Genomic DNA, 72,089 nt, shown 5'->3' on the forward strand with positions numbered 1-72,089 from the left:
AAGAATAGACAGGAATGTGACGGTGAGGTGCAAACTGTGTCCAGGCCAGAAGCTGTTATACACTGCTGCAAACACCACGTCAAACACCACGTCAAACCTCAACAAACACCTGCAAAGAAGCTAAAGTGAAGCTAATAGCTAAGGACCGGACCCCCGAACCCAGAGTGAGGATGTTGTGAGTCGCCACCGCTGACTCTGAAGCAGCACAAATGAGAATTTGGAGGACCGGTAACCAAAGCAGAGATGGACAGGCTTGTAGCATCCTTCATAGTAGAGGTAATGTTGCCCATTTGCACAGTGGAATCACCATCGCATCGTTCAGAGATATACTGCTCAAAATACAGATAGCAGGAGACAGAGGACAGCCATAGTCAGAGCTATCTGGATCAGTCTTATGCGACAATGGAAACTGAACTAAAGAGAACATTTGAAACTTTAGCAGTCTGCGTGATCTGCCTGTAGGGAGGGGCGGGCCGGCCCTGCGAGTAAAGTAACGAGTAAAGTAACGAGTAAAGTAACGAGTTACTTTATGTAGAGAGTAACGAAGTAGTGTAATATATTACTTTTTTTTAAAAGTAATATGTAATATGTAATATATTACTTTTTTTTAGTAACGACCCCATCTCTGGCTGTTTCACAGCGAGGCAAGGTGGCTTTCCCGAGGCAAAGTGCTGACGCGCGTGTTTGAGCTCCGAGCGGAGATCCGCCTTTTCTTGGAGGAGGAGCGCATGAATGAAGCCGCAAGCAAGTTCACTGACGAACATTTTTTGATGAAGCTGGCTTATCTCAGCGATGTCTTTGGAAAGCTCAACGAGTTAAATCTCCAGCTACAAGGCAAAGACAAGCACCTACCTCACCTAGCAGATAAGATCACTGGATTCACCCGAAAGCTGGAGGTATGGGGCAGGCGCCTCGACCAATTAAGAATTGATGCCTTTGAGAGTCTGAGTGAAATCGCTGAAACCACTGATTCTGGAGCCACTGCTGTGATCCAATGTATTAAGCAGCACATCACATCCCTGCTAAGCTTATTTAAAAAAGATTTCCCAACCAGCAGTGCTCAGTATGACTGGATTATGGATCCATTCCATGCAGCAGGTTGGTAGTATATGTTATGACAAAGATATATAGCCTACTTGCTATATGTTGTTGTCAAATAGAGATATTTATATTTAACAAACAATGACAAATAAGAAATGTATTTATATTCTATCTGCAGCACCTGCTGATTTCAGCTCTGCCGAAGAGGACCAGTTCATTGAGATGACCTCTGACTCCACACTGAGGCTGAAGTTTACAGCTCAGACACAAAGTGAATTCTGGCTTGGAGTGGAGAGGGAGTATCCAGTCATTGGGCAGAGAGCTGTGCACATTCTTCTTCCCTTCGCCACATCTTATCTCTGTGAGATTGGCTTTTCAGCTGTTGCAACACTGAAAACCAAATACAGATCTAGGCTCAACATTGAGCACGACCTGAGAGTGGCATTATCAAGCCTGCAACCACGTTTTGAGAAGATGTGTAGTGCAAAACAGGCTCACTGCAGTCACTGATAATCCAGTGATGAGACTCATGCATTCAATTTGTTATTTTCATTGCTGAATGTATTTCGAGAATGTATGAATGCATTGATGTGTTATTGATTTTCTCTATTTTGAACTGATGTTATTTGTTATTGATGTTATTTGTTATAAGATTTAGAACTTGACGCCATTGCACTTTTATTTTTTCGATTTCTGAGCTGTTACTTGTTATTGATTTTCTCTGTTTTTGAACTGATGTTATTAGTTATAGATATATTGTTATATTATTATAGAACGATACATTTGACAATTTTAAGCTTGGCCTACCATTTTATTGGAGCGATGAGGGACAGGTGGGGCTTGAAAAGGCCCACCTGTTCAAAGTGGGGAATGACAGAACTGACTGTGCCCCACCTGCCCATAATGACCAGTCGCCACTGTGTGTGTGTGCGTGTGCGTGTGCGTGTGCGTGTGCATGTGCGTGTGCGTGTGCGTGTGCGTGCGCGTGTGTGTGAGGTTAAATGCCACAGCATGCCAGTTGAAACAGTGAACGATCGCTATTGTGTACGCTTAGGGTGTAATGGTATTATACACACATATTGTAGGAGCACAGAAACAGTGTTCAAATTCTGCTTTTACAAACTTATTTTGGTTGTGCTTACCTTGCAAAGTAATGTTATAAGTGTCAAAGGAATGTTTTAATGTAAATATTAATGATAATATTGTAGCGTGTCCAAGTTAATAGTTATTTCAGTTATCAGATGTGCAGTTTAGTACATTTGTAAAGTTATTTAGGCAATGTTGTTGGCGGGAGTTAGGGAGAGACCGCCCCTTCCAGGTGTGTGTGTGCGTTTTCCGGTGTGTGTGTAGGGCAGGGCTCTCCAACACGTCGATCGCGAGCTACCGGTAGCTCGCGGGCAGCTTTTCAGTAGCTCGCCGCTCGATTATCGATTATAGCGTAGTAAGGTTGCTTATTGATTTTTCGGCCGCGGCTGGACAATAACGTTTTTTTATTTTAGAATTTTTTCTGTCACACGAATATCAAATGGTCGGTGACGCAGAGATCAAGGAACAGACGTGACAGCAGCACAGCGACATCACACACGGAGCAGTCTGCTTTCTCCACCAACACCAGTCCAGAACTAACAGCAGAATGACCCGCTCTGAATCAGGCCCTGTCGCTGCGCCTCAGAGACACACAGGGAGGGATTTGTGTTTTTTGAAAAACACTCGTTATCGTCATGTCAGGTTTTTGGTGGATTTAATCAAGTCTTGGATTGCAGAGTATGAATGTCCTCTTGCTATTTTCAGTTGATAAATACTTGTGTAAAGTTTGTGAAGGCAGGAGGAAAGCTTCCGCGATCACCGTCTCCTCTCCGTTCCTCCAAACCCCGCCCCCTCCCTGAAAATAATGAGTGACAGGCTGATAGTGACCCGATAGAAACTGTATTATTCACTTAATCACTGATTGAGATATGATGAAGCTAACTTAATCTCATACATTCATGGGATTTATGTAACAGTAAGACAGATAATGTAAGTGTGCACCCACATGCACTATTTTTGTTTTTATAATGCTATTGTAAATACTCCTGCTGTTTTCAGACTCAAGTCATGTGTGTGATGCCACATTCAAGACATTCAGTGTCTTTTTTTTAACAGAAGACCGTAGCTAGAAGCTGCAGCTAGACTGCAGAAGTATTAGTTTTTTGTTTTTGAGGATGGAACCATTTTCACACAGATATAGGGAGGCTAGACCTATACAATTATGGTTTATAATTTAATGTCAAGACGAAGAAGAAGAAGAAAAAGATGGCTGAACAACTGTTCAGTGTCAATCCTGTGGAGATCTCCAAAATAATGTTCAGCTTAAGTCTCAGCAAAACTCACAACATTTCTGGAGCCTTGTAGACCCAGAAAACTATAAGAACATTCACCAAGCAGCACTGAAAATGTCTGCTTTATTTGGTTCTGTTCTACATACCTTTGTGAAGCAGCTTTTTCTGACATGAATGAAATCTAAATACAGAACAAGACCGACTGATGAACATTTAAATGACTCTATTAAGTGAACCTAAGTGGGTCCAGCATACACCTCTATGGTGGACTGCATGCAGTGCCATTCATCTCACTAACAAAAGAGTGAAATGCTTGTAAGGTGGTGATTAAGGACACTTATGTGAATGTTCAGTGATGTACTTATTATGTGGGCCATAATAATATGTGAGAAATCTTCGTTTTCTTGGACCTTATTTTTGATAAGCTTTAGGTATTGCAATTTCACACGTGTACGTAAGTAAGTATAGCTTAATTCAACTGATGAGGGCTATGTGAATAAATGTAAGCGATGTGATGCAAGTAGCTCTTGGCCACTTTCATTTTTTGAAAGTAGCTCTCAGATGAAGAAAGGTTGGAGACCCCTGGTGTAGGGAGTACGAGACGGTAGGAGTTGTGTTCGAGTGTGGGGATTGAAAAGTCATAATGAGTGTTATACTATTGATTGGTTCTGTAAGGCGTGGCCGTCAATACCATAAAATAAAGAGAACGTTTTCGACATTGAAGGCTCGTGATCTGTGATCTTGAATAGCGGTGAACGCTACAATATGAACAGGCTCGTGCTTGGCCCACTGGTATTGTTTGTTTATTTATTTTGAAAATTAACTAGCAACGCCGTGCTGTCATATAGCAACTGCTAAACTACTGCAGCAAAATAATCCTGGCGCCGCCCATGGAAATAAGTAAACTAAAACACACTTAAATCTTGGATTTGAAGAGCTACCAACTAAAGTAATACAACTTGAAAACATAATGATCATCCACAGGTTTTGTCTTTAAATGAATGATTCCTTGTGCGATGATATCGGGAAAACAAGAGTTTGTCCTGTTTTTCCTTTATTAAACTTACCTGCTGTGTGGCACAGAGAGCTTCAGTGATTTCTCTCTGAGGTAAGATGTCGACGTTTTTCATGATTCCAACGGTACAACCTCGTGCTCAAATGTCTGAAATCCTTCCTGGTTTGCATTACTTTCACTTTTGATATTCATGGGTACCAAGTACGTCATTTCTGGAATGCCCGCCGCCATCTTTATGACCGACTCTCACAGTTTGTTTACACTCGTCATGGCAGCAAACACAGCGCATTTAAACGGGAAAGAGAGAGAGAGATATTTGGTATGTTGGCGAAGCGTGACGTCACCCCATTCAAAGTGAATGGGCAGAAGCGTTGAACCGGCAACGCACGCCGCCGTGTGTAGGGGCCATGCTCGTAGCGTCCTCTAATATCCACAAGATGTCACTATTGGACCTGAAAACAATCAAGTTGTTGAGCTGATATTTTAAAAGTAGAAGTACTCAGATCTTGTACTTGAGTAAAAGTAGAAGTACTCAGATCTTGTACTTGAGTAAAAGCAGAAGTACTCAGATCTTGTACTTGAGTAAAAGTAGAAGTACTCAGATCTTGTACCTGAGTAAAAGTAGAAGTACCAGAGTGTAGGAATACTCTGTTACAGTAAAAGTCCTGCATTCAAAATGTTCCTCAAGTAAAAGTAGAAAAGTGTCAGCATCAAAATATAGTTAAAGTAGCGACAGTAAAAGTAGTGATTGTGCAGATTGGAACCATTTAAACACTTGAGTAAAGTACAAGTACCTCTAAATTGTATATGTAGATGATAGTGTTCTCATATTTCAGCAGAAACCAGCTTTTCTTCCACAGGAGACAAACATCTGTAATCAAGGCCGAGTTAGGCGAGACGAGAAGATTGTAAAGTATTTATTTGTACAAAAAAATTCCCAAAATGCTAAGAAAATTGCAAGAGAAATACCTAGAAGAGTTGAAGCATTGAGAAACAGAAACAGTGCTGTTAGTCTGTGAATGGAAGCTCTCACACAACGAGCCCAACAGAAGCACGAAGTAAACAACATTTCAGGATGTTTACACAAACAAACAGCGATTTAAAAATGCTTTCAATAAAAAAAAGTGATCAGTAAAATCTTCAGTGTCTGCAGTAATAGAAACAGTAATAAATGCCACAGAAAAGGATGTTAAAAATTAGTTTCTCTAATAAAAATGAGACAAATTAAGAGCCTGGTGGCGGCAGAGAGGCTGCTGTTTAATCCAAGTTTTCCATCAAATAGCCAAAATAAAGGAAAACTTAAAATGGGAATTAATGGGAGGAAAAAGCTTCAGAAGCAGTGGAATAACTTTCTTAAAAGACACCCTTTATACACAGTTTTTAAATTATAAATATGAATGAATGCATGGATGTTTCTTCAGGTTTTTGCTGCATGAACGGCTGCAGAGATATTTAAAAAAACTAAAATGTTTGTGTCTTTTTGTTTCTGTTTAGGATTGGTCTTCTATGGTTTTAGATAAATTGGCTTTTACAGAAATGTCTTTTGACCAAAAATCCAGACCTGGTTACTCAAGTTAATCCAGTCTTCTGTCTATATTTATTTTAAAACCCCTTAATTATCTTAATTGATATTTTTCCAACTGCAAAAAACGACATTTCTCTCCTTTTCAAAGTTATATTAAACATTGTTATCGTAACGGTTTGTTTTTATATAATTTATTGTAATTTTTATGATATTTCTTGACTTTAATTTCTTTATTTGTCCTTTTTTAATATGATTATTGAATGCAAACACCACGGTAAATTCCTTGTTTGCAATAAATCTTAATCTGATAAACATTCACATTTACAGATAACTTGTTTACATGTGTTGTTAGCTCATTAATTCCTCATAAAGCAAATGATAATCATGTTTAGCTTCAGACTTACGTTTAAACGTTCATTAATTATTATTTAGTGCTTCCTTTATGCCCTTTCTGATGGAGTCAGATAAGAAAATTCTCCCTTTATTCCCTTTTTTATTATTATTTAATTGGCAGACATTAGTGGTTATGATGTTCTCATGTACTTAATAAAGAAATACAATTTAGAAACAGTTTTTAAAGGGTGACTTTTTAGGAAGTGGTACCAAGAACGGTTAAGAAAATGTGCCTTTTTGTGGCTCACTCTGATTTATAATTGAGGTGTTTTTGGCTTCTTCTTGGTATTTAAATGCAGAATTTGGATCTGCAGCTCGACTCACACCAAACAGACCAGAAGACGTAAGAGTGATAATAAAAAAACAGCCTAGAAATAACAACAAACGGGTATATTTCTCTCTAAAAAAAGATTTTCATTCAAAAGGTAAGCGATTTTTTATTATAAATATAACAATTTCGTCCAAACCTATTCAACTTTTTATTATAAAAAAATCATTCTTTGGGTTCCCAACAACCAGCTGAGACGAGGAGAAGACATCTGCATAGGTTTGCACAGCTGCTTTCACACACACACACCACACACACACACACACACACACACACACACACACACACACACACCCACACACACACACCACACACACACACACACACACACACACACACACACACACACACACACATATGTCGCCTAACACGGAAGCCCGGCAGCTAGAACTCAAAGTGCAGTGAAGAGTTGAGCGATGAGAATGGAGGTAGACCTTTTTCTGTCAGAGTCGAACCAAAACAGACGTGGAGCTGCAGAGGAAGTCCAGCTTTACATCAGGGACGTGCACAGAAGATCATTGCGTGCCTATTGATTTGAACACGATCCGTGTATCCATCATTTCCTGGTCTTCTCTAAAGAAGAGGGACCAATGAAAACGTTGTCATGTTGCCGTTGTTCAGCATGGAAACATTCATTAGCTAACAATGACATTATTGTTCTATTAATATAAAGGGAGGTCAGGTACTCTTTAAAACAGCTGCTAGTTATGGGTACTTTTTACTGAAGTACATTTCAAAGCCCTCTTTACTTTTACTTGAGAAAAGAAGTTTAGTCAGTACTTCTACTTTCACCAGAGTATTTCTAAACATGAGTATCTGTCCTTCTACTTGAGTAAAGGATGTGTGTACTTTTTACATCACTGGTTTTTCTTGATAAAGTGAATTCATTTGGTCTGATTTGAGCATTTATGTGGGGTACTCATTTATGCAAAGTTATCACCTGTATCTGATTGACCGCCAAATTGGTGAAGTATGTCAAGTTGCTTTTTCTGTAAATGCATTATGGGTAATTAAGATGATGACTCTGTATTTGTCAGAAGTCTGAGGAAGAGCCTGGTGATCAAAATGTTAAAGAGAAGCTTTAAAATCAAAACATTTTGAGCTTTCTTGACGTTGTAAAATTCAGTTTCTCTTAATACTCATGCGTGCAACATTGGCCAAAAATAAAACAGTTATTTATGTATTTCTTCAGAGGAGCCGCTCAGTTGGAGTGTCATTTAATTATTGATTTGTGCACGTCCCTTCTACTAATTATGGGATATTCAGCATGTCGCCTTCGATCAGATCTTCCTCCTTCTCACGCTGATGTAAACATTTTGAACATTTGGTCAACTAGGAAGATGATTGACATCGTGAGGACAACAGAGTCTTTTACTTTGAAAAATAAATATTTTAAACGTAGAGAGATGATGACACCTGAACACAGAACGATAGCTCTAACATCACTCCGAGGGTTATTCACATGTTGGAGACGAGCATGAGGTTCAGAAAGAAACAAAAAACGCTGCTTTTAAACTCAATTTTAAAGATCCTGTCGCTCGACTTAAGCTTCATTCTGCTTCACTTCAGTGTCAAATATACAACTGAAACATTTTGATTGGTGTTATTACCTTTGGGGACAAACAGGAGGACTTAGAGTCACATTGTCCGTCTGCAATTAGACGCTGAGAAAGGAGATTACAATGAGTTCATCAGAGGACAAGCAGTGGAGATAAAGACCGTTACACAGTGAGAACAAATGGTGAAAGTGCTCCGTAGAGCTGAGGTAAACTGGGGAATCATTACCTGTACATTTCCCGTATTATATTATATATTATAAAAATATTTAATATATCTATTCAGAGTCCCCAACCTTTTTAAAGTGCAATTTCTAGATGCATTTCAGAGGGTCTTTGTCTCTCTTTGATTGGACGTTAAGGGCATCTAAAGACTGTTTTCTATTTAAATCCATTTATTATTTTGGTCTAAACTTGTTAGATTCCTGAATTGCCCAACGAGGATACTGTATATATTGCATATCTTATTTTAAAATAATTTCTCAAACTCCAAGGTCTTTAAATATCTTGTTTTTTAGTGAAATATCTGAAGATAGTCCCTTTTTTATGATATAAAGCAGAGCAAAGCAGGTCATCTCTGTATTTGAGAGGCTGAAAACAGTCATTTTTGAACAGATGCCAATCGTCTCTCTCCTGACTGACGTCTTGTTGCAGTTAAACTCTCCTGCACCGCTATATATATATACATATATATATATTTGAGTCCCTCTAAGGTCCTGATACATCCTCATGTCGTTCACATCTCCTGAACACGTGAATAAACCTGAGAGACCCCCCCCCCCCCCCCCCCCCCCCCCCCCCCCCCCCCCGACAGAAACCCTGGTACTTCCTGTTCCCTCTGCAGAGTTGGCAGTAGAGATGTTCGAGGCACTAAGAGGAAACCTTCTTCTTCTGGAGGTAAATCTTTAAATCGTTCTAAAAGAGGGGCTGCAGCCAAACCTGTGGGGAAGTGCCGTCCTCACATTTCTATCTCAGTGCAGGAATGAGTCCTCAAACCCAGGAATGAGTCAGCATTGTATCACTCCCTGGTCCCTCCTCTGAGAGTCAATGGTATTCTGAATGTGATTTTGGTTGTTAGCCTGAAATAAGGACTTTGGTGGTTTGATTCCACGACATGAAACACATCAGTAAATACCCCACTGGTAGATTTAAACACGTTGGTTGCTAACAAGAGTCTAAACGAGACGACTAAACGCCAACACGCCCAACATTAGCCATCTTTAGCTTAGCGGTGGTGACCGTGCTGTAGTTCCTTTATAGCCCAACATTAGCCACCTTTAGCTTAGCGGTGGTGACGTGAAGTCATGTGACCGTGCTGTAGTTCCTTTATAGCCCAACATTAGCCACCTTTAGCTTAGCGGTGGTAACGTGAAGTCATGTGACCGTGCTGTAGTTCCTTTATAGCCCAACATTAGCCACCTTTAGCTTAGCCGTGGTGACATGAAGTCATGTGACCGTGCTGTAGTTCCTTTATAGCCCAACATTAGCCACCTTTAGCTTAGCGGTGGTGACGTGAAGTCATGTGACCGTGCTGTAGTTCCTGTATAGCCTTACGTTAGCTTTTTACTTCATAAATCATAAAGGGGTGTTAATATGTGGAGATTATTCTGCTGAACTAAACGTGTTAGTATCATAAACGTTGAGATTATTATCTGAAACAATCCAAAATCACATGGAGAAATCCCATTGGACCAGGGAGATGCTGCCTTCAGGGTCTGACTTCAAACCTGCACATCTCTATGTTAATGACACAGATAAAGTGCAAAATGACCCCCTTTTTGCCCCCCCTATAAAACCTCAGTGTGCCGCTGCCTGTCTTTGGCTGTTTTTGCCCCCTGTGATGTCACTTCCTGCCTCTCCTCATCATCTTTTATGTCCTCCCCCTCAGCTCTTTTTGAAAAAAGAGAAAAGTCTCCTGTCACGGTCGGAGAAGCGATGGGCGCGCCTTGATGACGAGGCGCCTGGGGGGGGCCCCGACACAGAGGGTGGGGGGCGCCACTCGTCCTGATACTTGTCCATCAGCTGCTGGTCGATCACTCGGTGCATATCGTCCTGGAGACGGGACAAAACAGTGAGTAAGATGGAAGAGGAAGGAGAAAATGACCCACTGAGAGGAGGGAATGAAGGGGGGGGGGGGCATTGATCAAGATACCTGTTTCAGAGACACTAGAATCACATTTTACGCCTTTTTATAATATTTGTCGTGGATTGATATTCTTGCATGTTTGTGAATTTGAAGAGATAAAAATCACGGCCTTGAAAGTTTTCCAGATTAAAAAACTGTTGAAAATTATTCTATTTTTTTTTAAATAGCAAGAAAAATGCAGAGGTTTCAGACCTCAAATGATGCAAAGACATCACTTTCAAACACCAGCAAACTTAAATACTATAAGCCCCTATTGGAGCATGTTTAGATATAGATAATACTATATATTTATATATAACTTTGCATGGGAAAAATAGACATGAAGAAAAAAAGATATTTTGTGCAAAAGAAGGAATTAAACTTTGTTCCTTTTTACTTTCATTAAACTTTAAATAATATTGTTTTTCGTTCCACCTGCCTCCAGAAAGATCCCGCAGGAGTTATTGCGTTAAGTTATGCATTACAATTTTGTATTTGAACAAGGAGATTAATAAGGATTGTTGAAGATCTGCAGGAAGTCCTTATGAATCGGTGAAAAGCAGAAAATCTTGGATTTCAGTATACAGGGTGGGTTCAGTGTAAATGAAAATTATATAATAAGTTGTTAAAAAGTGGATAGTGTAAAACTCAACATTTTTCTAACAGGGCAATACTTTAGGGAAGATCTTGTTTATAACATATTTCAATTGACGCCCGTAAACAAGATGGCGCCGCGGACGTAAACAACAACGTGACGTCGGAGCTCCGTAAAAACAAAGCGGTCTCTGCCGTCTGACGCTCTGTTTGATACTCATATTTCTGGAGTAATTATACAGTTTAGAATAGTGTGGTTTAGTGTCCCTAATGCTTTCTAATAAGCCCCACATTTTAAAATGTTGTCTTTAAAATGACACAAAAAAGCTTAATCAAAAACATAAAATCCAACACCAATCACCAAGTGGTTAACATTCTGTGGAAAAATACTGATCTCACGTCTGTAAATGACAACTATCTTGGAAAATGGTTAACATTAATTCAAGGTAATTGGAGATAAAGGGTCCTGGAATTAAATGTTAAAAATATGTGGGCACCCTGTGTAACTTGTCAATAAATGCAATTTAAAAAACATATATTCATTTGAGTTTTAGCCACAAGCTGATAAATCAACATGAGTGATGGGAGACTAAACTGTCATTAGTATAGGAAAACACACTTATCATTCGTAAATGTTAAACTGTAGTATTAATCAAACTAAGCAGCTCAAAGGGGTGTTATATATTAAGTATATGAGATGTTATTGGTTACAGATAAACGGATGGAGGATACAGGTGTATGAGAGAGAGAGAGGGGGAGGGGGAGAGAGGCAGGTGGAGAGAGAGAGAGGGGAGGTGGATGTTTCTCTGTGATAGTCTAAAGGAATACTTCACCCACAAAAAGACCATTTGTTTATTAATAACTCATCCTGTGTTACCTCGAATTATTGACTTCAAGACTGTTCTACTTGTTTCGGTTCTACGTTACTGAGGAGACATGAGAAAGAAAGGTTTTTTTAAAAAAAAAAGGTTTTTAAAGAATATGACCATTTTAGAGGTCAGGGTTTTCTGATGATTTCTGAAAATAATGTAAAATTGAGAATTTAGTTTTTTTAAATGTTCTCATTATTTTTTAAAAGGGGGTGGGCTCATTTTTTGACAATGAAGTAATATAGGTAAATTATCTTTTTTTATATATAGTTTTTGGAAAGTCTGGATTTTAATTGAAAACATTGAATACGTTTTAAAAAAAAGAAAGAATTTCACATTTTTGGAAAAGTATTATTTTAAGTATTGACTTTTTTTTGAAAAATAAAGTAAAATTGTCACATTATTTAAAACTTATTATAAAACGTGTCTTTTTTTATAATATATGTTTTGTACATATCTTCAAAAAAACAGGTAACACAGGGAGAGTCATTGATCTATAGATGGTGATGTAGTGCTGTGAATATTCCTGTAACATCTACACAGAGAGAAGCTGGATGAGCGTCAGGTCACTGTGGCGTGGAATGGCTCGCCATGGTTTATAGTAGGTTTAATGTGGGTTTAATGGGGGGGGTGATACGGCGAGAGGGCTCACCTCTAAGGCAGGAGGGGGGGTAGGTACCACAGGGGGGGGTGGGGGTGGTACGGAAGCTGAGAAAAGGCCACTAGATCAGAAACCACAAGAGCCAAACAGTAAAGAGCCCTGAGGAGGCAAACTGTGGGGGGGGCAGAGAGAGGAGAGAGCTGCTAGTTACAGAGGAGGGGGGGAACACACACACACACACACACACACACACACACACACACACACACACACACACACACACACACACACACACACACACACACACACATACACACACACACACACATACACACACACACACACACACACACACACACACACACACACACACACACACACACACACACTGTCCTACTGTACATATAGGGACACACATCAAGAGCGAGCATTCAAATCCTAAACTTAACTTTGGTTTTTACAATTATTTTTTGCAAACCTATTTTATTTTTACTTGAATCCAATAACTAAGGTATCCTACTTGTAGAATGCTGAAACGACGAAAGGAAAAGGACACTCCTGACACACACACACACACACACACACACACACACACACACACACACACACACACACACACACACACACACACACACACACACACACACACACACACACACTGTCCTACATAGGGACACACATCAAGGATGAGCATCAGAGGAGGAGGAAATATTCAGATCCGAAATGTTACTTTGTTTTTTACTATTTGTGTTTGCAAACCAATTTTTATTTACTTCAAGTTAATCCAATAACTACAGCATCATATCCTACTTGTAGAAAAGGAAACGACTAAAGGAAAAGGTAATTGATGGTGAATAGGGCAGCATGAGGGAAGCTAATGCTAACGTGGTTAGCTTCAGTGAACAGGTGTGTGAGCTGCGACCCACCTGCCAGGCCTCCAGCTGCTGAGACAGGTTGAGTTTCTGCTGGATGGCGTCCAGCAGCTGACCGTTCAGAGACATTATGTCGATCTTACACTTTGCCAGCTCCATTTCCACCGCCTTCTTCCTGCAACACACACAAAAACATATAAATCTCCACATATTAACAACACTTTTTTGAAGTAAAAAGCTAAAGGCGGCTAATGTTGAGCTATAAAGGAACTACAGCACGGTCACATGACTTCACGTCACCACCGCTAAGCTAAAGGTGGCTAATGTTGGGATATAAAGGAACTACAGCACGGTCACATGACTTCACGTCACCACCGCCAAGCTAAAGGTGGCTAATGTTGGGCTATAAAGGAACTACAGCACGGTCACATGACTTCACGTCACCACCGCTACGCTAAAGGTGGCTAATGTTGAGCTATAAATGAACTACAGCACAGTCACATGACTTCACGTCACCACCGCTAAGCTAAAGGTGGCTAATGTTGGGCTATAAAGGAACTACAGCACGGTCACATGACTTCACGTCACCACCGCTAAGCTAAAGGTGGCTAATGTTGGGCTATAAAGGAACTACAGCACGGTCACATGACTTCACGTCACCACCGCTACGCTAAAGGTGGCTAATGTTGAGCTATAAATGAACTACAGCACGGTTACATGACTTCACGTCACCACCGCTAAGCTAAAGGTGGCTAATGTTGGGCGTGATGACGTTTAGTCGTCTCATTTAAACTTGTTAGCAACCAGCGTTTTTAAATTAAACTTTTTAGCTACAATGTTAGAACAATTACCAAACTATATACTATAAACACAGTTGTGTTGAATGGAATTATCTGTTAAACATTATTTTGATTAATTTTATTTATTTGAGTGTTAGCATGTAGCTCGTACTTGGCGATGGCGTCGTCCCGGTCTCTGATGGCCGTCTGCAGCTGTTCGCTCGGCTCTCGGACTTCAGACATCGTCCTGATCCGATCGTTGTCTTCTCGTAAAGAGAGCATCTCTACGGAGAGCAGCGCCACCTGCAGGACGCACAGGGGATACAGTGGAGGAAATAAGTATTTGATCCCTTGCTGAGTTTGTCAGTTCACCCACTTACAAAGAAATGAACAGACTATAATTGTATTGGTAGGTTTATTTTAACAGTGAGAGTAAGGATATCAAAAAGAAAATCCAGAAATTGACATTATATGAAAAGATAAAAATTGATTTAACTGTGGGAAATAAGTATTTGATCCCCTGGAATCAAATCTCTGGATTTTCTATTTGATATTCTGATTCTCACTGTTAAAATAAACCTACCGCCTTCTTCTTGCAACCAGGAAATGATGGATACACGGATCGTGTTCAAATCAATAGGCACGCAATGACTCTAAATAATAATGATCACGCCACCAAACACACATTCAAACTAAAGGAACCAGCCTGTTTGGAAAATGTAAGAAGTAGTACAGGTATTTGTGTTCAACATGTAAGAAGTAGAAAGTACAGGTATTTGGGTTCAAAATGTAAGAAGTAGAAAGTACAGGTATTTGTGTTCAAAATGTAAGAAGTAGAAAGTACAGGTATTTGTGTTCAAAATGTAAGAAGTAGAAAGTACAGGTATTTGGGTTCAACATGTAAGAAGTCAAAGTAAAAAGTCGTCAGAAAAATAAGTAGCGGAGTAAAGTACTGATACCAGAAAAATGTACTTAAGTACAGTAACGAAGTATTTGTACTCCACTACTTCCCACCTCTGATTATTTGACAGATATTTGCATGTTATTGTTCAGCAGATACCTGGTTGTGCAGCTGCAGCACCTCCTCCTGGTTGCTGTGTGTTTTGTGTTGCTCCTCCTCGTACAGATCTCTCACCTCCCTCAGCTCCTCACCTAGCCTCTTCACCTCCTCCACTGCTTCCTCGTCGCTGCGCCGCGACCCCTGCACCCAACACACACACACACACACACACACACATTTATAGCACCGTTCAGTGCACCTGCCTGAACATCAGCAGGAGAGGACTCTTTAAAATAGAGACACTACATACTGATATACACCTGAACTTCAGCAGGAGAGGACTCTTTAAAGTAGAGACACTACATACTGATATACACCTGAACATCAGCAGGAGAGGACTCTTTAAAGTAGAGACACTACATACTGATATACACCTGAACATCAGCAGGAGAGGACTCTTTAAAGTAGAGACACTACATACTGATATACACCTGAACATCAGCAGGAGAGGACTCTTTAAAGTAGAGACACTACATACTGATATACACCTGAACATCAGCAGGAGAGGACTCTTTAAAGTAGAGACACTACATACTGATATACACCTGAACATCAGCAGGAGAGGACTCTTTAAAGTAGAGACACTACATACTGATATACACCTGAACATCAGCAGGAGAGGACTCTTTAAAGTAGAGACACTACATACTGATATACACCTGAACATCAGCAGGAGAGGACTCTTTAAAGTAGAGACACTACATACTGATATACACCTATTTTTGACAGTTTCTGAGTATTTTCATGTTTCTCTGTTCCTTACCGTGGACTCATTTCCGTCCAGCAGGTTCTGGGTGAGTCTCCGGAGCTCCAGCAGTCCGGTGTGGAGACTTCCCGTGGGAACGTCTTTGGCTGAGGACGTCTCCGAGGACTCGTCCATGGAGGAGTCGGTGGAGAGCGCCGAGTCGGTGAGGTCGTTCCCCCGCAGGTGCGAGCAGAGCGAGCGCACCTCGCAGTACGCCTCCCACAGCTGGAGGCGCAGCTGCACACAGGAAACCAGATAGTTAGTTAAAGGTCTCCTGTTATACGATTTTTAGGCATATATTATAGGTCTCAGATATATACAAAACATGTCTCTGATTGGCTGAAACACCAAACAGATCATTGCACCATAATCCCCTCTGTTTCAGCCCTGTTTCCAAAGTGCTGATTCTCTGTCTGTTACTTTAGATGAAAATAAGGAGCCCCTCCCCACGCCCCTCTGAGAGATATTTGGTTAAAAAAAATGGTGCTCTAGGAGGAGATTCAGGTGATAAGGGGGGGGGGTTACCTTGGTTGGTGATTGGCTAATGGTTACACAAGCCGTGTCGTTATGACATCACAAAGTGGCCAAAATCTGATCAGCTCATTTTCAGACAGGTTTTTATATAAATGGATCAGGACAAAAAGAGAGAGAATCTTTGTTCCTGAAGCTTTCAGAGTCTCTTTACACAGAGGGGACACATGTTGATGTAGAAGAGACATGAAGAAGAGGGGACACATGTTGATGTAGAAGAGACATGAAGAAGAGGGGACACATGTTGATGTAGAAGAGACATGAAGAAGAGGGGACACATGTTGATGTAGAAGAGACATGAAGAAGAGGGGACACATGTTGATGTAGAAGAGACATGGAGAAGAGGGGTCACATGTTGATGTAGAAGAGACATGAAGAAGAGGGGACACATGTTGATGTAGAAGAGACATGAAGAAGAGGGGACACATGTTGATGTAGAAGAGACATGAAGAAGAGGGGACACATGTTGATGTAGAAGAAGTTCACCTGCTCCCTCTCCTGCTCCTGCTCTTCTTGCTCCATGCTCTGCTCGATCTCACACAGCAGGCTGGAGGAGGGGGGCAGCAGGCTCTGCTCCTCCGTCAGCTGCTGCAGCCGAACGCTCAGCTGCCGGTGAGACAGCTGGGCCTCCTGCAGCTCTGCATGGCTCTGACGCAGCTAAACACAATGAAAACAGCCAATAAGAAGACAGGATAATACAAAACTAGGCACCTGTTGCACACAAAAATATTTTTCATAAAATATAATTAAAGCCAATATTGCAATAAAATGTCCTCACTGATATCCTCAAAACATGTTGTGTTATTGTTTTTCCTTTTGCTCTCTCTCCTCTACAAATAACAGAAAGAAAATGGTATGTGTATCTAAAGTCATCTTCTTTTGTCTTGTATTACACCATAGCCTCAGTCTACGCCTCTCAGAAACCCATTGTTCTCATCACACACACACACACACACACACACACACACACACACACACACACACACACCACACACACACACACACACACACCACACACACACACACCACACACACACACACACACACACACACACACACACACACACACACACACACACACACACACACACACCCATCAGTCCAAACCAATGTGGTATACCTCAGTTTTTTTTGGGTACATTTCTTTCGCCTGTTTATGTGTCCCTGTATTTGTAATCACTCAACAACAAAAAATTCAGATTTTTTTCCTATTTACTTTTTTTCTACTTCTTATTGAATTATTTTATTTTATTATAATTTGTTACGTATTTTTTCATTTTGTATTGAGATTTGTATATCTTTTTTGTAGCTCAGTCTGTAGGGACTTGACTTGGGAACCGAAAGGTCGCCGGTTTGAGTCTCAAACCTACAGAGTGTGGCTAGAGAGGTGCCAGTCCATCTTCTTATAATTGCATGTATTTTTGTCTATTGTTATTGTTAAGGAATAATTATTCTAGATATCTCTGTGATGTTTTATGATCTACTCTGACGTCTGTTATCTCCTTTAAGGAAAGGCCTTGGTGCCATATGTGTTGTTGTCACCAGTTTGTGACCGGTCAACTTGTCTGGCACGAATGGTAATTGTTGTGAGAACACTGAGGCACTTCTTTATCGGTGTTTGTGGACTCTAAGATGTGAAATCCTTGAGGCCATGAGTGTCGGACGCAGGTGGCTCAGTGTTCCCAGCTGTTTAGTCTACTCCTTCAGAGATGTTGATTACTCTCTGTGAACCAGTTAAAAGGTCTAGCATAGAGAGAGGGTCTTCAGAATTGACGTGGCAACTCTACCGTGTAGTCAGAACCTCTGACTCTTTGACTTGTGATGTGAATCCTCCGGCCGAATACTCTGAATAAACCCATCAGTGTTTGACATCAAAGCTCCAACTCTCACCGTGTCTCCTTCCTGAGTCGGTGACTCCATGCATTGCTACACAGAAGTTTCCCCCACAGTTATTATTGTCTGTTCTTTTTAATTTAATGCAAATAACCAGTGCATGTCAAAATGTAATTTCCCCTGAAAATAAAATATGTCTTGGTCTCAATAGTGTACCTGCAGGTCCTTGACCCCCCAACTACCCCCCACCATGGCTATAGATCCTGTTAGTGTGTGAGTAAGTAATGTGTGGCTTGTGTGTGTCATTTCGTGCAAATAACACCGGATTCAAAATGTAATTACCCCTGAAACTAAAGCATGTTTTGGTCTCAACAGATGTAGATGTGTACCTGCAAGTCCTCGACCCCCAACTACCCCCCAACCATGGCTATAGATCCTGTAATTCATGTCTAGCCCGTATTTAAAAATGTGATTTCCCCTGAAAGAGGATCCCACTGTCCTGAGGGATGTGTGTTAGCACAAAGCTTCATATCAGCTGACTCACAACATGCAACATGTAACGGCCTTCAACTCAAGGCTAACATCACAACACACTCATAGTTAGTGTGTTTGGCCTGTGTGTGTGATTTAATGCAAATATCAGTAAAAACCTAATTTCCCCTGAAACTAAAGCATGTCTTGGTCTCATAGTGTACCTGCAGGTCCTTGTGGTGGCTGTGCCTCTCCAGCAGCATGGTCCTCTCCCTCAGCTCGTCCACGGAGCTCTGCAGCAGCTCGTTCTCCTCCAGCATGGCGTGCAGCCGCCGCTCCAGCTCCATCTTCCTCTCCGCCAGCATCTTAATCTGCACACGCACACACACACCAGCGCAGTGAGACATATGAAGGGTGGTTCAATCCCTGGAGGACGGCGGGCGGAGGATCTGATTTACGGCTGAATGTTGTTTTATTTCTGACTCTGAGGAACGCTGGGCTCTTTCACAAGATCAGAATCACTCCCACTGTCCTGAGGAATGTGTGTTAGCACAAAGCTTCATATCAGCTAACTCACAACATGCAACATGTAACGACCTTCTACTCAAGGCTAGCAACACAACACACTCAGAGGTTGTTTAAAAAATAAAATAGCAATGTTAAAGCCTTAGTGTTTAACCTTTAATCAGTTAATTCAATCCATTTTCTTTTTTGTATCATCCTCAAAAAACATTAAAGCTGAGATTTTAAGTCAGTTTAATTAGTTTATTAATTTAATATTATGTATATGGATGTCATCCCCTGCATTTGTATTTACTTTTATTTATTACTTTTGTTTCTTTGTTGTCATTTGAGGTCTTTTAGGTCTTTTAGTTATACTTAGTCTGTTTTTTTATCTCTGCATCTAAAGTTTTCTTTTACATTACCTGTCACTTGTTAGACGCTTTTAACCAACATACATTCAATACCGTGTATAGTATTGTGTTTTAGCAGATTTGTTATATTTTTTATTGAATATTTAATTGGATACATCTCAGTTTTTATAGTTGCATATATTTTTGTCTATTTTAATTTATTCTCTGTTTATTTTTATCTCTGCATCTTTGCACGAAAGGTTCAATATAAATAAAGTTTTTTTTTCAAGTTGTGTTCAAAAGGAGGGTTTCAACACGCCATTTGTTGTGTTTTAGCAGCTTATTTATTAAAAAGATCCCCTGCAGCTGCCGGAGCAGATCTTCTTTCATCCCTCCTGCTCTGACCCACATCCTGTAACCTACTTACACCATGTGGATCTCTGCTTTCATTAATAAGAGCTCGTCACAGGAAGCGTCACAGAGCTGCAGTGCTCCTCTAAATATAGAGCGGAGCCTCTCCTCAGCGCTGTGCCGTCTGGGAGTTTCTGCACCGCGCTGAGGAGAGGCTCGGGAAATCTGCTCAGATGATGTTGTTTTTGTTGTTGTTGTTGTGCTCTCTGACTGTGTTTGTTACTATATCATACGTGACACAGCAGTGATCACAACACAGCTACTAGATACAAGCATGATTTAAATAATGTGTCATTTATTCTTATAATTTGATTATTATATTATTATTATTATATTTTATTTGTATATTTATACAAATAACACAAATACAAATAATATACATTTCTAAGTGGATAGATGATTCATTATTTTGTTGTGATTATTAACAAAGGCTTAATAACGTGTAAACAATATGAAATGTGTGGAACAAGAACCTGATTAAATAAATACAAAGTTGCATTTAATCTGAATTTAATTGTTATTGTTGTTGTTGTTGTTGTTAAAACATTACATTTAAAATGCTTAGGTTTTGAAGTTATATCAAGTCAAAGGAGTTTGTATTTCATTCAGCATGTGATTCAATAATCTATTCTTTAAAATGATAGTATTTGGACTCTCTTCAACTCATTTAACAGAAGGGTCAATTATATATGTTATTTTACGAGACGTCACATGCAGCATGCAGACAGACAGGAAGTCACTCACTTCTAGCCCTTGCTGCTCCAACAGGGAGGAAGGAGAGGAGAGGGTGAGGAGGGGGAGATAAAGATAACAGACAGAGGGAGTTAATGTGAGATGAATCCAACAACTGAGAGGAAGGACCCTGCATGGTGGGTTGAACTCACACAGAGAGAGAACACACAACTAAATCATATTTTTGAGTTTCTTACATTTTCGTTTTGTGATATACACAGAGGTGTGAAGTAACTAAGTACTGTACTTAAGTACAATTTTGAGGTACTTGTACTTTACTTGAGTATTTCTATTTTTTGCTACTTTGCAGAATCACTACTTTCACTTTTGGTATTTTGATGATAATAATTTTTTACTTTTACTTGAGTAACATTTTGAATGCAGGACTTTTACTGTAACTTCTACTTTTACTCAAATACAAGATCTGAGTACTTTTATATATAATACAATTAAAAGAAATCTTGAAAATGTTTCTTTTGTGTTATATATTTGTAAAGCTAAATCATGATCATGTAAGCTAGACTAAAATCTATATTTGTTTCTTTTTTACAACTGAATTATTCCTACTATGTTTATGTGTGCACCGTTACCACTAAAGCAAATCCCCTATATGTGTAAACCTACTTGGCAAAAATGAATCTGATTCAGATTTTGAAAGTTGATCCATTTTCTTTCACTTCAAGCTAAAAGACATGTTTAGAGGGGAGTTTAAGAGACATGTGCTACCAGAGGGGGAACAGGTTCATTCAAACATATAGCATGAGATACAAAGAGCCTGAAACGTCCCTTTAAAGGTGGGGTAGGTAAGTTTGAGAAACCGGCTCGAGATACACTTGTTGTTATATTCCATGGAATGCTCTTAACATCCCGATAGCAATGAATATCTGAAGTGCTTTGACAAAAAATCCATAAATAAATGTCATCTGTGGAAGCCATGGTACTGTAAAAAGCACGACCAATCATCTGAGCCGGCCCGGCTAAAATAACTGGATGGCCTACCTGCCTGTCAGCCTTCCATCTGTGCACAAACTTATCTCGTGCCCTCATTGGTCATGTGCGCGTTCGTGTGTGTTGGAGGAGGGGCTCTGGAAGGAAGTGGCAGATTTTCTCCGGTTGTGTATTTTCAAATTCTAGCGATCTCGAGCCGGTTTCTCCAACTTACCTACCCCACCTTTAAATTATAATCCTCACTTTAGCATTAGACACAGAGATACCTGTAAGAACAGCTGTGTGTGTGTGTGTGTGTGTGTGTGTGTGTGTGTGTGTGTGTGTGTGTGTGTGTGTGTGTGTGTGTGTGTGTGTGTGTGTGTGTGTGTGTGTGTGTAGCCGCTCACCTCCGCCTGTAGAGTCTCCAGTCGGGTCGTGTGCTCGCTGCTGGACAGGCTCTTCTCCCTGAAGTCATCCCGTAAAGAGTTCACCTGAGTGGACAGCTGCCTCTCCACCTCTGCAGCCTGCACACACACACACACACACACACACACACACACACACACACACACACACACACACACACACACACACACACACACCACACACACACACACACACACACACACACACACACACACACACACACACACACACACACACACACACACACACACACACACACACAGAGAGAGAGAGAGAGAGAGAGAGAGAGAGAAATATTGCATTAATGTTTGCCTTGATTGTCTCTGCTCTCAAAACTATTTTCAGGAAACAAGAATAGATACTTCATCACACTGTAAAACATCTCAAGTGCTGTTGAGGTCTCGTTCTGCAGCATATGAAAAAGCAGTTTGGAGGAATCCATCACAACAAGAAAATAATAAATATATCATTACATTACATGTCACTTGTTGAACCAGTGCATTTACCCACTGAGCCACTTCCTCCCATATACTGTATATATATATACACACACACACAAACGCACGCACGCACGCACGGACGCACACACGCACACACACACAGGCAGTAGTGTGTGTTGCCCCCTAGAGGCTGCATTTCACATTGATAATTAAAGTGTCTTATAAGCATTACATTACTTTGTATTTAAAGCTTATTATTGGATGTATTATTTAATGTTGCAGACAATGTGAAAGAGGTGCGTGTTCATCAATTAGATAATAAAACCAGGTACGTAAAGCGTGGTGACGTCAGAGGTTACGCACGGATGTAAACAAAGCGAGAAAAAAGTTACAAACTGGAAACAAAACATGACGACATGTCAACCTGCAATCTACTAGAGAAAGATGGAGATATTATATCAGGATTTCTTAGTTTTTGTTCATCATGTCGCTTTGTATTGGTGAAAACTGCACAGCACATCACCAGGACGGAGCTGCCATCCATGGAGGACCTTTACTCCCCAGCGGCTCAGGAAGAAATCACTACGGATTATCAAAGACCCCCATCACCCCAGCCACAAACTGTTCTTTCTGTTGCCGTCTGGCAGACGTTACCGCAGCATCCTGGCAAGGACAAGAAGATTCGGAGACAGTTTCTTCCCGCGGGCAGTGAGACTGTTAAACAATTGAACTGTTGAAACAACTTCAAAACATTCATCTGCTACTCAGTAATATGTATCTAATATCTAATATATATCATTCCAATAACTTGTATATAGACTCGTACTGCACTATTCCACTTTTTTTTTCTCTCTCACTTTATTTTAGAACTATTTTTCTTTTTGTATTGCTCTTGCTATCTGTATTATTATGTTGCATTGTTGGAGAAGCCTGTGACGCAAGATTTTCAACGACATAATTACTCTGTAGCTATGTTAGTTTGACAATAAAGAACCTTGAACCTTGAACCTTGAATCTTGTATTGTCCGAGTTTCATTTTGTCCAGAGATGATAATGATATACATATTGATCCGGGAATATGCGGACAGCAGGAACAGCTGATCAGACACGTGAGTAAATACTTTATCCTGCACATTACATCAAGTCATTCAGAAAACATGCCTTAAACACGTGTATCATGAGTGTGATTTAGTTTATACAGTAGCATTGTAAATGTAAAATGCATGCATGCTCAGTGATGCACAGTGTACATGTATACAGGAGGATTTTTACAGAAATGCATACACAGAAAGATCTGTGCAAATACATAAACAGCAGCAGGTGTCTACGTGGTAATTTATGTGAGAATATTTGTATTTATTTGTTGGCATGCATTCTTTAAAACCTCTTTTTAAGGCAGGCATTGTGTTGCAGTTTTGCTGCTTTTCAACATAAAAAGACTGAGATGTTTAATCATATTCTGCTGTTTCCGTACAGCTTTTGTAATTTATTATATTTATGTGGTCTATAACATACAACAATACCAAAGTGATGGTACACCGTACATGGCATGGCTGAAGTTACAATAATATTGCTAGAAAACACCAAAATCCTAAAAAAACAATGCAGCTTGAAATGTAGCCTCTAGGGGGCAACACACACTGCTGCTGTATGTGTGTGTGCGTGTGTGTGTGTGTGTGTGTGTGTGTGTGTGTGTGTGTGTGTGTGTGTGTGAAGCAGCTGCAGTGTAGAGTAACAAATCTGACCCACTGGCACAGTATTGTGACAGATGTACATCCTGTGGTCTGGTTTCTAGCAGATTCTCTCCTAATCTGAACATCAATCAGATCCAGGATCAGATTTATCATCGTGACTGACCAACAGAGAAACATCAGACTGCTGAGAAAACCCAGAGCAGCAGAGAGACAAATCTTTACAGCAAGGAAACTCAATTTACTAAACCGCAGGGGAGACGTATGCAACGTGACAGGATGCTATAGGGTAGGACATTCAGGGTTTAGACCAAACACATCAGAGTGACCTTTTGAATTCACTCAAATCCAACAAAAATCTATTTGTAGAAAGGTTCATTTTCTCCAAAGAGGTGTGTTACAACGTTACAAAACATTTCAATTAGAAGAAACGTGCTGCAGCTTCAGAAACAACGCAGATATAAAAACACAAATGTTCCAAAAACACATGAAGAAACATCTTCAGCAACTTGACAACACATGCAGCGTTTAGGAACCATTCAGCAACTTGAGGAGACATGCGCAGCATTTACTAAAAGCTGCAGAAACCAGACGCTGAAAATACAAAACGCTGCAAGAAGCTCAAACACAACAGAGACCAGGGGACACTAAAGAGTGACGCACACAGCTAGGAGACCAGGGGACACTAAAGAGTGACGCACACAGCTGGGAGACCAGGGGACACTAAAGAGTGACGCACACAGCTGGGAGACCAGGGGACACTAAAGAGTGACGCACACAGCTGGGAGACCAGGGGACACTAAAGAGTGATGCACACAGCTGGGAGACCAGGGGACACTAAAGAGTGACGCACACAGCTGGGAGACCAGGGGACACTAAAGAGTGACGCACACAACTGGGAGACCAGGGGACACTAAAGAGTGACGCACACAACTGGGAGACCAGGGGACACTAAAAAGTGACGCACACAGCTGGGGGACCAGGGGACACTAAAGAGTGACGCACACAGCTGGGAGACCAGGGGACACTAAAAAGTGACGCACACAGCTGGGAGACCAGGGGACACTAAAGAGTGACGCACACAACTGGGAGACCAGGGGACACTAAAAAGTGACGCACACAGCTGGGGGACCAGGGGACACTAAAGAGTGACGCACACAGCTGGGAGACCAGGGGACACTAAAAAGTGACGCACACAGCTGGGAAGGAGCGCTTGGTGGCGTTCAGGATTATAAAGTTGAACAACTGTCTCTGTTGTTGGAAACCTACCTAAAATGTTTTATGTTCTTATTTTAACAATGTGATCACATGACTCCTTCTGATTTTACTGCAGATCTGCTGTAAGCTAGCTAGCTAACGTAGCTACCGATTGGTGGCGTTCAGGATTTTAAAGCTGAACAACTGTCTCTGGAAACTTGTAGTGTTTTTGCAATAGTCGGCCACCATCACTAATCCAGTACAGTTAAGCATAATTTAAACGTTTCTATTTTCTATAATTTAAAAAGGCAGCCTAACTGTACACATGTTGTTAGCATTAGCAGGCAGCATTTTATGAGGAGAACTTTTAAGTAAGTTTAAGTTTACCATAAAAACACATGTTGCCTTTGTTCGTAGGTTTGCCTTTGTTTGTTATTATTATTAAAATTAGTTGATATAAATGTTTTAAATATAAAAACACAAGCTTTACTCTGATTTAAAGCCGTAATATGCCACGCCTGGACCATCGGGCCTGAACTGGAGTAGCTGATATTAGCTCCTCTAAATCCTGAACCACTTTAGCATCTGCATTTTTTTTTTTTAATCAGCAATGAAATAGGAAAAGTTGTGTAAAATCTACCAAGTAAGCTCATGAAAAGCTTCCCATACAACAGTTTAATTGTACTGTATTATAGTGTAACAGGACTTCATACCGTGTGTAACCCCCTGTTTCCTCACTGCGTCACTCTCCTCTCCTAAATGGCTGCAGGTGCTTCCCCTGTGTTTTTAAAGCTGCCCAAAAAAAAAAGAACGACCTGTATCCCAAGAGCACGTTCCTATGGTAACAGCAACACAGGGACTCTTATCAATTTGCATGTCATACGTAGTCATAGAAACCAGGGAGACGTCGTGATTGGTCGGAGCTGCAGCAGGGGGTGTCGGAGCTTCTGGTGTTTTTCTTTTAGTCGCTGAGCGATGCTCGTCTAGACTTCAAAGGAGAGCAGGAGACTAACAGCATTACATAACAAGCACTGAGAGGGACAGCCAATCAGAGGGCGGGAACAGGAAGAGCCAATCAGAACGCAGGGAACAGGAAGAGCCAGTCAGAGGGCAGGGACAGGAAGAGCCAATAAGAGAGCAGGAACAACAATAGCCAACCAGAGAGCAGGAACACTAATAGCCAATCAGAGGGCAGGGACAACAAGGGCCAGTGAAAGGACAGGGATCGTAAGAGCAAATCAAATAGCAGGGAATGGAAGAGCCAATCAGAGAGCAGGGAAAAGAATAACCAATCAGAGAGCAGCAGACACCTGAAGGATCATGGGAGGTTATGTGCTCCAATACACATACTGCCATACTGTAGTATTTAGTATGTACCAATAATACAGTATATGTAAAATATAAAAGTGTAGTATGTACCGACATAAAAAATATATATTTAAAGGTTTACCTTGTACCAAAAATACACGATATGTAACAATGTATATACAAATATAAAAGTTTGGTTTGTACCAATAATACACTACATGCAGTAGTTATTATAATTAAAACAATAATATTAATAATATATGTTTTTTGTTTTTATTAAGAACTTTCCTATTTATTTTATTTTATTTTTTGTTTTTGGTGCAAATGGCAACGAGCACTAACAAAATGATGCGCTAAACGTGTCCAATTTGGCTCAATTAAAGAAAAAGGTGATACAAAAACGTTCGCCTACACCTCTTGTTGTTAAAAGTTGACAAATGACAGAATGACTCCTGGTCTTTATCCGTATTCCAGACGTTTCATTAGAGTTGATTTGAGCCATAAATCAGAGCTGCAGGTAACGAGATCACAGGAAGGTCATCCTCTGATCTCATTACCTGTTCTCTCTTTGAACACCAGTTTATCTCCAGGTGTGTTTCATATATATTACAAAGTTATCAGACGGGGGGGGGGGGTTAGGGGATCTGTGACACCCCCATGCCATTATCAGAACTGCTGCATTATAAGACCCTTATCTCCAGATAAATCAATCAAAAAATTGGCCTCATGCACCTGTTTAATCTTTACAATAAAATATTTATATTTATATGAACATACAAAGTTTCAGGCTCCAGTACATCCAGAACTTAGCTGCCAGGGTTCTCACACGCACCAAGCCCTGGCAGCACATCACCCCCACTCTCTTCAACCTCCACTGGCTCCCGGTCAAGTCCCACATCACCTACAAACTCCTCCTCGTCACCTACAAGTCCCTCCATGCCCTCTCCCCTCAGTACCTCACAGATCTCCTCCACCCTTAAATCCCGTCCCGCACCCTTCGATCCTGAGACTCCGGCCTGCTCTCCATTCCCCATTCACGCCTCTGCACCTTCGGGGGCCGTGCCTTCAGTGTCGCTGCCCCCCCCCCCCACCCTCTGGAACTCCCTCCCTGCTGAAATCCGTAACGCCCCTTCTCTGAACATCTTCAAATCAACCCTGAAAACTCATCTGTTCAACAAAGCCTTCCACCATTAACTCACTCTCCCCCCCCCCCTGCAATGTAACACTTCCATTTCTGCCCCCTGTTTTATGTCTTGTATATGTCTTGTCATATGCTCATTGTTAAAGGTCCCATGTCATGGCCATTTCTACTGATCATAATTCCATTGTTGAGGTCTACTAAAATAAATGTATATTGTGCAATGTTCCAAACTCACATTGGTTTCTCATACAGCATCTCTGTATAGTATGTGTATTCACTCTCTGTCCTAAACGCCTTGTTGGAGCTCCTGCCCCCCCCCTCCCTGTGAGCCCAGTGGCCGTCTGCGAGACAGCGAGACACAGCGAAACTCAGCCCGAACAAACACACACACACACACCCGCAGCCTGGCTAGGAGTTTGTGTGTGTGCTCAGGCTGAGTTCCGCGGTGTCTCGCTGTCTCGCCGACCGCACACCAGTGAGCCAGCTCACAGTGTCCGCTCCTCGCAGCAGCGAGCCTCGCAACGTCCCGCCAAGTGTGTGTGTGTGTGTGCGTGTGTGTGTGTGTGAGAAAGTCTGCGGATTGGTCCAAACGTAACGGCTCCGCGGATTGGTCAATTTGGACCAATCTGCGGAGCCGTTACGTTACGTCACTATACCCGAAATACGTCACTATACCCAAGAAGTAAACAATAGAAAAAGAGAAATCTCCAACGAGGCGTTCTGGGGCAGCATAGACAGGTCTTTTCTGTGTTAGAGTTTTACTCGCTACAGGGTGTACTTTGAGGGTTTGTGACTCCGCAGACCGTTTACATGCAGAACAACCTTCATAACACACAAGGGGACGGGTAATAAAGCATGACATGGGACCTTTAAGCGACCTTGGGTTGATGAAAGGCGCTATATAAATTAAAGTTATTATAATTATTATTTAAATGTCCAATACAATAAAATAGGAGAAAATTATTTGTCTAAAAATAAGACCTTCAAGTAGTGTGTCAATTTCTTTTTAAATATAGAATAAAATATATGTATTAAATAAGAAGTTGAAGTAAAGGGTCCAATAAAACAAATATTATAATAGCATACACATATTTATCGAAAAATAAGACGGTACAGTAAAGTTTTAAATAAAAAATAATAAAGAATAAAATATTTATATTAACATTAGAAGTAAAAGTAAAATATTCAATACAAAATAAATGTTAAAACATGTAATAAAAATTAAAGAGTGAAAATAAAGTTTCATATTTAAAAATATAATGCAAATACGGTTATATCTTTGTATACACTGTAATATACATGACTTTATCATCATTTGTATTAAAATAATTATAATTATTGTTGTTATTTGTTGTCATTTAATGTCCAGACACACAGACACACAGACACACACACACACACACACACACACACACACACACACACACACACACACACACACACACACACACACACACACACACACACACACACACACACACACATATGGTGAGGACGGATTACAGCTAATCCCGTCAGATCTGTATCTCCCTGAGTGACCTCACTTCCTGTGCAGAGACCTGACTCAAGGTCACCCTCTGCAGCCAATTAAAGACTCTGTGAAGATTATTAAATTGATAGGGGGGGGGGGGCATTGTTCCTTTAAATATAATCCGTGGCTGCTTTACTGGAAGTGATATACATGAAGAACAAAGAAGTATTCATGAATTAATAAATGCATTGAAATGCTAATTTAAGATATTGATTAATTAATAAATCGTTTTTTAAGCTGGATACACGTTTATAGTTGGTAGATTTTAAATCATTCATGCATCTAAGACTGTTATTTAAATATAAATAAGGATTGAACTCAACTTAATGTAGCTTCAACATGCAGACAAACATAATTTGTAATAGATAATATATTTAAGAAAGGAAAGAAAGAAGAAATGTGAAAAAACTGTATAAAATGATATTAAAATGAAAATAAAAGAGAGGTAGAGAAGCATGAAATGACATGATTAAATAAGAGATAAATAAGAAAAATATTAGAGAGAATTAAGAATAAAATGAACCATAAATAATAATGATTAAATGTGAGGAAAAGACATGATTAAATAAGAGATAAATAGGAATGAAAAAACAGAGAAAGACGAATAAAGTAGGAGATAAAGACATGTAGACTAAATATACGATATAGTGAACTCAGGTATTTTCTCTCTCACATCTGGATCAATTAAGTGAATTAAATCTCATAATTTCTCAAAGACCGTAGATAATACGCTCCCTCCTGAAACAAAATACTGCAGGTTCAGGAAAAACATCTTCTTCGATTCCCACACCCAGGTTTAATCACATTAAATGCAGTTTAATTATTCTAAGTGCCGGACTTAATCTGATCAAGAAGAGACCGAGAGCTGGGGTTAAATCCTCCTCCTCCCTGAACACAGGACATGTACACAAGGACGGGTATTAAGTGCACATTTGAGGTACTTGTACTTTAATTATTTTTGTGCTACCTTATAATTCTACTGCACTAATATTCAAAGAGACATTTGACTCCAATACACAAATCCTACAGCTTTTACATGTTGTACTTAAATGGGCCCTATTCTCCTCATGTTCAGGTGTATATCAGTATGTAGTGTCTCTACTTTAAAGAGTCCTCTCCTGCTGATGTTCAGGTGTATATCAGTATGTAGTGTCTCTACTTTAAAGAGTCCTCTCCTGCTGATGTTCAGGTGTATATCAGTATGTAGTGTCTCTACTTTAAAGAGTCCTCTCCTGCTGATGTTCAGGTGTATATCAGTATGTAGTCTCTCTACTTTAAAGAGTCCTTTCCTGCTGATGTTCAGGTGTATATCAGTATGTAGTCTCTCTACTTTAAAGAGTCCTCTCCTGCTGATGTTCAGGTGTATATCAGTATGTAGTGTCTCTACTTTAAAGAGTCCTCTCCTGCTGATGTTCAGGTGTATATCAGTATGTAGTGTCTCTACTTTAAAGAGTCATCTCCTGCTGATGTTCAGGTGTATATCAGTATGTAGTGTCTCTACTTTAAAGAGTCCTCTCCTGCTGATGTTCAGGTGTATATCAGTATGTAGTGTCTCTACTTTAAAGAGGAAATTTCCAGTATCTTTCTGAGGAAGGAACCAGAGAGATGCTGCCTTCAGGGTTGCATTACAAAAACATGTCATCCCTGCAGCATTACTCTGGGCTTTGAGTCACCGTGTCACATGGTCTTAATGCTGCTTTAAGCAACCTTGCATCGTGTGTGAGTGTGTGAGTGTGTGTGTGTGTGTGTGTGTGTGTGTGTGTGTGTGTGTGTGTGTGTGTGTGTGTGTGTGTGTGTGTGTGTGTGTATGTGTGACATAAGAGCCTCATAACTCCACTGAACTGTGTTAACTCATCAATATAAAAGTAGCCTTTCAGGGTTTTTATGTTGAATAATGCAGATTGCAGAATGATCAGACGGCACACTTATGCAACAGCACTCTGCATATTGGCAGGTAATTTGAGTGCAGGTATTGTGACAGGCAGCGCAGAAAATGTCCGGATATTCAATCATAAATACATAACGCAGCGCTCAGGGCTGGCAGAGGGACTCGAGGCTGTACTGAGAAACTGAGATTGGGCTAAATAAGCTAAAAGTGCTAGCGTCTGTAGCTACAGTTGATTACTCCCTGGACAGAAGCTCAGTAAAACACCTCTGTGTGATCAAATATACACCAAGATATAGATGTTGGCTTATTTAAATCAATGTGTAAAATAAAGTTTAATATTACATGTAAAAGCACCCTATGCAGAAAGTGCTTTAAAAAAATCAACCCCACTTTTGTTAATTTTAAATTGTAAATGCAATAACAAGATGTAAATAGTTAACGTATCTTAAAGAACTACATTTTGTTTTGTATTCACTCACTCGCACGCACGCACGCACGCACGCACGCACGCACCGCACGCACGCACGCACGCACGCACGCACGCACGCACGCACGCACGCACGCACGCACGCACGCACGCACGCACGCACACACGCACACACACACACACACACACACACACACACACTCTCTCTCACCCTGCTGAGTTGCTCCAGCAGCCGGTGGTTCTGATTGGACAGCTCTCTGATGGCCGTGCTCTTGTCCCTCTCAGCCTCCCTCAGCTGCAGCTGGTTCTGATCCAGTTCTCCCTGCAGCTGCTGCACGTCGGCCTCCAGCTCGGCCACGCCGCCCTCCCACTCGCCCTCCCGGCGCTCCAGACGCCGGCGCAGCTCGTGCTTCTCCTGCTCCAAGTGCTGCATGAAGACAACGGGAGAAAAGGGGTATGATTAAACCTTTTATTGATTTACATCAAGGGTGTCCAAACTTTTTTCACCGAGGGCCACATAGAGAAAAATATACGAAGGGCTGGGCCCCTCACTTGAGATATACTGCCTCATAAGTTCAGTTATAAGTTAGCAAAATCAATCAAAAGTAGGTACATGATGCTCGTGAGTGTTGGCAGCTCATCCCTTAAAACAGAAGCCTCAGATTGATGATAATAAGGAGAAATAGGAAGGGTAGATTTCACGCTTGTTATGGAAATAAGTTATTGGGCTTTTTTCTTATCAACTAAGATTTGTCAGAAAATGTTTCCAACTTGAATTGACTGAATTTCTTTGAAAAGTGATCTTATTAACACGTGAATACTACTGTGTAATATATGTTTACATTTATATTTAAAAAGTACAATATAAGACAAGCACAAGTTTCATTTGTGGGCCATATTCCATTATACTTTTTTAATTTCTGAGGGCCGATTCAAAATGGCCCGCGGACCGCATTTGGCCCCCGGCCCGCAGTGTTGAAACCCCTGATTTACAGTTTTACCTAATTCTACAGAAACACGCTACAATAAAAATCTTTAAAGATGTCATATCATGCTTTTTGGGTTTTCCCTTTCCTGTAGTTTGTTAGGACCTGAAACGCCTCCATTGGACTCCTTTGTTTACTTCCTGAACTTAGTGACATCCCTTGTGACACCTATTGGCTAGCGTTCCAACACATTGTACGTGTGGACATCAGGAGGGGACTCTTTAAAGTAGAGACACTCCATACTGATATACACCTGAACATCAGCAGGAGAGGACTCTTTAAAGTAGAGACACTACATACTGATATACACCTGAACATCAGCAGGAGAGGACTCTTTAAAGTAGAGACACTACATACTGATATACACCTGAACATCAGCAGGAGAGGACTCTTTAAAGTGGAGACACTACATACTGATATACACCTGAACATCAGCAGGAGAGGACTCTTTAAAGTAGAGACACTACATACTGATATACACCTGAACATCAGCGGGAGAGGACTCTTTAAAGTAGAGACACTACATACTGATATACACCTGAACATCAGCAGGAGAGGACTCTTTAAAGTAGAGACATTGCATACTGATATACACCTGAACATCAGCAGGAGAGGACTCTTTAAAGTAGAGACACTGCATACTGATATACACCTGATAATCAACAGGAGAGGACTCTTTAAAGTAGAGACACTACATACTGATATACACCTGAACATCAGCAGGAGAGGACTCTTTAAAGTAGAGACACTACATACTGATATACACCTGAACATCAGCAGGAGAGGACTCTTTAAAGTAGAGACACTACATACTGATATACACCTGAACATCAGCAGGAGAGGACTCTTTAAAGTAGAGACACTACATACTGATATACACCTGAACATCAGCAGGAGAGGACTCTTTAAAGTAGAGACACTACATACTGATATACACCTGAACATCAGCAGGAGAGGACTCTTTAAAGTAGAGACACTACATACTGATATACACCTGAAACATCAGCAGGAGAGGACTCTTTAAAGTAGAGACACTACATACTGATATACACCTGAACATCAGCAGGAGAGGACTCTTTAAAGTAGAGACACTACATACTGATATACACCTGAACATCAGCAGGAGAGGACTCTTTAAAGTAGAGACACTACATACTGATATACACCTGAACATCAGCAGGAGAGGACTCTTTAAAGTAGAGACACTACATACTGATATACACCTGAACATCAGCAGGAGAGGACTCTTTAAAGTAGAGACACTACATACTGATATACACCTGAACATCAGCAGGAGAGGACTCTTTAAAGTAGAGACACTACATACTGATATACAACTGAACATCAGCAGGAGAGGACTCTTTAAAGTAGAGACACTACATACTGAGTGACGGTTAAAATATTAGGATGCTTCTTTCTTTTATCTACAGATAATACAAAGTGCACAGCTGCACAGAGGGGGGTTGGTGTGTTTATGGTTAGACCCTGAAGCATCTGGCATCTGCGTGGGCAAAACAGCAGTTTATTATAACCATCATTAAAGAAAGTGTTAATTGATCATTAATTAAACTCTAGTTATTAGTAATTTGACTGTAAATAAACAATGACATTTTAACAATTTAATGCACATAATAACATTGAATATACTATTTTAAGTATGTGTTAGTGATTACCAAATGATTTGTAAACTTGAGCAATCGTTCTTTATAAGATATTTATAGACATTATTTATAACACTTTGTTCATATTTAATAATGTGTTTACCTCCTATAAACATGATCTTAAAGACTATCGGTAATAAACACTTTGTAAAAGATCTAGAAAGTGAATACTTTAACACAAATTAATTATTGATTTCTCGTCCTGTATATAATTTATAGATGATTTAAAAATAAATGGGTGATTATTAACAAACACTAAATAAAGTGTATACAACATTATAATATAATGTAATCAGAATATACATTTGATTGTCTCTCAGCTTGTGCAAAATTCAAATAATTAAGAGAAAACACATTAAACTTATTATAAAATATCCATTTGCTATTGATTATTGAGACTTGTTTTCAGATGCATGTTTCTTGTCTGAATGCATCAAAACACTCACAAACCACAGTGAGAGCTGTCAGAGCAGGAGCAGTGATTTCTAAAAGCTTCAATAAGAGGAGTTGGATATTAGATTTGATATTAAGAGGCAGCTTATTATTCCTGCAGCAGGAGGAGGATCTGGATCACAGAGCTGAGCAGATGTACCCTGCAGACTCAGGATTACTCTTTGTGTTTTTCTCACGCCATGTGTTGATGAGGATTTTTTTTAAAACAACAACAACAAAAGCTGATCTGAACTGCAGTCATTGTACTGTACACACACAGGGGTGGCATGCAACTAAGTGCTGTACTAAGTGCACATTTGAGATACTTGAGGTAGTGGGATAGCGGTGGTCTAATGCAGTGGTTCTCAAATGGGGGTACGCGGACCCCTAGGGGTACGTTGGAGTACTGCAGGGGGTACGTGAGATTTATTTTATGTTAATGAAAAAAAAAACATAACAGATAATATATACCAATTTTAGGAAAAGTAACGAAGTTTGAGCAGTGTGGGTTTTATATTAATAGACTAGAGTTACACATATTTCAAAACACGAAGTGTAATAACTGCAGTTTGCCTCCCTGTCAGAATGACAAAGATCCTCAGTGAAGCACAAGCCCATGTTTCTCACTAAATTGTAAGTACAACTTAATAAAAAGATCAGTTCAATGCAACTAATGTCGTCTTAGTGTTATTGCATGATGTTAAAATTGGTTGGCCATGAATTTAGTGATGGATTGTAAAATGTAGCATTTAAGTGTTTCTCAGTTACAATGTTGTTTTAATAAATCAGACACTGATGGTGCAGCGCTGTACTGTACCTCTTTATAGAGGCATTTTTTCCCTAACAAATCGTTTTTGCGCTGATCAGGGGGTACTTGGCTGAATTTGTTTTTCAAAGGGGGTACATTATTGAAAAAAGTTTGAGAATCACTGGTCTAATGGCTGAAGATCGGAAGGTTGTGAGTTCAAATCCCGCCAGGAACACCACCACTAGTGTGCCCTTGAGTAAGGCACTTAGCCCTCAGTTACTCCAGGGAGAATGTCCCTGTAATTGGTAATTGTAAGTCGCTTTGGATAAAAGCTAAATGACATGTAATGTAATACTTATTTACTTCTACTCTGGTACAATTCAAAGGGAAATATTGTACTGTTTCCTTTAGTAGGAACACTTGTCCATGCTTTTATCTTCAGTAGACTGGACTACTGTAATGATGTCTTTACAGGTCTCACTGAAGCATCTATTAGAAAGCTGCATTAGCTAACTCCGATTAGAAAACGCAGCTGCTCGAGTCCTCTCTGACACTAAGAAAGTGGATCACTCCAGTTCTGAAGTTATTACACTGGCTTCCTGTCCGTCACAGACTTCAAAATACTGCTGCTGGTTTATAAAGCATTGAATGGTTTAGGGCCAAAATTCATTTGCAATCACCTGCTAAATACTCTCCGGTCTTCCGGTCTGCTGTCTGTCCCCACAGTCAGAACTAAACCTGGAGACGTTCAGTTATTATGCTCCAAACATCTGGAACAAACTCCCAGAAACCTGCAGGTCCGCTCCAACTCTGACTTTAAATCCAGAATGAAGACTTTTCTTTTTGCCGCTGCTTTTAATTGATATATTCACATCTCACACTGCTCTGTAACTTGTATTCATGTATTTTATACCTGTGTTATTCTATATTAGCTTGTTTTATTATTTTAGCTTGTTAATGACTGTTTTTAAATGCCATTTTATAATGTGTTTATTTCTTAATGCTCATAATGTCTTTCATTTTTGTAAAGCACTTTGTGTATATGTCAATTAACAGGTAAAGCAGATTAATAATAATAATAACAATAATAATTAATAATAATGATAATTATTGCAGATTATAGATTATAAATAAATCATTTAGGGACAAGGGGGTGAGATTAAATAAATTATACTTCTTCTCACTCCTTTTCGAACACTAGACGTGGGACTGTTTATGTTGCTAATGCTGTTGTTGTTGTTGTTGTTGTAAATGTCATCTTTTGTTTTGATTTCTCTTACATGACTATGCACTGCAAAAACAATTTTTGTTTTGTAATTATTTATTTTACTTGTTGGAAATAAAATCAATCAATCAAATTGCATTGTGTTGAAAGGTGATAAATAAATAAACGTGCCTTATTAGGTTTATCTTAAAATGTAAGATAATGTTTTGAGGGTTTATAAAATATAAGTAAAATTAGTTTATACTTAACAGCTTTTTGACGGATTGATGTGAAACGTGTTGTCATTTATAAACAATTAGGTGATTTTCTAATATTATATTTTAACATGTTTGTGTTTCTTGAGTGTTCTTATCATTTATTTTAGATTTCTCTGCACAGGGTACCGAGTGCATTTATTATACTGTACTGTACTAGTTACTGCAATGAAGTAAACTAGCCAATTTATAAAAGAAGAGTTTAGTTGATTTACCTACTCAAAAATCATAATCTTTTAATATATTTTAGGATGTTTTTTAAATGTGTTTTTGTAAACATTTAATGCGTATTTATTACATATTTTAATCGTTTTTTATATACTTTTCTAATAGTGTTTTTTAAACATTTTTTAGGGTGTTTTTTTAAATGTATCTATTAAATATTTCATTACTTTAAAGATATTTTTACTTATAGATTTTGTAGGGTGTGTCTTTATTGTTTTTCTTGCATGGGGTACTTTTACGTTTCACACTTAAAGCTCATTTTGCTGATTATACTTTCTTACTTTCTTAAATTAACATTTTCAACGCAGGACTTTTACTTGTTACAGATTACCTTTACAGTGTGCTATAATTACTACTACTATAGTAAAGGATCTGAATACTTCCTCCACCTCTGGCTGCAGCTACTTTTAGCTAGGCAGTGGGTCACTGTAATGACAGAGACACTTTAGCAGCTAGTTCCCATCTTATAGCACATTTAATGCAATTAGAAAAAGAGCATCATGCTAGGTGTGGAGAAGCTTTTGTTGTGACCCTCTGGAGTTTGTTTACACTGTGAAGGCTCAAACTTGACTCAAGGATTATGGCATTTTGAGGACATTCAAACATTCGTAACTTAGTTTACCTCTAATTTCTCGTTGAGATCTTTGTGCATTTTCTCATATTGCTTGGTCAAGTCTTGGTTTCTCTCCAGCAGTGCTTTGCCGAGTTTAGCAGCTAAAACCAAGTCTTTCTCCTTCTGACGGAACAGCGACAGCAGGTCTGCGTTTTGCCCCGGCGAAGGCGTCTCCTGGTCGGGTAACTCCTCCTGGTCGTCCCGGTCTCCTGTCAGCATGGCCAGTTCCTCCTCGAGGGCCATACCGAGGCCTCCGGAGCCCGCCTGCCCCAGAGAGCGAGCCTGGAAGCCGGGCTCGTGCGGTCCCGCCGCGCGGGGTTCCATGCAGTCGCTGTCCAGCTCCAGTGGTGCTGAAACCACGGTCTGCAGGGAGAAAGTGGACATTGGGAGGAGCGGAAAATCGGGATCTCACTCCGGATGAACCCCCCCTGCTCTGCCAGGGTTAGGCTGCCCGGACCGGCTGCTAATCGACATTTCATCCATCATTCGTGCAGTGGAGCTGGATCCAGATTATAAACTCGTCTCCTGTAGTTAAGCCGCGACTCAGAGGCTGTGATTGAATCCCAGCAAACAGCGCCTCCTCTGCGGGGAGCTGCTTGTTGTTACCCGGACTAAAATGTGTTTCTTTATCCCGGAATGAACCTCCTCGGTCGGTCAGGGTCAATCCCTCCTCGGGGTCCCGGGTCCCACATACTGATGATCGGCCTGTTACCACATTTGCTAAACAGATGAGCGCGACCCCGATGCTTCGTCGCTCTCACAACAGCTCTCTAGTCTCGGATGCGCGGTCCCGCCACGGCAGTGACGTCGGCTGCAACCTGTTAGAAGCGGGCAGCTCATTGGCTGAAAATGATAGCGCCATATTTTGGTGCTTCTCACACACATCTGTGACATCCGGTAAAGAGCACGTGAAGAGGTGATGTAGGAAGTGATGCAGCACCTCTCGTGAGGAACAGTGAATCAGGGACAACCTGTTATAAAACCACATGCATTAACATTTACATAAAATAAGACATGTTCAAAGACAGTGGTTTAAGTACATTTACTGAAGTACTGTACTACCATTTTGAGGGACTTTTTTTTGCTACTTCATACTTCTACTCCACGACAGTTCAGAGGTAAATGGTGCACTTTTACTTCACTACATGTATTTAATACCTTTAGTTACTTTACAGATCTGGATGAATGATGTGAAATATAATCAAGTGTTAAATCAGACTTTAGTTCCACCTGGAGTAAATTCACAAGCTACCCTGCAGTATACAAAGTCATTCAAACTAGCTGCACCTTTACCAGCTTTGAGAACACTTTAATGATCAATCATTATAAAACATATCATATATATTATTCTGAAATGGACCAATTTGCACAATGACTACTTTTACTGTCGCTACTTTAACTATATTTTGATGAGAATACTTTTCTACTTTTACTTGAGGAACATTTTGAATGCAGGAATTTTACTGTAACAGAGTATTCCTACACTCTGGTACTTCTACTTTTACTCAAGTACAAGATCTGAGTACTTCTACTTTAACTAAAGTACAGGATCTGAGTACTTCTACTTTTACTCAAGTACAGGATCTGAGTACTTCTCTCTCCTTTGTTTACCACACGGATGGAGAGCCCTTCATTATCTGCTCAGGTAAATGTTACTCCTCTTTATATTTTTATAGTAAATGGTTGTTTCCTGCTTTATTAATGTTTTTATTGTCGAATTGAGAACATTTAAGGTAATTATTTAGACCTGTAGTATGCTAGCTAGATAACCGTTAGTAGCAGTTATTTAACGGTTATCTCAAACGTTAGCTAGCTAATTTAATGCTAACCGTTAAGCTAGCTAGCATGAGTTGTAATTAAGATAAAAAGCGCAGATGTACAAGTTGTTTATTTCCAAAGATGGAGTTGGGAGGATCCAGTATATAGACCTTAGAAGCTAAATTACTATGATCAAATTGCCCATCAGGTAGCTGGATTTCACTCAAGACATGTTAGGAATTACAGGATCAAGACAAATCCATGAGTTGTATGAAACAAATACTGTATCTTAGTTGCTAAAAAGTTGCTAATGGATGTGTGCTACTACCCAAACTACCTTTTAACTACTTTAAGAGAATAATTTAGCGTTGGTGCATAAATTAAAGGCGACAATTACATTGAACAATGTAAAGTATTTTCTTATATTAGTTTATTTTCAATATGGATGTACGATCAAGTATCTAGCCCTAAGAAGCTAAAATATTAAACCTGTAGTATGCTAGCTGGATAACCGTTAGTAGCAGTTATTTAACGGTTATCTCAAACGTTAGCTAGCTAATTTAATGCTAACCGTTAAGCTAGCTAGCATGAGTTGTAATTAAAGGTCCCATGTCATGCTTTTCCGGTTATTACCAGTCCCCTTGTGTGTTATGAAGGTTTTTCTGCATGTAAACGGTCTGCAAAGTCACAAACCCTCAAAGTACACCCTGTAGTGAGTAAAACTCTAACACAGAAAAGACCTGTCTATGCTGCCCCAGAACGCCTCGTTGGAGATTTCTCTTTTTCCATTGTTTTCTTCCTGGGTACAGTGACGTGTCGATACCCAGTAGCCACGCCCAGAGCTATGGCCGCACCCTCTGCCAACCGAACATATACTGTTGTAAGCTCAGGTTCAGTTCAAAACTGTATCCAGTCATGCCAACGAGGGTCTGTTTCCTGTATTGTGAGGGGAAATCTTCAATGTATGCCTTACCGAGAGCAGAACCACGACGAAGTCAGTGGTTGAAATGTATTTTTAACACTGTTCCTTCAGATTTTCGAGCTGGTATTTTACTGTGTGTGCGGCATTTCACGAAACAAAGCTTCACAAGCCTTTCAGCGATTCATGCCGGATATGCACAGCGTAGGGCACTGAAGAACGATGCTGTTCCTACTTTGTTTGGACCAGCGGGAGATTCGGGTATACAACCTGTAAGTATTCATTGTTGTTTGTGTATTTATGATGTTTAAAACAAACAAGGTATTTACCATGACTGTTTAAATGGGTAAACGTTTTTCGGGCTGCTAAGCCATTGACACAGTGCTAACTGGGCTAACTAAGTTGCTAGCGTTTCCATATATCAACTCCAATGTCAGCAGATGGCCTTACATGTATTCCATAGCAGGAGAATGTCTGCATTCACACACAAAATACTCATAGACAGTATACTCCAGGTGATTTACCGTACGGTCAGTCGCGAAACGTAATTACATTATAGCTGGCGTTCCTAGCGTGTATGCTACCGAGCTAAAAAAGAAGGCTACCAAGAGCTAGACATGAGTTTGCTAGGGAAAACATTGTTTTTATGCCAGCTACAATGAATGACCGAACGTAGCAGACTACCCGTATAAGATTGCAATTGTAAACATGTTCTTGCTAGCCTAATATGAACCACTAGCTGTTGTTCATAGTAGGTTGGCATATTACACTGAACAACTAGCAAACGTAGGTTAGCATATTCATCTAGCTGGCAAGCTAACAAACATAAAACAACTACGTTTCTCTAATATTTTGTGATTTCCATTTGATTTCGTTAGGAATGTGTCCCAGAAAGTGTTGCTTTTAGGAAATGTAATGTTTTCATCGGATACAAAATTAATTGTATGAATGTTATGTGTATCTTTGTTAGAGTACATCACAGCAGGACCCCGGTACCCCCCACCGCTCCAGTACAGTTGGATGCCAAACAGACTGTACACAGACTGTTTCTGTGGGAACTCAGAGGGTTGAGACACGGCCTGTGGGAACACAGACAGTGGAATGTAAAGTGTCCACCGTTTCAGTTGCTACACAGTTGTCCTGAGGAACACTGAAGTTGGCACACATGAGAAGCAAAGGTAGACTATAACAATGACATTGACTGTTTTTTTATTTGAGATACATTACCTTAATTGTGCTTTTATTACATGTACAGCACTTTGGCTCGACCAATCGTTTTTAAATGTGCTCTATAAATAAAACTGTATTTGATATTATTGTATATCACAGAAATACTGTTATGTGGACTACATGAAATACAGTGCTGTGTGTAGTTTTTTCTAAATAGTTCATGAATTAATCTGTCAGATGTACACAAGTTGTTGGCCTTTTATAATGTATTAGTGTATTATATAATGTACAAAGTATTTATGCACTTTTCCCTTTTATTAACAGGCATCCAGGCCATGGTGTCTTTCAAAAGTGTTGGCACTGAAACTTCCACCTACCCAGAATTCCACTTGGCCTCTACACCAATAAAGGGCCCAGGATTGGGACCTAGCAAGAGACCTCGACTGGAGTTGGAGGAGGAACAAGTAGAGACTTTGACTGAATTTGAAGAGACTCTGGATTCGAGTTACCACCCTGATGATTCTGTACTTGCAGAAGAATCTGACGTATCGTAAGTTTGTTATATTTGGTACACATTACTATTACTGTTTTTCAGAGTTGAAATCTAACATGTATAGTTCATTTTGTTTTGTTACATTAAACTTCAGACATGTTAAATTAGACTTCAGACAAATGTCCGGTGTGTAAGAGAGACTGTGATGTCCAAAGACGAAAAATGGGGACTTTTGTGGCGTTCACACAGCGTTGTCCAAACTGCAGTTACTTCAGACAATGGGAGAGCCAGCCCATCGTCGGAAGTACCCCGGTTGGCAACTTACAATTATCCGCTGCTACATGCCTCCTGAAGGTCTCATACTGGAAGATCTCTAGCTGCATGGCTCTGCATATCTATGAATAAATAGAAAAACAGGAAAAGTTTTTGAAAAAGTCCACTGCTGTCAATTTGCATATGCTATGGATGTTAGATGGTAAAATACCTTTTGTAGTTGGAAGAAGGACGCACCAGTGAAGAAATAAAAGGGCATATAATAGTCTATTGACTTGACAAATATGTATGGTGTATATCTTGGCATATAATGTTGTGTGCTACTGTTGGTGTTTTCAGCTAGCTGGCTACATAATGTTGTAACTGTCAGCTAGGCTACCCAGAGTTCCCGTTAGAATATTTTTTTGCCGGTCAACATGTCCGTTAAAGTTGAAATCTTCCGGACAAAATTAGATAAGTGCCGGTTAAAGGTCTTCTTTGTTATTTATTGAGCTTTAAAACAAATTGATATGATTCGACATTAAACAAACTAATTATAGTAGATTAACTACATTATTCAAAAGTGTACAGTAATTTACAAAAACGCGGGAATAATAAACGGAGCGCTCTCTCCTTCTCCTGACAGCCCGTCAGTATCATGCAGCTCGCGGATCCAGTAATGAGTGACCCGACAGTAAAACTAAACATATCTATAACTAGTTTAGGTAGTTTGAGAGGTAATTAAAATAGCTACGTGTGATTTTCTAACCTGAAGTGTGTTTTGCTCTGCTCGCCGCTGCAGGGGATCATGCAGAGCTGCGTGTCGACTCGTCAGCAGCAGCCGATCTCTCTCTCCTGTCAGATTAGACTTTACTCGCATTTATGTCCATATCGATCAGATCTAGCTAGTTCTAGCTAATGATATGACTACCTGCTTGTTAAAAGACACCTAAACAATAAGCGTCGCTATGCAACCGGATGAGGCCACAAAGTATAGCGCAGCATTATGCATTTGTTTACATGCCCACCGGAACCCCGAGGCATTACCAACAGATCAACGCACAATCAACCCATACAGGACATCTCTTTCTCCACATTAAGTGTTAGACATTAGAATTGACAATTTTTGTCTGTCACATACTCTTTTGTCTGTCACATACTATTCTTGTCTGTCACATAAGTGGCGCAACTGATGCGGTATTGCGCTAAGGGAAAATTATTTTGACCGGACATTTTGACCGGAGAGATTTAGATTTGCCGGACTTCAGCATATTTTACCGGTCATTGTCCGGTAATTACCGGCTAACGGGAACTCTGAGGCTACCTTTCTAATTTCTTTGCAACAGACGTTTTTCCACTTCGGTAGGCATCATGGCGCAGTTTCCACAAGTGCACCTAAATAACAACAGTTGTAGGTACAGTTCGGTTAGTTAGCGGACAAACTTGTTACTGTGATGTAGATACATGATGCAGTTCTAACATCTGAAATGTAAGAGCGATACTAAATAAAAACGTTCCACTGTGAAACCGTCTGCTCTAGTCTAGTTTGGGACGGTGGATCAGGTCTATCGCGTTGGTCTGTCTCACTTTCAGGATCGGACTCCGGTCCAAACATATACGGCTGTACCGACGCCATTGTAAAACTGATGTTCTGCTCAGAGCCGAAAAAATCACTGTGTTAGACATGGGCGGAGCCTCTCTGGTGGTTGACTAATCAGAACAGAGTGGCCGAGCTGACCAATCGGAACACACTGGGCTCACAGGGAGGGGGGGCAGGAGCTCCAACAAGCCGTTTAGGACAGAGAGTGAATACCGGTGAATACACATGCTTGACAGAGATGCTGTATGAGAAACCAATGTGAGTTTGGAAAATTGCACAGTATAAATCTATTTTAGTATACCTCAACAATGGAATCATGATCAGTATAAATGGCCATGACATGCACCTTTAAGATAAAAAGCGTTATGTATGTTAAATTCAGAGGTGGGAGAAGTACTCAGATCTTGTACTTGAGTAAAAGTAGAAGTACTCAGATCTTGTACTTGAGTAAAAGTAGAAGTACTCAGATATTGTACTTGAGTAAAAGTAGAAGTACTCAGATATTGTACTTGAGTAAAAGTAGAAGTACTCAGATATTGTACTTGAGTAAAAGTAGAAGTACTCAGATCTTGTACTTCAGTAAAAGTAGAAGTATTCATATGGTGTAGGGCTACTCGAGTCAAAGTAGAAGTACCAGAGTATTAGCATCAAAATATAGCCTACTTAAAGTACCAAAAGTAAAAGTACTCATTATCCAGATTCGCCCATCCCAGATTACCATGAAAAAATCTGTGTTGTTTTGTATTGGAAAATCAAAAAGCATTTTATTGCTAAACTAGATGAGTAGGACACACATCTTTATTCTAGAATCGTGGTACTCACTATTTTATATGAATATTGGCATTCATGTCAGTAGTTTTATTTTATTAAAGTCTTATTTCCTTTCTATAGTTTCCATATCATGTGACCCAGTGACTCCAAATAACAACACACGGCAGGTAGCACAACCTCTTTCCAATAAGTTAAGTGTTTTTTAAATATATGTTTAAGAATACTTTTCTATTTTACTTTTTCAATAGAAAACTGCTGAATTTTCCAACATTTATACACATAATAAGCTAGACTGAAATAATGACCTACACAAAGTGATGAAAATAAATTAGACTTTTAAATAAAGAAACGGTTGAATGAACAATATTCATATAAAATAGGTTTAGAAATGGTAGTAAAAGGTGGGATATTGTAAGCACTCAAGTCAAATGCAAATGTAGTTGTTTTTAGACATTTTAATGCTGACTTTAAGTAAAATAATAATGCAGTAATAATTTACTTTTACATTGTGATATTACTAAACCTTATCTGTATTCTGTTTTGTTTTGTGGACTGTCTTTTTGGGAACATGTTATGCATATATTTATGTGACAGAATCAAATTAGATTATTCATATTATCCAGAATTGCTAATTGTAATTGCTGTTTTTTGGTCCATGGCAGCTGTACACATGACAGGATAAATGTCACACACTCAGCAGTTAGTAATGCTTCGTGTTCACAGGCCATCAGGCTGACATTCATCGGCTAAAGGCTAATTAGAAAAAGCTTTGTGACTCATGTAGTTTATTCAAGTTGTTTGTTTTCAAAGATGGAGCTGGGAGGATCCAGTATATAGACCTTAGAAGCTAAAATATTTAAATTACTATGATCAAATTGCCCATCAGGTAGCTGGATTTCACTCAAGAAATGTTAGGGATTACAGGATCAAGATAAATCCACATGAGTTGTGTGAGGGAAACTTCTGAAGCAATTGGAGTCAAAGAGACACGAGGAGAGCTGGAGCTTTGATGGCAAACACTGACGGTTTATTTGGAGCTTCGGCCGGAGAATTCACAAGACATGTCACGGGCCACGATCTGACCACACGGTTGAGATGCCACAATCAATTCTGAAGAACCCTCCTGTAGCTCCAGGTTTTAACTAGTTCAGAGAGTAATAATCAACATTCTTCAATAGATAGACTAAACAGCTGAGGACACTGAATCACATTTGTTGTCGCTGATGGCTCGAGGTCATCTACACCCCGAGAAGGATGTGTTCCAGGTGTCCCACAACAATAACTATCTCTGACCGAGAGTTGCCCGGTCACAAACTGGCAACAACAACAATATGCTAGGGCAGCCCCTCCTTATGGGAGATAACGGCTGCTCAAGGCTGGTCAGCTGCGTGAGAGGGCAAAAGGTAAACATGTAGGGCGAAATTATTCCCTGACAAGTTGTATAAAACAAATACTGTATCTTAGTTGCTAAAAAGTTGCTAATGGATGTGTGCTACTACCCAAACTACCTTTTAACTACTTTAAAGGGGACCTATCATGCAAAATGCACTTTTGTACGTCTTTTATACATGAATATGTGTCCCCGGTGTTCCAGGGAACTCACCAAGTGTCAGAAAACACAACCCTCTCTATTTTCCTCCATACCCAAATCTCTAAAAACGGGGCTGCAACGGATCTGATACAGACTGATCCAGATTTATAGCAAATATAGCATGATAGGTCCACTTTAAGATAATTATTGAGCGTTGGTGCATAAATTAAAGGCGACAATAAGTATTTTCTTATATTAGTTTATTTTCAATATGGAAGTAGTACGATCAAGTATCTAGCCCTAAGAAGCTAAAATATTAAACCACTCAACTACACAATTCAATAAAGGGTTATACGATCAAATATGTTATGGGTCAAAATGTGAATGTGTATGTATCGGAAATATCCAAAACTGAGAACTGCTGGCTAACTACTTTAGATTCAAATATCCAGAGATTCAACGGCTTTATTGTGAAATGCACATTAGTTACAGATTTTCTTTTTGTTGCAACGAAGCCCCGGACTCCTTCAACAATGTAACATAGAATAAACTTCACATAACAATAAAAAATACAGAAAAACTGTAATACATTAGTGAAATTGACCTCATGGTGCAAGAACGTTTCAGGAATAAGGGAATAATACATAATTATAGAACAATATAACACAGAATATCCAAAAACAGCAGAATACATTCTCCAAGAGGCTAATTTGGGGTCTCCACACAAAAGAAAGGACAGATTAGAGTTGGGATTATGTTTAGGTAAGTGTGAGTTAAGGTTAAAGGTTAGGGGTTTAATATAAGGCTCCTTACATATTCAGTGTGTGTGTGTGGTGTGTGAGTGTGTGTGATGAAGGAGGACAGATGAGGTCAGGATATTGGGGGAGGGTCTTCTCCTCTGATGATTACAAACAAAGCCTCCTGAGCTGATGAAGCACAAAGGAAGTGGGTCACAGCTGCTGCTCTGTCCAAGGCTTCAGGGGGGGTCTATAGAAATGCAATTATTAGGATAAATCCCATCTCGTTTTCAAGGGGGTCCCGACAAAAGCAACGTGTTACAGACATACATGAACAAAATAACAAAAAGCAAAGCATGACAAACAAGGACAAACCACGTACAGTCTGTTACGTAAAATTCAGCAAGTAATACATACAATCATTATAATTTGATAGACAGCAGTGTCTAATAGATCAGGTTCATCAATAACAAGAGCAGAGCAGAAAGTGAGATGATAATGCTTAAACATGCCCAATGATGACAGGGATCTAATAGCAGCAGGTCAAGTATTCCAGAGGCCTGTACTACGAAGCCGGATTTTCAGGGTAAACTCTGGGTTTCTGCTCCTACGACGCTGGTTCACTTCTTACCGGGGTAGATCTCCATGGTAACTTATGCTGAACGGCTAACCTGCTCCGGAGATGTTTAAAGTTTAACTTCTTCATATTTCTCTAATATTATAGTTGACTTTTCATTCAGGAAGTATGACGCTGCGCTGTCAGTACGCTTGTCCATGTTTGTGATTGGTCAAATGTTGCTAACCCCGCCCCTTTCATGTGAACACGCACTCAGCCGGAGAGAGAAACCCTGGCTTGAGTTACCGAGTTGATAACCAGCGTCGTAGGACCGCTTAGCGAGATCACGTTTGTTTTGGGTTAGTTAAAGGTGGGGTATGTCATTTTGGAGAAACCAGCTCGAGTGCGCTAGAATTTGAAAATACGCAGCCGAAAAAAATCTGCCTCTTCCTTCAGACTTCCTTACAGAGCCCCTCCTCCAACACACACGAACGCGCACATGACCAATGAGGGCACGAGATAAGTTTGTGCACGAGATGGAAGGCTGACAGGCAGGTAGGCCATCCAGTTATTTTAGCCGGGCCGGCTCAGATGATTGGTCGTGCTTTTTACAGTACTACGGCTTCCACAGATGATATTTTGTAATGTATTTATTGTCAAAGCATTTAATATATTCATTGCTATCGGGATGTTAAGAGCATTCCATGGAATATAACAAAAAGTGTTTCTGAAATAAATGACATACCCCACCTTTAAGCCAGATAACTCAAACATATCCAGGGTCTGTTGAACTGGATTCGTAGTACAGGCCTCAGTCTGTTGGGGCTTTAAACATGAAGGCTCTTCTGACAGTACACCCACTGGCTAATGGGTGATTTCCTAAAAACACATCAATGCAACCCCCCCCCCCCCCCCCCCCCCTCACATTGATAAACCGTTAAGCTGAGTGAATTGAGCAGCCTGCATTATCCTTATTAGTGTAAAGCTTTTGGGGGTGAGATCATTGAAAATACAAGGAAACAACATCAACAACAACCTCTGTTTTTGAACCCTTTATGTACATTTTATATATAATAGTACCATGTGCACGAATACACTTTTACCTCTTACGTATATAAATATGTTTGTATAAAAACATTTTTTGTTCACATTGATAAACCGTTAAGCTGAGTGAATTGAGCAGCCTGCATTATCCTTATTAGTGTAAGGCTTCTGGGATTGAGTTGATGGAAATACAAGACAACAACAACAACAACAACCTTTAGGGTTTTTATACATGTTATATATTGGAGTACAATGTGCACACATATACTTTAACCCTATTACGTATATATAAATATCTTTGTTATATATATTTAATGTCCTTATTCAGTTTTATTAGACATGTCTTTATTCTATTCTATTCTATTTTTACTTTATTATATATATGTTGTTTCTTACTTATAATATTTTTTATTCCATTTTTATTTATTTATTAATATTTGTATTTATTCTCAAATAGAGCAACTGTCACAAAACTCAACTTGCTTGAATCAGAAATCCTCTATTAGTCCCACAGCGGGGAAATGTACAGTGATACAGCAAAAGTGGCATTGCAGGTACAAAAAAAGGCATGCAATAATACAAAAGGAGCTAACATATGAACAATAACGGCCCGTCCACACGGCGGCGTCGCGTGAATCAAAAGAGACGCTTCCCATTCACTTTGAATGGGGTGACGTCAGGCTTTGCTGAACTGCATTGTGGTTCCGTCGCGTCGCTTTGCCTCTGTTGCTCGCTTTGAAAGTTGAGAAAAGTTCAACTTTTCAAGCGTAGACGGAAGCGCCAGCCAATCAAATCATAAGCCAGTACAAGCTCTAGCCAATCAAACCTCGTGCTTGTGTGTCCGGGGCGGGAGATTCATGTGATTGGTTGTTGGTCGCACGCCAGACACGCCCACCGGCAAGCTTCAACGCGACGCTGCCGTGTGGACGTACCGTAAGAAGAAAAGCACACATTACGAATACTAGAATACAAATAAAGACAAATAAGTAAAACAATAAAATGCAACACTACTTACATTTTGTTGTTTTACTTATTTGTCTTTAATATTGCATTAAAGAACAGACTCAAAGACAGTTTCCTCCCCAAAGCAATCTAACGGCCCGTCCACACGGCGGCATGCGTTGAAGCTTCAACGCTTCTTCCCATTCACTTTGAGTGGGGTGACGTCAGGCTTTGCCGAACTGCATTGTGGGAGCGTCGCTTCGCTTTGCTCGCGTTGCTCGCTTCAAAAGTTGAGAAAAGTTAATCTTTTGAAGCTTCGACGGAAGCGCCAGCCAATCAAATCATATGCCAGTACAAGCTCTAGCCAATCATACCGCGTGCTTGTGTGTCCGGGGCGGGCCCGCCGGCAAGCTTCAACCCGACGCTGCCGTGTAGACGCTGCGTAACACTGAACTCTTGCACTAATACCGCTTAGTCTTCCTCCTTCCTTCCAATATATATAATTTATTATACACACAAACATATTTACTACACTATACTAACTGGATTATTTCCTGCACTTTATGTTGTATGAAAGCTGCGTGTCTTTGTTGCATGTTGTCTTTTCTGAATGTTCCTTAAAAGGAGTAGCTCTTAGTGATGTTACGTTCACGAACGATCCGATTCTTTTGAACGGCTCTTTGGTACGAACGAAGGGAACCGAGTCGTACTTGGTGAGAGCCGTTCTTCAGTGGTACAGGTAGACGACGTGTTTTTCGGGTGAAAAGATGAGCCAAATGCGAAAACGCAGCAGCATTTGGATGCACTTCAACAAAAACCTAGGCAATGATAAAGCGGAGTGCAACATTTGTAAAGCCAAAATATCATTTAAAGCAGAGTCAACAAATAATCTCCACTGCCACTTAAAAAAAACGGCTCTTTTGAACGGCTCTCGGAAAGGAACGGAGCCATAAGATCCATAATTCCTATCACTAGTAGCTCTACTCTTCTCGTTGTACTTGTATAATGACAATAAATGCTTCTAATCTAATCTCATCTAAAGAGAAATATGTAAAACAACGAAATGTAATGTTACTTTTCTTCCTGTAGATAAAAGACATGTTTTGTCCCCTTTAGGATTCGCAATTAGCTCCTTGTCAGAGTGGAAATGAACACACATGTCCTCTTTGGATTTAGATCAACATTACAATCTCTCCCTCATGGCTCTTTAATATAGACTATGGCTCCCTCTGTGGGAAAGAAGAGGTATTACACGCACAGCCCCTAAAGTGAAGGGTCAACATTCAGCAGCCCATTTAGACTGCAAAGTATTCTGGGTAACTGTCAGTGTTATAAAGACTACACAACTGTTTCTCAATTATCATTAGGATGCTTACGTTGGGTACACAATTTGTTATCATAAGAGGACATTATGTATTGTTCAGATTCCTATATATATATATTTCAATATCTGTGTTGATCGTGTGTAACACCAGTGTTTATAACCAAACAAAAACTCATTGTGCTCATGATTGATTGTAAACAAAACCAAAAATATGATTGAAAATCTGTGAGGGACTACGCCCACTTTTCCTTTAATTAACACATTTATTTATTGACCTTGTTTGTCCGTATACAAACTTATATTTCAACACACAGGATGAAATAACAAGGGAAAGCAACATGCCTTATTGTATTACCTTAAATTACAAAGCTTTTCTATCAAGACGGGGAAACACATATATAAATAAAGAAATACAAAAAATGCCCCGAGTAATTTAAAAACTACCAAATAAAATATTTAAAATAAAATAAAACTAAATATTTAAATATAAATACAAATCATATTAAAGCGGATAATAATAGAAAATAAAATAATGAAAATACTGACATATTTTGGGTCTAATTAAATCTTGAAATACCAAACTTAATTGTCTTCATACGGATACGTGTTTATTATTAAAAGAGGTTTATCTTGCAAGCTGTGAATATACAAAGGTGGACGTATACTGTACTACTGTTCCCCTTACACAGTAAAACATACTTAGACTGGAGCTGAGTGATTAACCAAATGAGAAAGCAACCTTAAATCCCTCCTGAGTTCCTCTCCCTATTCCTGTCAGTCTGTAGAGCAGCGTCTTCACTTGTATTATTGTTATGTAACTGTTGTTATGTAACAGAAGCCTTCAGACCTCGCAGTGTTTCTCTCTGATACCCCCGACCTCACACCAGCATCACGTAACTCAAGGTGTGTACATTATTTAACGTTTTGCCAGTGGAGGGCAGTGTTTTTACACCGGAGCTTCTGGGTAAATCAGGAGGGCTGAGGCCGCTGTGGAGGAATTATCATGTGAGGTTATTTAGATCCATCAAAGTGTCTGCAAATATTTGGAGAAGTACTCAGATCTTGTGCTTGAGTAAAAGTAGAAGTACTCAGATCTTGTGCTTGAGTAAAAGTAGAAGTACTCAGATCTTGTGCTTGAGTAAAAGTAGAAGTACTCAGATCTTGTGCTTGAGTAAAAGTAGAAGTACTCAGATCTTGTGCTTGAGTAAAAGTAGAAGTACTCAGATCTTGTGCTTGAGTAAAAGTAGAAGTACTCAGATCTTGTGCTTGAGTAAAAGTAGAAGTACTCAGATCTTGTGCTTGAGTAAAAGTAGAAGTACTCAGATCTTGTGCTTGAGTAAAAGTAGAAGTACTCAGATCTTGTGCTTGAGTAAAAGTAGAAGTACTCAGATCTTGTGCTTGAATAAAAGTAGAAGTACTCAGATCTTGTGCTTGAGTAAAAGTACAGTAGAAGTACTCAGATCTTGTGCTTGAGTAATAGTAGAAGTACTCAGATCTTGTGCTTGAGTAAAAGTAGAAGTACTCAGATCTTGTGCTTGATTGGGAAGTAAAAGTAGAAGTACTCAGATACTTGTGCTTGAGTAAAAGTAGAAGTACTCAGATCTTGTACTTGAGTAAAAGGTAGAAGTACTCAGATCTTGTGCTTGAGTAAAGTAGAAGTACTCAGATATTGTGCTTGAGTAAAAGTAGAAGTACTCAGATCTTGTGCTTGAGTAAAAGTAGAAGTACTCAGATATTGTGCTTGAGTAAAAGTAGAAGTACTCAGATCTTGTGCTTGAGTAAAAGTAGAAGTACTCAGATCTTGTGCTTGAGTAAAAGTAGAAGTACTCAGATATTGTGCTTGAGTAAAAGTAGAAGTACTCAGATCTTGTACTTCAGTAAAAGTAGAAGTACTCAGGGTCTTGTCTTGAGTAAAAGTAGAAGTACTCAGATCTTGTACTTGAGGGTCGTGTTCTTGAGTAAAAGTAGAAGTACTCAGATCTTGTACTTGAGTAAAAGTAGAAGTACTCAGATCTTGTACTTGAGTAAAAGTAGAAGTACTCAGATCTTGTACTTGCAGTAAAGTAGAAGTACTCAGGTCTTGGTACTTGAGTAAAAGTAGAAGTACTCAGATCTTGTACTTCAGTAAAAGTAGAAGTACTCAGGTCTTGTTCTTGAAGTAAAAGTAGAAGTACTCAGATCTTGTCTTCAGTAAAAGTAGAAGTACTCAGGTCTGTCTTCAGTAAAAGTAGAAAGTACTCAGATCTTGTACTTCAGTAAAGTAGAAGTACTCAGATCTTGTACTTGGAGTAAAAGTAGAAGTACTCAGATCTTGTACTTGAGTAAAGTAGAAGTACTCAGATCTTGGTACTTGAGTAAAAGTAGAAGTACTCAGATCTTGTACTTGAGTAAAAGTAGAAGTACTCAGATCTTGTACTTGAGTAAAAGTAGAAGTACTCAGATCTTGTACTTGAGTAAAAGTAGAAGTACTCAGATCTTTTGCTTGAGTAAAAGTAGAAGTACTCAGATCTTGTGCTTGAGTAAAAGTAGAAGTACTCAGATCTTGTACTTGAGTAAAAGTAAAAGTACCAGAGTGTAGGAATACTCTGTTACAGTAAAAGTCCTGCATTCAAAATGTTCCTCAAGTAAAAGTATAAAAGTATTCTCATCAAAATATAGTGAAAGTAGCGACAGTAAAAGTAGTCATTGTGCAGATTGGTCCATTTCAGAATAATATATATGATATGTTTTATAATGATTGATCATGAAAGTGTTCTCAAAGCTGGTAAAGGTGCAGCTAGTTTGAATGACTTTGTATACTGCAGGGTAGCTTGTGGATTTACTCCAGGTGGAACTAAACACCTACACTAACACTTGATTATATTTCACATCATTCATCCACATCTGTGAAGTAACTAAAGGTTCAAGGGTTCAAGGTTCAAGGTTCTTTATTGTCAAACTAACATAGCTACAGAGTAATTATGTCGTTGAAAATCTTATGTCACAGGCTTCTCTAACAATGCAACATAATAATACAGATAGCACATGTAGTGGAGTAGAAGTACCTCAAAATTGTCCTCAAGTACAGCACTTGAGTAAATGTACTTAGTTACTTCCCACCTCTGCTTGCATTTCATTACAGTGAGATCCGACTTCAGAGATCAGCTGGGATTTGCCATGGACACACAGTAGCTTGTTGCTAGGTAACATCAGTATGATGCAACCCAATGCTCCAAATCACTGCCAACATGAGACCGACTTCATTAAATCATAACAACTCAGATATTACATTAAATATGACCCGTTTTCAGAGGTTTAACTGTATTTCTTTCACTTGTGACTAAGTATCCTTTATGTAGTATAAGTAAATGCACGCAGACTGATTTAAAATTATTGTTTTTTCCATCTTAGGCACAGTAGCTGGTCTAGTTTTACCGTTGCATTTATTATAGATGCTCAAAATGCTGACAAGAAATCACGCTGCATTATGTAACGGCATTCTCTAAAAGCAGACCCTTCTCTCTCAGGGTTATTTGAGTGAAACTAAGTCGATAATGCATTATAAACGTACTTATAACACGTTATCATCTGTTCTGTATAATTATAAGCACTCATAAATGTTTATATGATTTAAAACAATCATCATAACATAATACAAAGCATTTTATTATGAATGTATTTATTAGGTAAATTGGGTTTTGTGACATTTCCTACATTTTACAATAAAATAAAATAAAAGATAATACAAAATAATAATAATATATATATACAAACAAAAGGATATAAGTGATAATGTGCAATTACAAAAATAAAGATATTTATTTAAACATAAGAAGTAAGAGTAAATGTCCAAGAAAATATATCATATACAGATTAAAGATTAATATTAAATACAAGAAAATCATAAAATAAACGTAAAATGTCCAATAAAAAATACAATAAATACAATAGAAATATTTATACAAACCTAAGAAGTTAAAACAAAAATGTGCACATAGTGAAATACTGTATGTAACATGTATATTATAATATTTACAGTGGTGTCTTAGTATTCATTATTCTGGGAAGCATCAAAATACTTCCTCGTTGCTGCTAACATCACTCGCCAATGTTTCTTTTTGTAGTTCCCATAGCTGTACAAATATGTTTTATAAAATAATATGTATGAGTGTTCATATATATAATTATACAGTGATTTAAGCAGATTTTAAGTATGTGTTTATAATGCATTGTAGATCTAGACCTCATAGAAAGTGTTACCATCACTTCTCTCTGAGCTCTGAGCTTTTCCCTGGACAGATTTGATCTTCTCTCGCTCTGAATGCTCGGTTTCTGTGGTGACGACCTCATCCTTGGCCTCTATGTCTTTGTGTGTGTGTGTGTGTGTGTGTGTGTGTGTGTGTGTGTGTGTGTGTGTGTGTGTGTGTGTGTGTGTGTTAAATGTTTAAACGAGTGTTTGTGTAAAAATGTTCCCTCAACCTATCCTAAGGGAGTGTATGTACGTAGACACGTTAGTTTAGCTGCTATAGGCTTAGACTGTCGGGGGACACCTCACTTCTTCCTTCTATCTGTCTGTACCTGTGTACTCTCATGTTCCCAATAACCCAGCTTTCCCCAAATGTCTTTTGGGTGTCTATCTACGCCGGGATCCTGAGTCGTGGCTGATCCTGTTGCTGCGGTCCTGAGTCCTGGATCCTCTATCCTGAGTCCTGGATCCTCTATCCTGAGTCCTGGATCCTCTATCCTGTGTCCTGGATCCTCTATCCTGAGTCCTGGATCCTCTATCCTGAGTCCTGGATCCTCTATCCTGAGTCCTGGATCCTCTATCCTGTGTCCTGGATCCTCTATCCTGTGTCCTGGATCCTCTATCCTGAGTCCTGGATCCTCTATCCTGAGTTCTGGATTTGAGTCCTGGACTTCGAGTCGTGGCTGAACCTGTCACTGTGGTCCTGCCTGACTCTCATCGTGCTGCTTCCCTGATGGCTCCCACAGGATTGTTGACATCCTCGTGGATTCATCTTCTTATTATAGACACATGCATTTCCAAACATTTGGTCTACCTATGTTGTAAATGTATTATCTCTTCGATTTACACACGGCATCTATTGCACGTCTGTCCGTCCTGGGAGAGGGATCCCTCCTCTGTTGCTCTCCCTGAGGTTTCTCCCATGTTCCCTTTAAACTGTGGGGGTTTCTCTGGAAGTGTTTCCTTGTACGATGTGAGGGTCTAAGGACAGAGGGTGTCGTATTGCCATACTGATATTCTGTACACACTGTGAAGTCCACTGAGACAAATGTAACATTTGTGATATTGGGCTATATAAATAAACATTGATTGATTGATGATTTGTCCAGACACAGATCTCTCTTCAGATTACAGCATCTGTTTGCCTCCATCAAACATGACTGTGGTGAAGATGGAGGTGAGATAGTGGAGGTTTCGTCTGTTTCCTGGACCGTTTATGGGGCTGTATACCTTTTATATATTCAGTCTATCGGGTATACTTTACTTACACATTACTCTTTATTGTTATACAACCAAGCAAAGGTTTTTACATGACTTTTACAGGTTTAAAGGTGAGAAACTGCAGGTAAAAACTTGTTGATATTGGGTTTTTGGACTTCCCTAACATGTCTTCTTCACAGACTATTAGAAAGAAAACATCCCGTTATTAATTTGACTAACTTTGTCTATTTGTGTCTGTAAATATCTCCTGAATTCACCAAGGTTTATCACTACATAATGCCTCATTTGCATATTTAAACACAACATTTCAGAAAACATGAAATACCAAACTTAATTGTCTTCATACGAGTAATTACCTGGGAACATTGTGTTGTTTATTATTTAAAGAAGTTTATCTTATTCAGCTGTAGTCTCTTGAATGGGCTTTTATAATACAAACCGTTTAAAGGCTGTTTATCTCCTCCTCTCTCAGCAGAAATCTCCACTTCATTAGCTCTCACACACCAAACTCTACACACTCATTCCTCTCTATATCCTGAAGCTTTTTACAGAAGCTGACACCAAACACACACTCATTTAGAAACACTTTAAAACTCAAAAAATGCATACAATTGATCTATGGAATGATACAAAGAGATATCCTTCTGTAAAGACCTTTGTCAACAAAATAAAACAGTATTTTTTAAACATGACGTACACCAATGTTCACATTTTGGTTCTTGAAATGTGCAAACAAGCACTTGACACGATAAGGCCTCATTTGCATATTTAAATGGAATATATCGGAAAACTTGCAATACAATAACTTATTCTCTTAGTGTCAGTGTTCAACTCAGGAAGTTTCATGTTGATATCTATTAGTTCTTTTCTTTACCCCATTCACCTGTAGTAGCGTCTGCCTCTGATTACTGTAACTCTCTGTTCACGAAATGTATGCAAACAATCACATAGTTGACACGATAATGCCTCATTTGCATATTTAAATGAGATATGTCCGAAAACTTGCAATACAAAAAGTTGTTCTCTTAGTGTCAGTAATCATCTCAGCAAGTTTCATGTTGATATCTATTAGTTAGTTTTTTTGTAGTGTCAACGTCTGCCTCTGTTTACTGTAACTCTCCTCGTACATTTGGTCTGTACTTCTGCGCTGATGTACTGATGCCTGCCAACCATCTGTGTGTGTGTGTGTGTGTGTGTGTGTGTGTGTGTGTGTGTGTGTGTTTGTGTGTGTGTGTGTGTGTGTGTGTGTGTGTGTGTGTGTGTGTGTGTGTGTGTGTGTGGTGTGTGTGTGTGTGTGTGTGTGTGTGTGTGTGTGTGTGTGATCTGTCACTATATGTGTGCAGTATCACGGTGACGTGTCACTTGGCTCACAGTAGCATTACAACTAGAAACCTGAGGTGAGCCTGGACTCTGGAGGCCTTGTTAGGTTGTGACATGACATGGTGTGTACTTCTGTTTAAACTGGGGCGGTAATAGAAGAAGAAGAAGAAGATGAACCTTTATTAATTAATGATGTGAAATCTAATCAAGTGTTAAATCAGACTTTAGTTCCACCTGGAGTAAATCCACAAGCTACCCTGCAGTATACAAAGTCATTCAAACTAGCTGCACCTTTACCAGCTTTGAGAACACTTTAATGATCAATCATTATAAAACATATCATATATATTATTCTGAAATGGACCAATCTGCACAATGACTACTTTCACTGTCGCTACTTTAACTATATTTTGATGATAATACTTTTATACTTTTACTTGAGGAACATTTTGAATGCAGGACTTTTACTGAAACAGAGTATTCCTACACTCTGGTACTTCTACTTTTACTCAAGTACAAGATCTGAGTACTTCTACTTTTACTCAAGTACAATATCTGAGTACTTCTAATTTTACTCAAGTACAAGATCTGAGTACTTCTAATTTTACTCAAGTACAAGATCTGAGTACTTCTACTTTTACTCAAGTACAAAGTCTGAGTACTTCTACTTTTACTCAAGTACAAGATCTGAGTACTTCTAATTTTACTCAAGTACAAGATCTGAGTACTTCTACTTTTACTCAAGTACAAAGTCTGAGTACTTCTACTTTTACTCAAGTACAAGATCTGAGTACTTCTACTTTTACTCAAGTACAAGATCTGAGTACTTCTACTTTTACTCAAGTACAAGATCTGAGTACTTCTACTTTTACTCAAGTACAAAGTCTGAGTACTTCTACTTTTACTCAAGTACAAGATCTGAGTACTTCTACTTTTACTCAAGTACAAGATCTGAGTACTTCTACTTTTACTACAAGATCTGAGTACTTCTACTTTTACTACAAGATCTGAATACTTCTTGCACCTCTGTTTACATGCATTTGAAATACATTTCAGTATTGTTGCTATATATGAAAAGCATCACATTACACATATACAGCCTTCATTTGCAGATGAATCTTACTGTAATACCTCTTCCTCCTCTTCTTCATCACAGCCTCTTCTGCTCGTCATGGAGGTGTGTAACGGGTTATTGTGGTGAGTCTCTGATGAGCCGCACGATTAGAGTAGACTTCATGTTCAGTAGTTTGTGAGCTGAGTGTCAAACAGCATAAATCAGTGTGATTAGTGACGGCTGCTGCAGTACGAGGAGAGGAGGAAGGAGGAAGGGGAGAGAGAGAGAGAGAGAGAGGAGAGAGAGAGAGAGAGAGAGAGAGAGAGAGAGAGAGAGAGAGAGAGAAAGAGAGAGAGAGAGAGAGATGTATATATATATGTATTTGCACGTTGTTGGCAGTACAGTATGTATACAGTATGTGTTCTGGTGTCATGTATTGTTGACATTTATGTTTAGTGTTGATTTTTGTTTTGTTCTGTTACAACGCCTTGTGCGGAATGCTTTGGCAATACTATGTTTAACATGTGGTCATGCCAATAAAGCCCCTTTGTATTGTATTGAGAGAGAGAGAGAGAGAGAGAGAGAGAGAGAGAGAGAGAGAGAGAGAGGAGAAGAGAGAGAGAGAGAGAGGTGGGATCTTCCTCTCGCTCTACAGTATGTGATCTGCTGCATTTCTCTACAATACCATTCCTCTGTCTCTCCTCCACTCGCTCTGTAATCTCTGCCACAACACATCTCTCTCTCCCTTTCTCTCTCTCTCTCCCACCCCCCACTCTCCCCCTCAGTGAGGATGACATCCCCGAATTTGATGAACCAGCGAAGCTCTCATTCTGGCTGGTGGCTTCCCAGGGAGACCCCACATGATCGGGCTTACTGGACGAGGAGGTGCCGTATCTGAGTAGCTTCGGAGAAAAGCTGTCAGCTGTAGCAGTCTCTGAGTAAGTGCTGTGATATTCTACTTATTATTCAGATAGAGAAAGAAAGGAGGGGGGGGGGGGACGTGTGAGTTGTCCTGCATTGTTGTTGTTTCCTCCATGTCAGCATGTTGGAGATTGACTGACAGAGCAGCGGAGGGTTTACAGAGTGATGAGATCGCGTTGGTAGTTTTTATGCAGCGGCTGTTTCTCTGTTCTCGGTCACGACACTGAAATGCTGTGTTTGCCCAGCTCTCATCCTGTAGCCTGCTCTCATACAGATGCCTATCACTCCTCGGGGTGGAGTGCAAACTCTGTGCTGTTTTTAAAATAGTCATAATAGGAGAAATGCATGCTTTTCTTTCCTAGAGGAATTAGATGGTAGTCAAAATTCTGAGAACAAAAGTCAAAATTCTGAGAAAAAAAGTCACAATTCTGAGAAAAAAGTGAGAATGCTCTTTTTTCCCATCTCTCTTCCTCCTCGGGGTGGAGTGCAAACTCTGTGATGTTTTTTAAATAGTCATATTAAGATAAATGCAGAGGAATCAGATTATTTTACACCAAAACTGGGGAAGTTTTGAAGTTTATCTGGATGTCTATGATAAGCAGGTGTCATAGATGCAAAATAGTGCACTCCCACTCAAAATTCAGAAAAAAGTCAACATTCTGAAAAAAGTCAACATTCTGAGAAAAAAATTAAAATTCTGAGGAAAAAAAGTCTAAATTATCTGAAAAAAGTCTGAATGCTCTGTTTCCCCATCTCTTTTCCCGTAGCATGCTCTCATACAGATGCCTATCACTTTTTGGGGTGGAGTTAAACCTCTGTGCTGATTTTAAATAGCCTTAATAATAATAATAATAATAATAAAGTGACAATTCTGAGAAAAAAACTCAAACTGTGCTGTTTTTTTAACTAGTCATAATAGGAGTAATGCATGCTTCCCCCCCCCCCCCCCCCCCTTGAGGAATCAGATTGTAAAGCAGGTGTCATAGATGCAAGATAGTGCACACCCATTAAGAATTCTGAAAAATATCAAAAATCTGAGAAAAAAGTTCTGAGAAAACATAAAACAATTCTGACAAAAGTCAAAATACTGACAAAAAAAGCCAAAATACTGAGACATTTTTTCAAAAATCTGAGAAAAATATTCTGAAATAAGTCTAAATTCTGAGAAAAGTCCAAATTCTGAGGAAAAATGTCCAAATTCTGAGAAAAAAAATCAAATTTCATGGGTGGACTTCAACCTCTGTATTGATTTTAAATAGTCATAATGAGACTTTTTTTCTGCTAAATCAGACGATTGTACACCAAGAATCAGGAGGTTTTTAAGTTTATCAGGATGTCTATTATAAGCAGGGGTTTCCCAGATGCTCTCTGTAAGCCTTCAGGTGGGAAGGGGATTAAGTTGTCTGGGATTTGAGATTCTCGGTTGTAAAAAGCGTAACAAGATGAAGACTGTGGTTGGAGGAAAGTATCTCTATGGTAACAGCAGGTTTTTCAAAGGGTGGAGGAGAGGTGAAGAAACTCTTTCTGCTTCTTTCTGCTGCCTCTTCAGCTGGATCGGGAATTACAGAACTGACTTCTCAGGCAGAACAAAACAGAATCTTAATGAAGAGATAGTTGGAGAGACTCAGAACATGATTAATAGATGGATGTGTTGACGGATGGAGGATGGTAGGAAATAGCAGGACTGTCTTCAGTGGTCTAAACAAACTCATTGATTCATTGATTTAATCGACAGATCTGTAAAGCTGCAATTCTCTGCACAACATTTTGCAAAATAGCCACTTTAAATCTTGTGTTTACTAGAAATATGCTCATGAGTTTATAGAAATAAACATGTTAAAATGTATAACGAATTACCTATGTGCTAAAGAAATCTTAGGCGACTAAATACATTTTACGTTATTGTATTTGTACTAAGTGGTTGGGGTTTGAATTCATTAAACATTTTGAGAAAAAGTTAGAATTCAGCTTAGAGATGTCCCGCCCCTTACGCAGCGTCCACACGGCGGCGTGCGTTGAAGCTTGCAGGTGGGCGTGTCTGAAACTCAACCAACAACCAATCACATGATTCTCCCCATATGATTTGATTGGCTGACGCTTCCGTCGAAGCTTCAAAAGTTGAACATTGCTCAACTTTTGAAGCGAGCAACGCGTAGCGACGCTCCCACAATGCAGTTCGGCGAAGCGTGACGTCACCCCATTCAAAGTGAATGGGCAGAAGCGTTGAAGCTTCAACGCACGCCGCCGTGTGGACGGCCGTTAGCCTATCACGTACATTGTGTTGGAGCGCTAGCCAATAGAAGCGCAAGTGATACATAGCGATACATAGCGATACATAGCGATACATAGTGATTAGCGATACATAGCGATACATAGCGATACATAGCGATACATAGCGATACATAGTGATTAGCGATACATAGCGATACATAGCGATACATAGCGATACATAGCGATACATAGCGATACATAGTGATACATAGTGATTAGCGATACATAGTGATAAATAGCGATTAGCGATACATAGTGATACATAGCGATACATAGTGATTAGCGATACATAGCGATACATAGCGATACATAGTGATACATAGCGATACATAGCGATACATAGCGATACATAGCGATACATAGCCATATCGATACATAGCGATACATAGCGATACATAGCGATGACACTATTTTCAGGAAGTAAACTAAGGAGTCCAATGGAGGCGTTTCAGGCAGGGGGGAATACAGGGGTTTGAGCCTTTGCAGACCATTTACATGCACTAAAACCTATAGAACACACTACAGGAGAGGGAACACCCCAAAAAGCAGAATAGAGCCTCTTTTAAAAGTATATGTAGTGACGAAAAAGGTACACTATTTCCCTTTAAATTGTAGAGTAGATGTTTGAAGTGGCATGGAAGGATAATACTGATAACAAGTGGGTAAATATGGCTCTACAGCTGAATGCTGTGGCACCTGTACCTCACGTTGACAGAATATCACACTCTACAAAAGTATGCTGAGCACTTGGAAAAGCACTCCATCATTATATCACAAATGCAAAAGACAAAGAGGACCAGTGGGCCTTCAAAGGAGGCTTCTGGGAAAAGGACACTTGAGGATATGGAGCTCTCATCACAACTCAAACCTTCATCGACACGTCTGTAATGCAGAGCATATCCTCTCTCTTTCTTTTTGACAGCGCACAGGTGTGTCTCGTTTCCTCTGTTGCACCCAACAGCAATTTAATCTGCCTCCACAAACAGGTAAACAGATTAAAATAAACAACAACAGATGTGACTCTCCTGGAAAACTTTTGTAGTTGACATATTCTAGGCAACTTATACAACCTGCTTTTCAAATTGTATTATCCAGTTGGTGCACTTCATACTATTGATATAAATATTGCGATGTTACTTTGGATTAATAAACAGATATTAAAGTGCACTCTTCTGCTATGAGAAAACTGATATAATAGAGAATACTTGTTGATTGAAATAATGAAAGGATATCAATTTTTCGCAAAAGGAACCAAAAGAAAAAAGAGAATGACAGCTACATTTTAACTGCAGTGTTTTGCTAATACTGTATTTCAAAACCTTAGGGCAGTGTCTTCACAGTCTATTGCGACTTGTTTTCCGTGCAGATATCGTACATATAAGAAGATTACGGCAATGTGTGATTTATTTTCTTGAGATCTGACCAAAAAGTGATTTCTTTTCTGAGGTTAAAATCTGAATTTTGAAATGTTACTTTTTTTCAGAATTTGAAATGTCATGGCCTGGCCCCAGGTCTTGGCCATTTCTACTGATTATAATTCCATTGTTGAGGTCTACTAGAATAGATTTACATTGTTCAATGTTCCAAACTGATTGGTCAGCTCGCCCACTCTGTTCTGATGAGTCCACCACCAGCTGAACATCAGTGATTATGTGTTACAATGGCGTTTGTTAGCAACCAGAAAATGACACCAGTAATGACAAACAGATGAAAATGCTGCGTGGGGTCTGGGTGCCGGGTTGGCGGGACGTTGCGGGGCTCGCTGCTCCGCCCTTTGAGGCTCGAGGAGCGGACAATGTGAGCTGGATTACTGGTGTCGTTTCCTGGTTGCTCCACAGAGCTCAGGCTGAGTGAGTGTGTGTGTGTGTGCGGATTGGTTGGACCAATTGGTCCATTTGGACTTAGTGACGTCAACCGGCCCCGGAAGAAAAAAATGGAAAAAGAAAATGTCCAACGAGGCGTTCTGGGGCAGCATAGACAGGTCTTTTCTGTGTTAGAGTTTTACTCGCTACAGGGTGTACTTTGAGGGTGTGTGACTTTGCAGACGGTTTACATGCTTAAAAACCTTCATAACACACAAGGGGACGGGTAATAACCGGAAATATTATTTTTTTCCGAATTTTGACTTTTTTTCCGAATTTTGACTTTTTTCAGAATTCTGACTTTTTACAGAACTTTGACTTTTTTACATAATTTTGATTTGTTTTCAGAATTTTGACTTTTTACTCAGAATTTTGACTGAGACTAAGTCGAGTGGGGATGAAATATTATGTGATGATATGTGTATATGTGGAGAGGATGGGCTGAAAGTAAGGCTCCTTAAGTGAACCAAAATGATAATCATGATGATTTTGATGAATATGGACTGAGACAACACATCGCAATATCCATTAATTAAAGGCTGAATATTTAGTTTTTAACCTTCTGATTAAATTACAAGAGCACATCTCCACTTTCATGTTGAGCTGCATGTACATTCCCGTTAATCTACCAATATTTTGTGCTTTTTCATTTGACCAGTTTTCTCTCTCTTGTATATTTCTACAGCCACAACATTAGGGATTTCTAAGCGGAGCATGCTTTCGAAATTTGAAAACCACAGTTTTTTGCCGCTCTTTTTGGGCTTCTCAATCGTGAGAAGCCCAAATCATGTTGGCGATTAATATTTGATTAGCTGTGCAGCTCTAGCTGAAAGGGGGTTGGGGTTTGTGAGCTTGTTTTTTAGAGAATAAGCTGTTCCACTATGGGGTCAGATCAGTCTCAAAAATAAATAAATGCACACAGAACTTAGGATACACAAATGTAATTCCGGATTTATATATAAATGTCTCCATCCACACACATATTTTTGTGAATCTCTGCATGTGAGTGTGTATTTTTGAGACACAGATGTTTTAAAGAGGCGAGTGTCTTCAGCCAATCAGATGTCTGTAAGCCAATCACACGAGGGTGCGCCTAATGCGTTTGCAACGTAGCGTAACATCAGTTCAGAGTTAATCTCCAACAACATGGCATCTGGAAGTGGTGCTCCTGCTACTACACGTCTTGCCGTTAGTCATGCAATAATCTCGAATTATAAATTATTACTTTTGCTTAATTATGAAGATAGCTCAGGCTCTCTCTTGTATATATTTCTGCAGCCACAACATTTGGGATTTCTAAGCGAAGCATGCATTCGAAATTTGAAAACCACAGTTCAAAAATGTTCATTTAAATCGTAAGAAGCCCAAATCATGTTGGCGATTAATATTTGATTAGCTGTCCTTTAGACTAAAACCACCTGACTCAGGGACAGTTTCATCCTACAGGCCATGAGACTGTTAAACACCTGAACTTAGAAACAACATCCATAACATTCATCTGTTTGCAACTCATATATCAATATTCTAATTACTTGTAGACTATTCTGCACTATGTCTATTATGTATTTACTTGCACTATTATCTGTTTTATTGTGTTGCGCTGTAGGAGGAGCCTGTGACCTAAGATTTTAATATCTGTCATTTTACAGGATTTTGCAAGTTATTTAAAAAAACATGATAATTACTATAAAAATGTCCAGTTATTTTCTTTAAAATTAGGATTTTTTTTTGCAGTGTAGCTGAAAGGGGGTTGGGGGTTGTGAGCTTGTTTTTGGAGAATAAGCTGTTCCAGTAGTGTTGCAACAGGTGTGTGATTCACCGCCGCCCACAGCTCTATAGCCTCACCTCTGGCCTCTGGTCACCTTCAGACTGAATGTAGAACAACATCATGACTGGGATGCAACTCCTTCCTCTTCCTCCTCCTCTTCAACCACTCTGACTCACACAGCATCACATTATTCAGCCCACGATAAAGAGCAAATGTTCCTCTCAATGTTTCTGTTCTCAGGAACAAACAGCAATTGTTCGAAATATTCTTGATTGAAGGGACTGTAATTATATTGCTTGCCTAAAAAAAGGAACACCCATTTTGAATGATATTAGCTGTTATCAGTGGTTATCACTACCATGCCTATATCGGAAAAAAATGTGTAGAAGTGAAAGTGAAACTTAAAAACATTGAGTTTGTACTGAATTAAAACGTCCCTCTTTAACCCTCCTATTGTCTTCGTTTTCCCCCCCTTACTTTGGTGTTCGCGGTCAAATTTGACCGGTCCTGTTTTAACTGCTATTACATTAACACAAACACCATTAATCATCACCAAATGTCATTTAACACCCTTTCAAACTGTACATATTGTATCAGACTACTGGTATACATGAACAACTGCAGTAAATATACAAGATTGCACGTGCGTGCGTGCGTGCGTGCGTGCGTGTGTGTGTCTGTGTGTGTTTTATCTGATCCGGATGGTTACTAATTCGGAATTCCTTTTCTTTATGGCGGTCATTTTTGACCGGGAACACCATGGGTGTTACAAAGTTGACTAAATCATCCAAAATTCAATGAAAGTGGTGATCAGCAATTGTATATGTTCAAACGTCTACTGTGAAGGATATCATAAAGCCTTAATGCAATTGAATGTAAAACTAAAAAGTTATGATTGATGAAAGTAGTAAATCGGTCAGATTTGACCCAAACAGAACAGGAGGGTTAAACATACTGTAGACTTAACAACTTTTTTAGGGTCAGGCAAAAAAAAACGCAAATTTAGGCAACAAACTTAAAGGTGGGGTAGGTAAGTTTGAGAAACCGGCTCGAGATACACTTTTTGTTATATTCCATGGAATGCTCTTAACATCCCGATAGCAATGAATATCTGAAGTGCTTTGACAAAAAATCCATAAAAATATTTCATCTGTGGAAGCCGTAGTACTGTAAAAAGCACGACCAATCATTTTAGCCGGCCCGGCTAAAATAACTGGATGGCCTACCTGCCTGTCAGCCTTCCATCTGTGCACAAACTTATCTCGTGCCCTCATTGGTCATGTGCGCGTTCATGTGTGTTGGAGGAGGGGCTCTGTGAGGAAGTGGCAGATTTTTTCCAGCTGTGTTTTTTCAAATTCTAGCGCACTCGAGCCGGTTTCTCCAAACTTACCTACCCCACCTTTTAATGTCTTTGCATTTAGGCAACACACTAGAATCATAGGCCAAGGAATCCAAACAAGAATTTGTTTAGGTTTAGGGAACTAAACTAATATCTTAATATTTAGGGAACTCAACTACGATCTTTACGTTTAGGGAACTAATATTGAATCTTAACGTTCAGGGAACTAAACTAGAATCCTAATATTAAGGGAACTAATATTGAATCTTTAAATGTAGGGAACTAATCTTGAATCTTTGTGTCTAGGTTACAAAACTAGGATAGGTGTTTAGGGAACAAAACTAGAATCTTTACTTTAAGGGAACTAAATTATAATGTTTAGGGAACTAATGTAGAATCTTTGTGACTGGGCAACTAAAGTATAATTTCTTCAGGATAATGCAACAATACTAGAAATTCCTTTATGTTTAGCGAAAAACATATTTCATGAAAATGTAAGGTAGTGGTTTGAGTCTCATGCATCAGCCCCAAACGCCACTCTTTATGTAGTTTATCGCTTTTAGACTACATCACCTGATAACTCTTATTTAATCGCTAGTAACACTTGTATCTTATGATGGAAACAAGGATAAGTTATGAACAGAGTATGAACATGTCCAGTATCCGTCAAACAGTTTCCCCTGTCATTTCACTGGAGCCTTTAAGAGAATAGTTATTGCTGATTGCTTTCAGGGAGCTCATTATTGCAGGAGGGGTCCAGCTGCTCAGTCTGTGGATCGGCTCATTATGGGCAGTCGGATAGCACTCATCCTGAGAGGAAGACAGCCAGATCTGAGTCCCATCTGCTGCCTCATGCTAGGATGGCACCCTGAGACTCACTCTGACTCTGGCTGGCTGTTGAGGAAGTTCAGCTCATTGTTAAGATGCTTTCAACACTAAATCATGGAGTATTGTTAACGGATATGTGTGGACTCGGGTCAATGGGACTCCAGTAGGCTCGACTCGCTGATTTGATGACCTGCAATGACTCCAATGGCTTGTCTCTGTCCATGCAATGCTTTTGGTTCATATGTAAAATATCAGAATATTGGTTTTACATTGGCAAAGATAACATAACAAGTGTCTGTGTATCATTAGCGGGAAATGGCATTGTAACGATTGGATATCTAGCAGTCAATCTCCTCTTTGCCATGTTTAGATGATTGATTGCTTAACTATCTGCTTAAGTTATCTGTTTGATTACTGTGTAGTCTTGCTGTCAGTATTTTAGTGTTTAAAAAGTGATCGAGATGAGACTAGATTGTCTTCAATTATAGATATATCACAATCTCTCATACTGTAAGTGTCTTCTCCTGGTTTTAATGTATTTTTCTGAATTAACCAGACTGCTCTTGTTGTTATTTTCTATTTTCCTCTAGCCACTTAGTCATTATAACCACAATACTAATGACTGTTTATCAGTTTCATTGTGTGAATTTTGTAAAAGCACCAACAGTCAATCCTTTAATATCCTCGGAATAAATACATATTTCATGATATTGAATTTTATCCTAGCATTACCTTTATTTCTCTTCATAGAGACTGGATATCGCCGGTACGACTAGAGTTCTAAGGTGGGAATAGACTTGAATTAACTCGACTTGTTCAAGAAAAAATGACTTGAGTCACATGGTTAATCGTCTCTCAGTACATATAGATGTAAGAGATTCCTTAATGGGTTTGAAGCTCTAAAAGCCACCATGAGAAATGAACCCTCGGCAAAATATGGTTTCATGAAAACCTTTGGGGGATCTCACCTGCAAGGTTTAACAGGTTTTTTCTACCCACCTTACGAACTGGTTTTAGATCCAGAACAATTTTACATGTTATCTAAACCAGACACCTGTTAATGTGATGTTCTTCCAGGCTGAAGATCAGCAGGTTGCAGGATAAATGTTACCTCAGCTAACACGCTGCTCATGCAATCGTCACCCGTTAGACGCCACCTGCTCCTACATGATGTCCCGCTGATATAACATGAATACCAGGCAGTGTTCTGATGCAGCACATTCTGTGAGGCCTGCTGTGTGACTGAACAACTCACCCCTCAAATGACCCTCCAAGCACAATGATTACATCAGTGACATTTCTGGGCAAATATTAGCAAGCACCAGCGTCATCTCTGGAGACTCGTGATGTCCGTTTGTTTATCAGTCTGCTTGGCTTTGTTTTTGAAGCAGATGCTACTGATGTGATCTTCTGGGCAGCAATTCGATGGAATGAGTCCCTAAATTGTGAATTGAGTCAGTATTTTACCACTTCCGTTTTCTGAATATGTTTTTGGTTGTTAGCCTGAAATAAGGTCTGTGGTTAACACAAGTTGAAGAGATTTAAACGTTTTGTTCTACGACATAAAATACGTCAGTAAACACCCTACTGTTGAATTTAAAAACAGTGGTTGGTAACAAGTATCTAAATAAGACGACTAAACGTCATCACACCCAACATTAGCCGCCTTTAGCTTAGCGGTGGTCACGTGAAGTCATGTGACCGTGCTGTAGTTCCTTTATAGCCCAACATTAGTCGCCTTTAGCTTAGCGGTGGTGACGTGAAGTCATGTGACCGTGCTGTAGTTCCTTTATAGCCCAACATTAGTCGCCTTTAGCTTAGCGGTGGTGACGTGAAGTCATGTGACCGTGCTGTAGTTCCTTTATAGCCCAACATTAGCCACCTTTAGCTTAGCGGTGGTGACGTGAAGTCATGTGACCGTGCTGTAGTTCCTTTATAGCCCAACATTAGCCGCCTTTAGCTTAGCGGTGGTGATGTGAAGTCATGTGACCGTGCTGTAGTTCCTTTATAGCCCAACATTAGCCGCCTTTAGCTTAGCGGTGGTGACGTGAAGTCATGTGACCGTGCTGTAGTTCCTTTATAGCCCAACATTAGCCGCCTTTAGCTTAGCGGTGGTGACGTGAAGTCATGTGACCGTGCTGTAGTTCCTTTATAGCGCAACATTAGCCGCCTTTAGCTTAGCGGTGGTGACGTGAAGTCATGTGACCGTGCTGTAGTTCCTTTATAGTCCAACATTAGCCGCCTTTAGCTTAGCGGTGGTGACGTGAAGTCATGTGACCCTGCTGTAGTTCCTTTATAGCCCAACATTAGCCGCCTTTAGCTTAGCGGTGGTGACGTGAAGTCATGTGACCGTGCTGTAGTTCCTTTATAGCCCAACATTAGCCACCTTTAGCTTAGCGGTGGTGACGTGAAGTCATGTGACCGTGCTGTAGTTCCTTTATAGCCCAACATTAGTCGCCTTTAGCTTAGCGGTGGTGACGTGAAGTCATGTGACCGTGCTGTAGTTCCTTGATAGCCCAACATTAGCCGCCTTTAGCTTAGCGGTGGTGACCTGAAGTCATGTGACCGTGCTGTAGTTCCTTTATAGCCTAATGTTAGCTTTTTACTTCCAAAATCATTATCCTGGAGATTATCCTGCTGAACAAAACATATAATTAACTTATATTTGCCACAGTATTGCAATATTCGAAATTCAACTGTAGCCCTTTTGTTTGCAAAGATACGTAATCTCTGCACCACTCTTTACAGCACAGTGAAACACAGATAATATATATGATAATACTCAATAATGCAGCAGTAAATCCACACTGGAGTCTTCATGAGTGGAGCGTGTTACTGTAGGGAGGAGTGGGAGGTGAGCTCTGCTTTTAATAGACATTCTCCCTCTGCCGCTCATTCTGCTGCCTGCCTCACCGTCACAAAAGCTGCCAAATATATCCAGCGGTGGTAAAAGAAGAGCTGTTGTGTGAACACAAGCGAGCTATTTATAGCCTCGCCGTTAAGCGAGAATATGAGTGCAGATTTGGTCAGCAGCACAGTATGTTTCTCCTGTGAACAACATATTCTATCTGCTAGTCATCTGTGAATAAGTGTTATACGTCTCCCCTGGCTGATTGCTAATTACTGTGGTGTTAGTCAGTGTTGCAATTTGCTTTTAATTAATAAGGGCGCATTTGCTTGATTAGCTATCAGTAATGCATGTTTCAAATGTCTAGATCTACTGGATACTGTCTATCATGGAGTTTATTAGAAATACTCTCTTTATGCTTTTCTTGGATGTTTTCCATTTTCCCATCTTTATTGGCATAACATATACTTATTTATTTGTATATCTTTAAGGCAATCCTTCCTATCTACGGCTTCATTCTCATCGTACATTCAACGGGGTTACAACTAATTATGGACTTCAATATAGGAGAATATGGATTAAGTGATGAGTAATGATTAATTATGACACAAACGCATGTCAGTATTAATTTTGGATGGTCTACTATAGCCGATGTTGATGTTGTTATTGTAATGATGTTATTTACAGTGCATCCCCATGTCTGAAAGTGTCTTCTTTTTCATTTTGCTAAATAAATCAGATCAAATAAATTGATATGAGAAGTGTGTAGTGAATGGGATATCTACCTACTATTCCAAATTGAGTTAAATTAAGACTAAGTCTGTCCAAAACTGGGTAAAAGGACGTTTAAGTATTCTGCTTTAAATTAGTTTCAAAACAACCTGAATCTCCAGTAGCAGGTGTCTTGAAAAGCATTTAAAATTAGTTTAAATTAGTTATAAGAAGGCACATATGGCTGTAGATGTTTCCAACGTTTCAAATATATTTTGCTTTCTCATCACCCTGTAATTTGTCTTCATTTTTAGGAGGCCCTATTACGCTTTTTGGGGTTTTCCCTTTACTGTAGTGTGAACCTAAAAAATGATATGTCTTCTTTAAAGAGATCAATTGTAATCTTTTATGAACTTTTATGGTAAGGGTTAGAACCCATATGGAGGATTGATTATTCAAATTGAAGTGAAATCTATACAGTATGATTATAACGGGTAAGTGTGTCAGCCCTTCAGGTTTCAGGTTTCAGGAGAGGTTCATAAAGTCAGTTTTCCATCATGTTTCTCTCTCTTCTCTCCCACAGATCAGCGACTGCTTCCATCAACTCTCTGCAAACACTGTCTCCACCGGATAAGTCTCATCGAAAAACACAAAACAGAACATTTCCGGACACATGTCACAGGTATTACTCTTCACATGGTAAGAGTTTGTTTCCACAAATCAGCCATCTGTTCGTCAGTTTGCGTGTGTGTGTGTGTGTGTGTGTGTGTGTGTGTGTGTGTGTGTGTGTGTGTGTGTGTGTGTGTGTGTGTGTGTGTGTGTGTGTGTGTGTGTGTGTGCGTGCGTGCGTG

The 72,089-nt window shown here is 39.6% G+C and overlaps 2 protein-coding genes across 2 annotated transcripts in view; one reads left to right on the forward strand and one right to left on the reverse strand.

The window, feature by feature from the left end:
- Positions 1–10,060: 10,060 nt before the first annotated feature.
- bicdl1 (BICD family like cargo adaptor 1) lies at positions 10,061–38,157 on the reverse strand. The gene is made up of 11 exons (XM_034133246.1): positions 37,783–38,157; positions 31,841–32,056; positions 21,988–22,104; positions 20,666–20,677; positions 18,881–19,027; positions 16,839–17,009; positions 15,840–16,058; positions 15,077–15,217; positions 14,189–14,319; positions 13,292–13,412; positions 10,061–10,228 (listed from the first exon to the last, which is right to left on the reverse strand). The coding sequence occupies exons 1-11, from the start codon at positions 38,155–38,157 to the stop codon at positions 10,061–10,063; spliced, it is 1,818 nt and encodes a 605-aa protein (XP_033989137.1).
- A 21,219-nt stretch (positions 38,158–59,376) lies between these two features.
- LOC117484802 (citron Rho-interacting kinase) overlaps positions 59,377–72,089 on the forward strand; it is a gene marked incomplete in the record, with an annotated part of 91,454 nt that continues 78,741 nt past the window's right edge. The window contains 2 exon segments of the mRNA XM_034133238.1: positions 59,377–59,628; positions 71,822–71,920. Of these exon segments, the coding sequence (XP_033989129.1) occupies positions 71,912–71,920 (9 nt within the window).

Source organism: Trematomus bernacchii, unplaced genomic scaffold, assembly GCF_902827165.1.
Source record: "Trematomus bernacchii unplaced genomic scaffold, fTreBer1.1, whole genome shotgun sequence".
NCBI classification, from domain to species: Eukaryota; Metazoa; Chordata; class Actinopteri; order Perciformes; family Nototheniidae; genus Trematomus; species Trematomus bernacchii.

What these genes read in the sequence shown, in the direction of transcription:
- bicdl1 (XM_034133246.1), bottom strand. Translation starts at nt 38,157, where the DNA reads ATGTCCACTTTCTCCCTGCAGACCGTGGTTTCAGCACCACTGGAGCTG. An exon ending in GCCACCACAAGGACCTGCAG is followed by an intron (nt 17,010 to 18,880) that starts GTACACTATGAG and finishes CATTGTGTTTAG; the next exon opens with CTGCGTCAGAGCCATGCAGA. An exon ending in AGGAGCAGGAGAGGGAGCAG is followed by an intron (nt 16,059 to 16,838) that starts GTGAACTTCTTC and finishes TCCTGTGTGCAG; the next exon opens with CTGCGCCTCCAGCTGTGGGA.